The sequence below is a fragment of the Berghia stephanieae genome, chromosome 1 (genome assembly GCF_034508935.2).
Source record: "Berghia stephanieae isolate SIO BIC M18660-M18661 chromosome 1, UCSD_Bste_1.3, whole genome shotgun sequence".
NCBI classification, from domain to species: Eukaryota; Metazoa; Mollusca; class Gastropoda; order Nudibranchia; family Aeolidiidae; genus Berghia; species Berghia stephanieae.
In genome coordinates, this window is record NC_088360.1 from 128,914,371 (window position 1) to 128,986,459 (window position 72,089).

Consider the following 72,089-nt stretch of genomic DNA (forward strand, 5'->3'; position numbering starts at 1 on the left):
TGAAATATGAAGGTTAGCGTAGTTCTGTCTAAGTTTCATAAGTGTAATAATGAAAATTTGGTCTTTTAATGCAACTGTCTCTTCCTGAACTTCCCATCTACTATAATAAATAATGTTACCTCTAAAGCACTCAACATATTGAACAATAATATTAAATATTTTAAAAGAATGTACACCTGTCTCCATTCGAAGAACTTTTTCTGTAAGGCTTGAAACAGTGTAAGTGCGTTGAATCTAACTTAGTTGGGTTTTTTAAAGCTAGCTATTTCCTTATTTTTGTCTGTAATTTTTTGTTCTTGAATTAAATTTGTTGTTCTATTTAAAATATCCTCACTTGTTCTACAATCTGTTTTTTTTTAAAAGATGGAATCCTGTGATGATGGTGACGAGAGTTGAGATGATGATGAGGGAGAAGATAATGAGGATGATGATGAGGAGGAAAATAATGATGATGAGGAATCTGGTTTTTTTAAAGGTGGGACTTTGTGATGATGATGAAGAGAGTTGAGCTGATGATGATGATGATGATGATGATGATGATGGTGATGATGATGATGATGATGGTGGTGGTGGTGGTGGTAGTGGTGGTGGTGGTGGTGGTGGACTTCTTGATGTTGGTGCCAATTGAGATGGGGTGGGAATTCCTTTTCACTTTTCTTTTCTTTCTTTCTGGCTCTGATGGAAACAATTTATTTTTATTTCTGTCAAACAATTCAGGGAGGTTGGCTTTGTCACCATCTCTGAAGTGACAAGAACACACTCTTGATGATGATGTTGGATCTTTTGTCCTTTCACCTGAAATGAAAAGATTAAAAAAAAAAAACAATAATTCTGTTGGGCATATTGGGTATATTATTTAATTTGATAAGTACTTTGTTTTAGACTATCTTGTTTGACACCAGCTCAATGCATGATAAATCAAAGGTGTGCAAGAGACTAGGTTACTGGTGGGTCTCTCGCCTGTCTTTTATGAAATCGCACATTCAGCAAAATGTCGCACTTCCTCATTACTTCTTTTGATGATTTTGACTAGGTATATATAAAAATAAGAATTCTTAAATTTACACAGTTAAAGTTGATCTTGGGGTTGAGTGTGGCAAGACTTGCGTTTTCTCTTTATTTCAGTCAGTACTGTACTGGACAGTGCGGTGATGGAAACTTTGGAGTGTCAACAATCGGGCACAGGTAAAGGAGAGAGGTCCCTGCCGCCATCTTGCTTTGTTCACACAGAGTTGCCACCTCGGCTGTCGGGGAGGGGAGGCATGGCAGAGAATCAGAGAAACTTTCCAAAAAAAAGAGGAAAGTATGTGTGTGTGTGTGTGTGTGTGTGTGTGTGTGTGTGTGAGAGAGAGAGAGAGAGAGAGAGAGAGAGAGAGAGAGAGAGAGAGAGAGAGAGAGAGAGAGAGAAAGAGAGAGATCTGCGTGAGGGGAGGGGGGGGGGAGAGGTTGCGTTATTTTATTTATTTATTTTCATTCAGTTTATCAGCCTTAACATCAAAACGATTGAGATATCATTTTTGCTTCAACTTCAATAAAAACCTAGTTTGGAATTTTTATTTATAATTTCGTGCAATTGTACACTTTAATCATAAAATATAGGTCTACGTAAGCTAGAACTTGACCTAGATCTGGACTACGAACTCTATCAAATGTTCGACGAGGCGTGCGTGCTTACCTGACTAAAGTGGTCCACTTTTTCTTCAATTTTTTGTCTGCCTGTCCATTTGGAAATCTGTAAAACTTGCAGGAGTGACTCTCTGACTGGTGTAGACAATCTGGTACAAAATACTGGACCATATTTAAGATAAAAATTGTTTTTTTGAGCGATTTTCCAATTATTCCTTGCCTGGACCAAGCACGGATTTTTTTTGTTTAGAGCCAGCCGATTCGTTGCTAGGCGGACGTGACGTCAGACTGTGGAATCCTATTCACTTAACTCATTCAAGAACAGACTGGATAGCTATTGGAAAAACCAAGAAATCTTCTATGATGACAAGGCTAGCATCACAATCACATTCTGTCTTCACGGTAATCTGCAACAGGAAGAAACAAAGATGACACTTGAGTCCAGCAACGAGGATCATTGAGAACCTGTGCTGGAAATCATCTCTAAATATCTAAGTAAAAGTAATCTCGCACATGCTCACCTGACTACTTTTAAATGTGCCCCCCCCCCCCCCCCCCCCCCTGAGGTTCACGATTTGTTTTTATGGCGGTTTATATGTGCATATTTTAAAGGGTTTTATGACAGTTGCGACACATGTGATTTCAGCGGCAGACACTATTAAAAAAAGTCTAGATGTATCAAAAGTACACGAGAATAAGTAAGACAAAGAGTAAGAGGAATGGTTCAAACTACATATAAGGAACAAATGTAGATCCCAAGATCACATTATCAGTGTACTTAGTTTAACTGTCATGGCAGTTTTTTGCATCGCTTGCGGCCGCAAAATTTGCTATTTTTTGCAAATTTTCGAGATTTTGCAACAAAAAAAGAAAGAAATATTTTTAAAAAAGGAACTGTGTGTTCAGTTCACCAGTGGACTGAAAACACAGCTGTGTATTCAGTCCACCGGAAATAAAAATATTTAAAAAGGACCAATTGGATTCAGTAGTCTGATGTCACGCCCCCGGCAACGGCGGCCATCTTGGTTCTAGACAAAGAAAATCATTACTTTTTATTCTTCAAGCTGGCTAGAACCTTTCATATGTCTTGTGATAAGAATGTATAAAAGTCAAAAACAAGATCATATTTATAATGTTTTTCTCCTCTGTAGTATACACTTTTATGCTCGTCGGAGAAGTATTTCATAAGGGCGTCCGCCGTTGTTCGATAGTTTAGAGCCAGTACGGAGTTATAGTTAGACACCGAAGCTCGCCGACCGAACGACTTGCCCAACACGTGACCATTTTTTTTCTCGCGTCCTCTCGTCTAATCTCGTCACTCCGGAATAGAAAGAGGAGGCGGAGCTCATATGATATAACGCAATGAAAGTTCTGTCCGATGACGGGTGGGGGGATATCACCTCTCCAAAACTTTCCTTATTATATGAGATCTTGAGATTCTTATCCAATCATCGATTGCTCGTTTGACAGTTCGCTTGTGAACAGTTAGGAGACCATCTCTTGATTTATGGGCAGGCGGCTTTGCGTAAAGGCGGTGAGTGTTGTATATATCAAAGAGTACCGCTGACCGATGGGTAAATAGTGGTTGTGTAACCCAAAAGCCCTGCCGTCTCGACTGCAAGGTCTTGTATGTAATAGTTGCGTCACCATCTCAAGGCTCAGGAATTAATTAGTGAGCTGATTAAAACAATGTGGTTTTCAAATTTATCGTATACGTAATCATTTGGAAGCTAGAGAAAGGTGTTTTTGTGTAATCCCTTTCACACACACACGCGCGCGCGCGCACACACAAACATATACAAACAATACACAAACAATACACATCCCTGGTCATCTATTGCCTATATTATTAATGTTAATATATACATCCCATGCTGATTGACACTACCCCACACCCCCCAACCATTTCCACCATCCAAGTACCAGCGGCCTTTTCTCTTTGATTTCGTATCATGGTCTACCCGAAGCCCAACACCTCGATCGTTTGTGGGTCAACCCCCCCCCCCTCCCCCACCTTCCCCCGTAATCCATTTATAATTTTCTCTCTGTATAGAGCGCCACATGCACAATTATATACTATTGAATGACACTGACCTTGCCCCTCCCCTAACACAAGCCAACAGCAACCCAAGCTATCCTCTATCACGTGACCTTAGATCCGATGCTGCATACCGCTTGAGAGTCTTCACTATCTAGATCTCGTTCATGGTCACGTGAGAAGGCTATATCCGTTCGGGTTCGGCGTTCGGCGTCTCGTTCGACCCGATTTCGTTAAAAGCCCAGTGTTACTAAGTTACCATGCGTCATTAGGAAGGAAGTGACGCTACGACAATTGCATCCTATTATCGTCTATACTTACCTATATCGATAGGTAGTGACGACTTTGATACTGAGCCTATTATAGGCATTATCAGAAATGGGCAGGCATAAAATTTATAGCAATTCAACGGCTTAATAATATCATTTACTGTGTTTTACTTACTCTCGGAAAATCTTGATTGAGAGTTGTTCGAAACCGGGTGCCTGAAATAGATCTCAATTCTCGAAACCGATTTATCAAACATTGACGAGATTCTTACCGTGGCTGCGAGATAGCCATTGGCCAAAATTGGCCACACAGAGAATAATGTTTCTACAATTAATTTAAAATTAACATTTATATCTATTTTTAATTTTTCCTTGTCCTTTCGAATTGTTTGTGATTATCAAAACCGATAGATTTTCCAAGGAGATCAGAGTTTTATTATTGCTTGCCCAAGTAAGGTTCTATTTTGTCACTTTTCACATCGATCACTGGCCTCGAGTACGGCTGTGCTTCCTTGGAAAACTCATCGGTTTCGATAATCATAAAAATTCTAACGGACTAGGAAACATTGAAAAATAGATATAAATGTTAATTTTAAATTAATTATAGAAAAATTATTCTCTGTGTGGCCAATTTTGGCCAACTTGGCCAGGCCAATGGCTATCTGGCAACCATGGTAAGAATTTGTCTATTTCAGGCTCCCTATTTCGAACAACTCTCAATCAAGACTTTTCGAGAGTAAATAAAACGCTGTAAATGATATTATTAAGCCGTCAAATTGTCATAAATGTTATGCTTGTCCACTTCTGATGATGCCTAACCTACAATAGACTCAGTATTAATGTCGTCACTATCGATTAAGGTAACAAGTATATACGATAATTGGTCCTTTTAAAGTATTTTTATTTCCGGTGGACTGAATACACAGCTGTGTTTTCAGTCCACTGGTGGACTGAAAACACAGTTCCTTTTAATAAAAAAATATAGTGGGGACCAGCGATGATAATCTTCCGCGGAATTCTGGGATTTTATGATTTTTTGCTCCGTTGTTTTTGTCATGTCAAACATTTTCTGCTGAGTGGTAGTTCAGGGAAAAAGAACAAATGGCCTCTATCATTTTTTGACACCTCTACTCAGTTGCATGAATTTTGGTGACACTCCTTTATTTATGACGTTAGTCTAGACATGTATGGTGAACTAGCTTCTGGACGGCGACCAACTGGCCGTCCAGCTCTGCGCTTCTATGATGTCTGCAAACGAGACATGAAATTGACAGGCATCGAATCAAACACCTGGGAGTCGCTTGCTGACGACCGCAGCGGCTGGAGATATGCGGTGATGGAGGGAGTGAAGAGAGGTGAGGAGAGGAGAAAGATGAAGTTTGAGGAGAGGAGAGCAAGGAGGAAAGAGAGGCAGCAGATCCAAATACCAAACACACAGTCAAACTATGTGTGCAACAACTGCGGTAGAGACTGCCATGCAAGGATTGGTCTGCTGAGTCACACCCGTCGTTGCTCTCAACAAGACTGATGAGACTAAAAGCCATATAGGGCGCAAACCATCGTCTCTTGAGACGGAAGGATGTCTACAGTCTAGACACACTGGCGCCAAATGTCAAAAGTAACACAAAACACATGGTGGCCATGAATGAGAAGATCGAAAGGGAAGGGGATGGAGCAAATGGGTGTAAATATTTGTGTACTTTTTAGCTGTAGCATGATAGTACATTTGGCGATTTTATACGTTTTATAAGCGTGTTTTTTTCTTCTTCCATTTTATTTTTGTTTGTTTGTTTTTGTCTTTGTTTGATTGTTCTGAAATTGTTAATAGAATTCCTTACAATTAGTGTCTAATTATAAAACAATTTTTTAAAAAAATTAAAAATCCTCTCTCTCTCTCTCTCTCTCTCTCTCTCTCTCTCTCTCTCTCTCTCTCTCTCTCTCTCTCTCTCAGCCACCCTTCTATCTTCATATTATGTTTATAGAGAGATAAGTTAGGCTGATCGATTTAAGAAATCATTGTTTATAGGCTAATTTAAATTTGCTTCGTTAATGGAATATGTTTTGCAATTGATTAGAGATTCTTATTTATAAGCACAAGGTTGCAATAATACAGACACTAGCCGGGTTTGTTATGTAAAAACAAATACCTTTTGGCCAAAAGTTTATCATAATCTCTTGATATAGTGGACGACATTATAGGCCTCTAAAATGTTTAATTGGAAATGACAATTCATTAAATTATATTTATATTTGCAAAAGGTCAGGACGTGTCTAATGATCAGAAGTGCTTTAGGACTAATATTAAATAACTATGAATAGCTATGTTATATTTGCATTAGATTTGGGCTTGACTGATGGGCTGGTAGATTTTCCCCCTTTTTGACAAATTGTCATTATCATCACTGGGGGACCTGTGCTTGTGTCAAGATGAAACATTTAGATTAGATAATCTCAAAATGAGTACACTGATACAGTAGAACTCGGAAATAGCGAGTTCGACGGGTCCACTCCTGATTACTCGCTATTTCCGAGTTCTCGCTATTCCCGAGTTGCCAGGAAAGGTTATAATATTGCTGGTTATTCCCCTCAGTGTGTAATTCGAGTAAAAGCCGTCGCCCCTATTTCAATTTCTTCACAGAAGTGGCAGAATGCTTGTTTTTTTGTGGGTTTTTTTTTTAATTTTCAAGTAAAATCATGACTAGAAAAAAAAAAACAAGAACATAGAAGTGTGTGTGTGTGTGTGTGTGTGTGCGTGTGCGCGCGAGTGTTTGTATGCACTCGGCATGTTTGATGAGGTAAGCAAGCGCATCACTCAATCACTGACCCATTGAAATAATGGTTCCACACTCCCCTCCCTCGCTGATCGTGTCGTTCGTTAACGCCGATGCTACTCGCTGACCGATGCTGCGAAGTGAGGCATGTTGACATGTGCTTACCTCGCGCGTCGCGTGGCACCACATTAGGTGAATAATTGACCCCCACCCCCAATACACACACACGCACACAAACCCAACCCCCACCCAAATTTGTTTTGCCTATTATGTACTACTACAAACTAGGCTACTATGTAATATTACTCGTAACGAAAAATAAGAAAAGAAAAGAGGCTAGGCTAAAAATATTTAAATTGCCATTGTCTCTTGTTTTGCTTTACTTCATTCGCAGTCCTATGCTGGGGCAGGAAATGATCGTTATTTCCGAGTTGACCTCTTTTTCATACTCGCTACTTTCATGCTAATTTTATTGACTCAAATAAGGGAAAAAAACGGGGATTTAGATTTTACTCGCTATTTCCGAGTTCTCGCTATTTCCGAGTACGTTACTTTCATGTTCTACTGTAGCGTGTTCTTCCTTTTTCTTAGGTACTTTAATTGTAATTCTACAACTTTTTACTAGATCCCATTTTCTTCCTTTTAGCTGGAGCTGATATGACCTTACATTTGTTGCAAGTGCCGTGAAACCCTTAAAAACAAACAAATACCTTTCTCTTTCATGAACTAATTATGGGTTTTTAGGAAAATTAATCGTAAATTTTTGCAAAATTTGCTTTAGCTTGCAAAATTTGGGATTTTTTTTGTCGCAAAAAACCGCCATGTCAGGTTTAAGACTACCTGAATGTCTCATCCAGGCACAAGCACATGATCCCACTAAAAGGATTATATTCAAAATATTTACAAAACAAAAGGTATTCGAAATTAAAAAATAAAATAATATTACCAGTACATAACAGTAACAGAGAGATGATTTACAAGAAAAAAAATAATCTGGCAAAACGAATACAATATTACACCGTTTCCTTCTCGACCAAGGACATGACAAACCAAGCAATCTCATTCCAAGGCAAAGACATTTTCTTTCTCAGCCAAGGACCTCAGTCAGGGCCAGGACAAAACCAAGTACAGGACTTAATATTATTCCAAGACAAATACAGAAAGCATCGAAAAAGGAAATAGAGAGGGATAAAAGACAGTAAAAAGTGACCTCCCCGCCCACTATGGAAGGTCAATAGACTCCAACCACATTGGAGGTCAAAGTGCCACGCCCAACATGCGAGGTCAAAAGATTCTGCCCACAATTGGGGTCAAACTCAAAAGGCCCAACCCAAAATACCGCATTACAGCGATGGATCACCTATCGTAAAATGAAAACACAAGACACATTGTCAGTTGGCTCATATTATTAGTAATCAAAATATATCACTATACAATATCATCATATCCTTTTTCATTATTATCATACTAGTATTATTATCATCGACAAAAGGACTCAATAAGTAACAATTGAAAAGCCCAGGAAGTCAAACTGAAATGCAAATATACGATCGTGGAATCGTTTTCATCCAAGGTAAAATTTAATAACATCATTGACTGAAACTGAAATAGTACATACATTTGGGCAAGGTACTCTTAATGTACATGTGCGAATACACAAAAATTGTAGCCTTATAATGAATGGGACATTTGGGAGGAAAAGATTTAAATAGTGTTCTAACTCTAAGTATATTCAAACAAACAATCTTGAACACAAACGATAACATAAAATAAAACAATATTTTCAGAAAAAAAAACCCCAATAAAACCAACCAAACAAACAAAACAAAAAACAAAAACAAAACACAACAAAAACACATAACAATAACAAAACCGATGAGATAAAATTTAAATAAAGGAATCATAAAAGAAGGAAATGATAAATAAGGTAAGAAGTAAATAATAGTGAATGAATTATCTGCCATTAAATTCGATAGAATTCGACTGCCTTGTTAAAAGAAAGAAAAAAAAAAAAAAAAAAGAAAACCCACATATTGACCAGATAACTCAAACTTCAAATAATAATCGATTAATGATGATGATAATTCATAATAACAATACTACTACTACTACTAATAATAATGTTATAATGAAGGTGATGATAGAGGTGGTAGAAATTATTAAGGAATAATAAAGTTCAACCAAAATCAGGAAAATAACTGGAAATCAAAGAAATTGGGAATAAGAACAAAATTTAGAAATTTCCCTATAAAATTGGGATAGTTGGCAGGTATGCACTCATTTCATAGAGTATTGGTAACACAACCAACCTTTTCACTCTCAAATTTTAAAAATCCTGGGCATTTGAATAGCGCAATATTCACTTAATACGCTCAAAGCGCTTTACAAGGGGTCCCTAGCCAACAGCAACACTTAACATGTAGGACGAGACATGGCGCCAGTGAGGTGATGTTACATTTTTTCCCCAGCAGAGACTAAGCTGTTAACGGCAAGGTTCACATTTTACATCTGAGTATGGAGAGAGAATGTGAATAAAGACCTTTTTCCAAGGATTCAACTATGCACCACTCAAAGTGGGACTTGAACTTGGACCTTCCAGTCCGAAGGAGAGTGCCATAGCACAGGACCAAAAAGCTGGACATATTTTATCTTTTATTCTAGTTTTAGACAACGGCACAAACATAGACCTGAGGGTTATTGGAATGTCATGTGATAAAAAAATATGCATATCGCAAAAACATTACAGTGGACCTCAAATTCAACTAGATCAGTCAGGCGACTAAAGGCCAGTTCTACTGAACTTGAAGAATCGTTGAATACAAGTTACATTTATTGTTACTTTGCATCATGTATAAAAGTGAAAAAAAAACTATATTCAAATTTTTAATTGTATATCTATTTTTCTTGCTAGAGTTAGTGAAGAAAAACAAACAAACAAAAAGCTTTTATATTGTATGTCATCCACAACAGTATGTACAAGACGCAGAAAACTTAATTTTAAGTTTAAATTGTGATATTTAAGTATTATTAAAATTATTAAAAAGTTGAGCTTTACTTCATGATCTGCAGAGAGCTAAAAGTTTGTAGTTATAGTGATTTTGACTATAAATTCAATTTTCAGCATCACTGTCATTCAGATATAATACCTTATTGAGATATTTGGTCACATATTAGTATCCTTAAGAATATCAGAGCCCTCTATGGATCAAAATGTTGATTGTATAGAGAGGTCCACTGTGCCAATACAGTACTCGCTGGAATATAGCACACTCTGCAATACAGCACACTGGATGGAACAGGGTGATTGAATTTTATCAGTTAACTCCCATGATAATCCAATAAATCGGCACACTCAGATAATAGCATGCTTTTTGGCTCCATCCGAGAATGTGCTAGAATCCAGAAAGTATTGTATAATATTTATGAAAATCATTACATTCAAATGATGAAAATGGTTATAGAACACACCATTCAATTGGTATGCAACACACATACAAATACACACACACACACACACAATTGAGGATTTATATAGCGTAACAACCACTTCACGTGCACTCAAAGCGCTTTACAATGGGTTCCTGACAAACAGCAACACATAATATGTAGAACGAGACATGATGCCTGTTTGACTATATTACAATTTTTTCCCTGACAGAGACAACACTGTTAACGGCCAGGTACTCATTTTACACCTGTTCTGTGAGTGAATGTGAGTAAGGAGCATCTTCCAAGGACTCAACTAGGCTCGAACCCAGGACCTTCCGGTCCGAAAGCGAGTGTCATACCACAAGACCACATAGCCCTAATAATAACAAGGAATCCACACGCTGCTTGACTAGAATGTCATAAGGTCAACATCAACACATGTAATTAATACAGATTTGTCAACTGGAAACAATTTGAGACAAGAAATCACTGATGGAATACATGGGATCTGTCTTATTACATTTATTTACATTCCTAATAAGTTATCTGCAACACTCTGAAAAAAACCCAACAAAAAACGCATTAAAAAATTTTGGCCAGAAAACTTGTCCTTTAAATATCGATAGATTAAAATGCCCTCGTCTTGTCAAAACTCTCAAACCTGAGACTTCAAAAAAAGTCTTCAATGAAATCCCAGGCTTGACAGTTTAGGTTTTAATTGATAGATATTTGAAGGATGAGTTTTCTGATCCAAATTCTATTTTTCTTTCTTTTTTTTTTCAGAGTATGGCAGTAATAAACAAATAGCTGCAATGTCTTTACCAAAGCTACAAACTGAACACAATCTTCTCTTTGTTGAATTTTTGATTGAAATATCGCAAAATTAAAAAATAGTTCTCACACAAAACTCAATGAATTAAAATGAAATACATAAAAAAGTGATGATCTTCAGGGTTTAAACAGGGAACAAAAAAACAATTTTAAAAAGGAAAAATTATGAGTACAATGGGAAATAATAATGCAAATATTATCATGTTTCATAGACGGGGGCCTATAATAGACAGGGGTGTCAAGTGAAACTGGACTGGGCTGACAACTGAAGAATAAAACAGAGCCATTTCCATTTGCCTCTTATTCTTATTTGATGACACAGGAAGAAGTAGTCATATTCAAAGAAACAAAACCAAAAAAAAACCCCACAAATACACACAGAGAACGAACCAAAAAAAAATACAATTTTTAAATGCGATTGAAATAGTTTAAAATAAATTTGTTACAAGTGACAAAGATTTAGATTTTGTCAGTGCTCATGTGCTACAAATGGTCTGTTACGGTACTAATGCTGTTTGGTAGGTAACTGAGTGACAAAAGATAGTTAAGTACAACCTGTTATTGGGAGTTCTAATATCTGAAATGGTAGAGCATACAATTCACACACAAAGGGACCCGGATCAATCCCGGTTGAAGTCGTGATATTTTTTCTGATCTCTGCTTCCACCAAGCAGTGACTGGGTAGATGGTACTGTCAGATCAGGTGGTATGTACTTTGCGATAGACTAGTGCCCTATCCTAAGGGTAGCATGCAATTGCTACTATCTGTTTAATGTTCATGGAAGCATGATAAACTCCGACTCGATGGGCATTATGGATCTGAGGGATTACTTTAAAAAAATACTTAACTAACTATGATGCTTAAATTTTATAATAAAAATATCAGTACAATCCGTATTGGAGGTCAAAATCAAAGGATTGTCTTGAATTTGATTGTTTACCTTTTGTTGTGCTATGACTTTGACAAAATTGTATACACATAATGATTGTTAAATAACAATAATTAAATTGAATAGAAGATACAGTTAAATTTACAAAGACAGATTATTTTGATGTTTTAGGTTTCTCCTTTGTCAACAAAACAATGAATGAGACACTAAGGATGAATGAGAGATAAGAGGATAATGTTGTTAAGGCGAAAGAATAAAAAGGAGAAAGCCGAAACATCCACATCATCTGTCTTTGTAAATTAAATTGAAGCTTCTATTCCACTATATTATTATTGTTATTTATTTCTTTGAGCTTCAAGCAGCATTATTTGAACTGTGATTGTTTAAAGACTGTATTTGAGTTCACTTTGACTTCGACCTGATCAAACAATGACTTGTCCGATATCTATCTGAATATAACCGTGCAGTTATTACAGTGACGACTATGTGGTCTTGTGCAACAATTTTAAATCCCTGAACGGTAGGTCCCTCGTTAAAGTCCCGCTGTGGGTGGCACAAAGTTGAGTCCTTTACTCACATTTCTTCACTGTGCTCAGATATAAAATGAGCACCTGGCCCTGGTAATAGCAATGACTCCAACAAGAAAAAAAATATACTAGTGCCCTTACTATCATCATGCCTCATTCTACATGTTAAGTGTTGCTGTTGGTTTGGGACCCCATGTTAAGTGTTTTGAATTTGAGCACATTAGTGTAATTTTGCACTATAATATTAGAAAAAAAAAGAACTCAAGATCACAGACCAAAATGTTATATCCCACAGATCCGTAACAGTAAAATGCCTTCGTCTTCATTGAAACCCCATGTCGTATTGGTGTTGCAGCTCTTGGTAAAAATAAAGTAGAACCCCCCCCCCCCCCCCCCCCCCCAATCCAAATTTTTAAAAAAAGAAAGAAAGAATGCTTACGGCTTATAAACACAATGAAATAAATGTCTGTTGCTTATTAAATTGAATTCTTATCAAATAATCATTGAAAACACTAAAACAGCTTAAATCATAAAAATTAACATTTAGTAAAATGTGTAAGTTTGCACTATTGCACTGAAATTTGTTATGGAAGCATGGTGCAAGGTATTAATATTAGACATGCATGCGGTTTGTGGCTTTCCTCATTCTACTCATTTACATTTAAACAAAAAATATATTTGTGACCTTGGCAAATTGGGTAAAGGAATATAACACGCTGGTTTATCCAGGAAAAGTTTAATATTAATATAGTTAAATGTTCTTCATTTACTTGGCAATAAACAAAGGTTTGCAATAGAGTGATATGTCACTGTAGACCTTGTAGAACCATTTTAAAATGTATTTTCTCATCTTTTTAGCTGAAGAAGATTCAAGTCTAAAATGTTCAATTAAAACGTTTTATTCTTTTTGAAATACTGAAATTCATTTTATTTCACCACTTTAACTTTAATGGTCCAAAGCTCCCAGGAAGCCTCACATTTACATTTACCATACATTTGGCCTTTAAAATTTAAAAAACCTATTGTCAAAACATTTGGCCTTCAGAAAATGCGTTTTGGTCAACACTAAAAAAAAAACCCCAAAAAATAAGAAAAAGCAATTTATGTGACTGATGCTTATATTACACATTTAACTGCAAAGCACAATGTGTTCACGGGTTACAGCAACGACCCAGTTACTCCATTGTCTTATACTTATTGAGTTTCAATTCCAGTTTTATGGAGTTATTCATGATCGATATGGGGCAAGTCTAAAATAGCATAATAGTCGGCCAAAACTTTGTTCCATCCTACGACAAAGTCACACCTTGTTCTTATTGGACAGCAAAGATCAATCTCATTCAACTGCAAAAACTTTTATCTAAAAGTAACGCCTTAAATACTATTTCTGGTCGTAGTATATATTTCTAATTATTTGCTAATCAAATGATGCTTCAATTTATGAAAATCCCCCTTTGCTATGGAAAATCTGACCATCCGATATTATACCCCTGACTACGGGGGAGAAACGCTATAATCCTTTGTAAAACATGTAAGATGTGTGGGAAATGTTCAAATCAGCACAAATCAAGTCTGCTAAAACTTCTTGACCACAATTATAATTCTTTAGGGCAAAAATCCAAGCTCATTGTAAAAATAGGAATAGAAATCTAAATAAAAAATAATACAAGTTACGTCATCAAAAAGAGGGCATGGGTGCAAGCAACTGGACCTGCAAGATTCAAATTTGATAATATAACTATCACTTCTGGGTCACAGTAGCATCGTGATTCAAAAGTTTCGCTTAATCATATGGACGTACCCAACCCGATTGTTGGGACCTAAAGAAAAAAAAAAAAAAATAAATCAATCAAATCCAAATCGCAAAAAGCCGGCGACGTTTTTTTTTCGGTAATCCAATCGGCCGGCAGGCCGGCACTCTTGCACCCATGAGAGGGATAAAAAAAAATTACACTCATGCATTTGGAATTTTTTATTTGTAGCGAATGCAACGATTCCAAAAACTTTTTAACCCTCTCGTGTTCAGATTATTTTTGGGGGAGTAGATAATGAGTTCCCTATATGGCCATGTCAATCATGTAGACATCCTTTGATGATATAAGCCTACTCTTTGATATCTGTAGTCGCCTTTTCGTTTTCTACGGTCACTCATGGCTAAACTCCGCCCAGAAACGATTTCATAGGTCCGTCCATCACCACATTTCAAACTTTTGTTCTCGTGAGTTCTTAAGTTTTTTGACCGAAGAACGATTGGCTACTGAGCATCTTGACCCTTCAAGATTGGTCGTTCTGACAGCTCACGTGTCCAACAGCCGTCAACAATGAATTGAATCATCGTCGATGCAGTGGAAGACGGCCATGGAATAGTTGCGTCACATCGCCACGTTGTTGAATAAATTATCCAGGCATGGTCGATAGGTAAAAAAGCCAAATTATGTTCTAGTTACATTTGAAACAAACAAAGTATATCACTGATCTCGTCTCTTTGAGATATAAAGAATGATATAAAAATCAAGAAAATCGGCCGATAAATAAAAAAGTTGCTAAAAAAAGCTAAAATAAACTAAAGCAATTTTTAAAATCAAATTTATTCGTAAAACAGTTGGTTTTCAACCGATTTTTATGAAACAAAGACCAATGTACTTATTTTTTCAAGCTGATTTCAGCAATGTTACTTTCAAATTCCTCAGAATTATATTTTTTACTTTTAGATGTTAGCTTTTAGGCCTACTCAATAAGGTGTTATATTCCTTGCATAACAATAGCGTAATACATCGACGGGGAGAAGCGTCTTTGTTTCGGCCAGCTGGATAGATAGCCTGTGATTGGTCGAAGACTTTGAGACGCTTGATTCACAATTCTACACGAACGGACCCTGGCAGTCTATCAAAGAGGTGTAACAAATTTATTTACCGACTATTTTTCTTGGTGCTAAAATTACAAAGTAATAATTTCGCATCAGAAAAAATAACTCTGAAGTTCCTATCTCTTTATTCCAATAAAATTGATACCTCGAATGACAAAATCGACCCACAAATAAGGGAGTTATAAATTATTCATACTATTTTTAAAAGTTTACAATAATTGTCTTCAAAGTCATTTTTCATCACCAAAGTCGTAATTTTTTACCGATTTTTACCAAACAAAGTGCAATGTCAATGATTTTCACCCGCAAATAAAATAGGATTTAAATCGCAATTTCTGAAACGTATTTTCTTTTCTGTCGGCAAATTTATAAAAATCAAAGCTGAAAACACCCTGCGGCAGTGACAGGGCCTGTCATTTCCTTCACAACGATTGGATTTTACTTACTGAGGCCAGTCTTGACTACCCCGCCCATGAATATTATGCCAGTGTCGGTTTTTGTCGGGTTGACTCTTAAAGAGTTAATAATCTTTCAATCAAACCCTGTGATCCATCTAGCTTTACAAAATCAAAATTGGGGCTACAGATTTTCAATACTATGTTTGTTTCAAATATCACATTTAGCATTCATAATTCAACTCTATTGCTTTTAACCATCACAATTTTCGTTATAATTTAAGTGGAAAACAAATGACAAATGAAGAAGTCAGCAGTAGAAGCTTTTCTTGTCCTTCCCTCCTCTTTCGTCGGGATGATTTACTGTTGTCAGTTGATGTCTGGATGACTCATACTGTTGTCAGTCAATGTCTTTGAGGCAAAGTTGTGAGAAAAGTGCAATTGATGTAAATGTATTTTTATTATGTCTGGCTTGGAAGGCTTGAGTTACCCGTTCCCACATGTGGACTCGCAATCAGCGCCTTCGCATTCATCAGAGGAACAATGCCACAATATGCAGTTTCCGACACAATTATAACAGATTAAAAACACAGCTGCTAGAAATACAAGACTGCAGATGGTACACGGTTTCCGCATAAGAAAAAATCCTGTCAAATACAATACGACAAACATCGCATGGTTGTAAATGAAGGCCGGGTTGACAGGTTTGGGCATCAAAAGCACAGGAATGAGCCACTGAAGGCAATACATTGTAGATTTAGTTTAAGTAAGTTGCCTTTGTGTTATACTGTAGTAATGGCGCTTTTATACAAATTTGTAGGATTAGAACTTTAAATAGGACCTCTTTAAATTCAAATTCGAAAATCGAGAGGGGTGAAGTGTCGATGCAAATGTCAATAATTGATGTTTGACACTGTTCCGAGATTGGAAATGGTGATAGTCAAGATCACTAGAGAGAATTATTAAAGCGAAGAAATGTTGGAAAATATGGTCCTAAAGACGATCATCAATCTCAGTCTGCCATTCACGTCTCGAGTCTGTCTACTGCACTGAATGGAGAGTGGGTCAGTCAGTCGGAGGAGTGTCAGTTGACGAATTCACACAAATTATTTTCTTAACAACCAATAAACTATCCAATATCAAGCTGATTACATCTATCAAGCTGTCTTCCAAAGTCAAAATCGGTAAAATTAGCGGGCTTGATCCAATATAACTTGGCAATATCTTTTTTTTTTCAACGAAATTCAGTCAACTTCATTGAAGTTGTTTACAACGCAAAAGTTTCAGTTTCCGGTTGTAAAATGTTTTCGTAGAATTAATAGATCCAATGCCTTGATTATTCAAAAAGCCCAGTGGTTAGGTCGAAGTACAATTGTATTTCGGAGCTTTAGAAATTCGAAGCTAAATTAGCGTCCTCAGCATCTAATGCCCTTCCTAATCAGATTTCCCATTACAAAAGATACGACGATTGGTATTGAAATCAAACTTATACGACAGAGATACCCCGGATATAACGAGGTCGCCAAAACTAATGTTGGGATTGGGATGCGGAATTGATATAACAATATACCTACACACGCACACACACACAAACACACATAGGGCAATCTACTTCCCGGCATGAAATTGTTCTGTAGAAGTTAATAATAATTCTATTTTTTTAATATTTACCGCTCCTTTAAGTATTTAAGTTGAGCACTTTTATTTAATGGTTTTTATTTTATAACTTCCTGTATATATATATATATATATATATATATATATATATATATATATATATATATATATATATATATATTTACTATTTTTTATGCGGCTCTGTCATCCAGTGGTATGACACTTGCTTTCGGATCGGGAGGTCCTGGGTTTGAGCCTCGCTCAGCGCGGGGTTGAGTCCTTGGAAAGGCTCTTTACTCACATTCTCTCACTGTACTCAGGTGTAAAATGAGTACCTGGCCGTTAACAGTATTGTCTCTGTCTGAAAAAAATGTAATATCGCCTAATATTGTCTCATTCTTCATGTTACCTGTTGTTGTTGGTCAGGGACCCCTTGTAAAGCGCTTTGAGCACGTTTAGTGGATATTGCGCTATAAAAGTTGTTTTTTCTTTTAAAGTAAAGCTCAATTTTGTTATCTTTCCATTCTTTCCTCAAACTTATTTCACTCAGCCAATGTATAGAAAAATTAAACTAATCAAACTTTTTTTTATGAGTCTTGTGATCAATGATGATTTACTGTGACAGTGACAGCAACGTATGTGTTTTGTATGTATCTACAGCAGAAAAGGAATATTATAAGTGTGTGTATACAGTATGCCACACATACACACACAGGCACACATCTTATTGAATTTGCGATTGCTTCCAATTTCAATGCCGTGCTGCATGATTTACTTTGCAAATGGAATTGTGACGCAGCAATCCTTGGATGGGGTCTTTTGACCTTCCATGGTGGACAGAGAAATCACTATTGCTGCCTTCTCTCCCCCAATATGTTTTTTTTTTCATGTAGTTCTCGTCTTTGTTCTGGATTGATATCTCCGTTTTTTTCTTGGTCCTGACAAAGATCCTTAGCTGTGAGGGAGGCAGTTGAATGTACAGTTCCTATTTAGATCCTAAAGATGATATTTTTTACTTGTAAATCATCTTCTCGTTTTATACTATTATTATTTCTAGTTTTGAGTAGATTAGTAAACCTTTGAGTTTGTCTCTCATTGCAAGCTTGTTTGCTTGTGCCTAGGTGGGAATTTTAGGTAATAGATTGCTTATGGAATCTTGTTTCATATTTGAACCAGCCCCCCTTTGTTTCACTTTTTCGTTGGTACTTTTATCCTCAGATCTATAACTTTTCCGTCTAAAGAATCCCTTTTTACTGGTACTGAAAAAAATCTAAGTGTTGCAAGCGCTGTAAACCCCTCCAAGACATAAACAAACAACTCATCGATGCTCCCACCCCTTGCAACATGGCATGTTTAAAGTTATTTCCCTCAAAATATCAAGGCATTATGGCAATGTATGTCCTGAAGAGTTTGAGGAAAATGTACTGGAGAGTATTTCATTTATAAACGTATAAGTATAACTATAAAGAAAACACTGAAAAACAACAACAAAAACAACCCATAAAGCAAGATGTGAAAGTAACATTTTAATCATCATCTATCATAATAATTATTCCAACAGCAAAACTTTTCCACAAAAGTTCCTTTCTCATATTCATATCCTCCAAAAGTGTCCTTCACACTCAAGTTTGGTGTCTCTGATAAACTGTCCTGTGAAATGAGAAATACAGAGTAAAACACAAAAACGTTAAATCCAAAATGGCTAAACCAAGAAAAAATTGGATGGAACTGGAACCAAAAAAAAGGTTTGAAATATGTTATTTTACTTTGTTTACAAACTCACAATAATCCAAAAGCACTTTTCTCCATAAAATTACATGACCCGCTTCAGACACTATCCTTTTTTTTCCATGTGCACGATTATTTATCCCTAATTCACTCACCTTGGAACCAAAGAGTGATTTCTGATGATTCTTTGACTTCAGACGCTTATTTGACGGATTATCCATTCCTTTATGGAATGCCTAATGATGCCGAGCACAAGGGCGTGATTTATTATTGTTTTTTTATTACTTGACCTGAATAAAAATGGACTTCCAATTAGCTTTTTACAAAGTCAAGAATGATATAAAAGGGTGACATCACAGGCTGAATATTTGCGCACTGTGAAGGTTTGTAATGTGTAATGACAATGTAGTCATGACAGAACTCTATGAGCGGCTATGTGGTCTTGTGGTGTGACACACACTTTCGGATCGGTAGGCCCTGGATTTGAGCCTCGCTCGGCACATAGTTGAGTCCTTGGAAAAGACTCTTTACTCACGTTCTCTCACCATACTCATGTGTAAAAAATGAGGACCTGGCCGTTAACAGCGTTATGTCTGTCTGAAAATAAAATTAACCAAAAGGCGTCATATTTCGTTCTACATGTTAAGTGTTGCTGTTGGCAAGGGACCCTTTGTAAAGCGCTTTGAGCATGTTTAGTGGATATTGTGCTATATAGAAGCTCGATTTAAAAAAAGAAAATTTCAGAACTCATTTGCCACATGTAATCTATTCACTTAATGACTAATGGGAGGTGACTCAGTGATAACAATTATTATACTCATGTGGGTGAGTCATATGCTTCATTTGCTTATTTTCATCCATTATGTCTATACTGAAATACGTTGAAACCCACTTATACCATGTGTGTGGGTCTGATATCCCATATTGTTATTGACTCGTGTTATAATGGCAGTGCTGCCAATCCTATTAGCCCATGAAAATGTGTACAATGGAGAGAAAAAAATGAGAAAGATTAGAAAAAAATAATATGGGCATTAGACCATTCTAACAATATTACAATCAATATTAAAATAAATGAATAAACTTACTCTTTATAAACTATATAAATAGTTCGACTTCCAGAATCCACAAATAAATCTGGTATGACCCAGCCAGATAATAATGTTTTGAATACTCTATAAGAACTTCCGTTCAAGAAACAGATAAATGCTTCAAAGATTTTTTAAAAGTACATAATAAATATGCATTTTTTTACATAAGGTTGTCAACACTGTAATGAACATACACTCAAACCAATGCAAAATATTGTCCATTACACAACGTTAAATCAACCCTATAATTTCATTCGGTTATCTGACCTGCAAATATGTACACATATGTCCAAACTGATATATACAGCACGGCCCTTAAATTTCCTTTAAATAAGTTTTTACTGAAAATGCAATCCAATTGTGGGGTGATACAAAAGAAAACATTTGGGGGTAAGAAATAAGTTGTCTTCAGTACAACTGAATACAAAGCGGCTAGAAACTGTGGACTTTAAAAAGTAATGAACAAAGAAAAATATAACAACTTCAAGCGCCCCCCCCCCCCCCTCCTCTCCAGCTAATGTCAACATTTCGACTTGGTATTTTGCAGACTAGACGTGTCTGGTACTCTTTGCTGTGGATGTCTGTCTGCCTTTAAAGTGATATATTCACGTTTTAACTTTTTTTTATTATTGGCTCAAGAAGGGGTTTTGACCCCGAAACATTCTGTTTTGTATTTTGTTCTTTTTTTAAGCTATTACACTTATTTTGGTACATGTCTTCAGTACAACACATATTTTGATGTTGCTCTGGCAGAAAATTTACCCAACTTACCCCTCCACTAATTGTGGCCTGGTTTTCAATCTCTTTTTGAATAAACTGAAATGGATGATAAAATCAAAAGGCATAAATATTAAGGTTTATATTTTCTAAAATAAACTATAATAAGTAAAAAAAAACAATGGGTAAATTCCGCTGCTAAAAAATGTCTTTCTACAAAACGATGAAATTCCTTTGATTATTATCATTATCATTATTTATTATTATTATTATTATTATTATTATTATTATTATTATTATTATTATTATCATTACTATTATTATGACTATTATCATTATCATTTTTATAATTATAATAATTATTATTATCATTATTATTATTCTCAGTATCTGTGAAATCCATGCCTCGTATGTCTTAGAAATGTTAAGATATAATATACTCTATTGCTCTTTAATGGAGATTATAAAAATAATTCAATTTTAGAATATTCTAGTCTGGAATATTTAACAGTCATGGAAAACCAAAATCATTGCTCTCATTATCCAGTTGTCATCAAAAGAAGCCAGGGTTAAATTTATACTAAAAAAAAAAAAATTAAAAACAAGAACATAAAGAACACACAAAAACCCCCAAAAACAAAACAAACAAACAAAATTAAAACAAGCAAGCCATACCTCTGATGCAAATTTCTTTTTCGACGGTGAAATTGGAACCTGGTCTATCTTGTCAGTCAGCTGTCAACAGGAAGAAACGTTCAGCTAATTATTTAAAACGTTCTTGATAGAAAAAATGATCACAAATTCTCTCAATATCTAAACAAATCTTTAATCAAAGGCTCCCGACCTACTGAGAAACTGAAATAAAAGAAATCAAATCAAAACACAGGGGGAATGCTGTTCTCTGCACATATAAATTCAATTTTTATTATTATTATTATTATTATTATTATTATTACGATTATTATTATTATTATGATGATGATGATGATGATGATTACTCTTATTCTTCTTCTTCTTATTTTTATTATTATTATTTATTAATTATCATTTATCATCATCATTATTATTATTATTATCAATATTATTATTATTATCTTTATTATTAATATTAATATTATCATTAGTAATACAGTCCAATCCGGATAATTGCAACTTCGGTTAATCGCAACATTTTCCAAGAAACGGAACTATTTTTGTATAAAAGTCAATAGTTAAATGCAAAATCAATTAATCGCAACAAAATTTTCAACCACAAAACGTGGCAAATTCAGGAAATCAATCAAACAATATCTCATGATTATATTTCATCATGGGTGAAATCATAACAGGGTGAAGAATCGAGAGTGAGCGAGGTCTAATACTATAGGAGTGTATCACCATTGCAGTATGGATTTGTGAGGTCATTTGACCATTAGATAGGAGGCGAGGGGGCTGGGCATAGTCTAGATAACAGGTAGATAATGACGGTTGTAAAGAAAGACTGAGCAATATCAATTGTTTTGAGGAACCGAGTTTGACTACCCATTGCGCTCTGTGGCCTTGAGCAAGTCACCCAGCCTTAGCTCACTTTGCAGCACTGCATTGCGGCTGAAGCCTGGGTTATTCCAGTCTTCCCTTGGAATAGATCCTAAAAAAAAATTTCCCCTAAGATAGAATAAAGGGAATTTATTTATTTTGTTATTATTATTATTATTATTATTATTATTATTATTATTATTATTATTATTATTATTATTAGTAGTAGTAGTAGTATTGTTATTATTGTTATCATTATTATTATCTTTATCATCATCACCATCATCATTATAATTATTATTTGATATAGCGCCAATATCCACAAATAGTGTTTAGTGGTGCCTTACAATAGTTTTTTTGGTATCACACAATTATTATTATTATTATTATTATTATTATTATTATTATTATTATATTATTATTATTATTATTATTATTATTGTTATTATTATATTATTATTATTATTATTATTATTATTATTATTATTATTATTATTATTATTATTTTTATTATTATAATTATTTTTATTATGACAATCTTATTACATTTATGATAAATTTCCACTGCAAGCTTACATTAAGTAGCTTATACCTGTTGAATAATGGCAATATTTCTGTCTTTAAGAAAATCACTAGCTGTTCCCATCACTGATTGAAATAACAGTCTGCAATGAAAATAATAGAAAATTTACCATGAATTAAAACAAAAAAGATTACTTATCCGAACCAGTAACAAAAAAGATTAAAAGATGCAACACACAACTAATAATTCTTGGAAGAGATATTGTGTCTTTACAGTACAGTGCAGACAAAACATGTCCTTTTTATCGAACACAAAATTGTTTTCAGACAATCTTAGTTAGGAAGACATAGTCATTTAAATTTTCAGCTCACTGAGCAGCACTGCACTTCCGAATGATGTCTGGGTTACTCCAGTCTAACCTTGGAAAAGACCTCAGTTCACTGTGCAGCACTGCACTTTGATGATCTGATCCCTACCATTCCTCAACCATCTCTCTCATGTCTCTCTTCTAACCCCATCTTCCCCTCTCCTAATCACGTCTTTGATTTTAATACAATAACAATAATGTAATCGCCTCAGGTCAGCATTGCCTCAGGAGGCTCTTCTGTTACTGGTACACATTAGCGTGTGCATCAGACATTGGTTAAACATGATTCATCCCCCCCCCCCCCCCTTCCCCTACATAGTAGTAGGCATCCTTCCGTCTCAAGAGACGATGGTTTGCACCCTGTATGGCTTTAGTCTCATCAGTCTTGTTGAGAGCAACGACAGGTGTGACTCAGCAGACCAATCCTTGCATGGCAGTCTCTACCGCAGTTGTTGCACACATAGTTTGACTGTGTGTTTGGTATTTGGATCTGCTGCCTCTCTTTCCTCCTTGCTCTCCTCTCCTCAAACTTCATCTTTCTCCTCTCCTCGCCTCTCTTCACTCCCTCCATCACCGCATATCTCCAGCCGTTGCGGTCGTCAGCAAGCGACTCCCAGGTGTTTGAGTCGATGCCTGTCAATTTCATGTCTCGTTTGCAGACATCATAGAAGCGCAGAGCTGGACGGCCAGTTGGTTGCCGTCCAGAAGCTAGTTCACCGTACATGATGTCTTTGGGTATGCGTCCATCCTGTGTACGTGACCAAGCCATCGCAAACGTCGCTGGCAGAGCATGAGATGCATACTGAGGGAGTTCGCTCTTTCTAGCACTGCATTGTTAGTGAGTCTGTCCTGCCACCTGACGCCGAGAATTCGTCGTAGACAGCGAATGTGGAAGTTTTCCAGGCGGTTCTCCTGTCTGGCATATGTTGTCCAGGATTCACTACCATACAGTAGGCTACTGAGTACACATGCCTGGTATACTCTGAGTTTGGTATTCAAAGTGAGTTGGTTGTTGGTCCACACTCTCTTGCTCAGTTGTGCCATGACAGCGGCAGCTTTGGCGATGCGCTTGTCTAATTCTGCATCAAGTGAGAGGTTGCTGGTGATGGTTGTGCCCAGGTATGTGAAGTGATCAGTGACTTCTAGCTCCTCGTTGTCAATGTAAATTGCTGGTATAGAGGGGACATCCTGACACATTACATTTGTTTTCTTGATGCTGATCGTCAGCCCGAATTCCCTGCATGCGTGGGAAAACCTGTCCATCAGCCGCTGGAGGTCTTCCTCGGTATGCGCGCATAGAGCTGCATCATCTGAAAAAAGCATTTCCCTTATGAGGACTGTGCGAACCTTGGTCTTTGCTCTCAGCCGTGCCAGATTGAACAGCTTCCCATCACTTCTGGTGTGTAAGTGGACTCCTTCTGGGGACTCTTTGAATGCAAACTTCAGCAGTAAGGAGAAAAATATACCAAACAAAGTCGGTGCGAGGACACAGCCTTGTTTCACGCCGCTGTGCATGGGGAAGGGTTCAGAGGCTCCACCGTCGTAGCTAATGGTGCCCTTCATGTCGTCGTGGAATGAGGCAATGATGCTAAGCTGCTGAGGAGGACAGCCAATCTTCTGGAAAACTCTGGAAAAGGCCCTTCCTGCTAACAAGGTCAAATGCCTTTGTCAGGTCAATAAATGCAATGTAGAGGGGCATCTGCTGTTCTCTGCATTTCTCCTGAAGTTGACGTACTGAGAAGATCATGTCCACTGTCGACCTCTTGGCTCTGAAGCCACACTGCGACTCTGGGTAGATACGTTCGGCGAGGACTTGCAGTCGAGCGAGGACAACGCGCGCAAAGACTTTACCCACAATGCTCAGTAGAGAGATTCCCCTATAGTTATTACAGTCACTACGGTCTCCCTTGTTTTTGTAGAGGGTGATAATCTTGACATCGCGCATATCCTGGGGTACCTTGCCTTCTCTCCAGCAAAGACACAGGAGTTTATGTAGTGGTTCCAAGAGGGCTGGCTTTCCACATTTGATGATTTCGGGTGGAATGCTGTCGTCACTGGGTGCTCTGCCACAGGTCAAAGCATCGATTGCTTTGCTGAGCTCCTCCATAATTGGTTCTGCATCTAGTTCTTCCAGTACTGGCAGTTCTTCAATTGCGTCTAACGCTTTTTGGGTGACAGAGTTTTCTCTGGCGTAGAGTTCCAAGTAGTGCTCTACCCATCTTCCCATCTGCTTGTCCTTGTCTGTGATGGCTTCCCCTGTCTTGGATTTAATAGGCGCAGTTTTCTTTGTAGATTTGCCTGTCGCCTGTTTGATGCCCTCATACATGGCTCTTATGTTGCCACTGTCAGACGCTTGCTGGATGTTGTCCACAACTGAAGCCAGTAGTTGTTGGCGTAATGTCGTGCTGTTTGCTGTGCTTTGCTGCGTGCAGCTCGCAACGCCTGCAGGTTCCTCTGACTTGGTTTTTGTTTATAGCTGACAAGTGCGCTGCGCTTGGCATCAATGACTGGCTCCATCTCAGTAATATTGGCTTCAAACCAATCATTGTTCCTGTGCTCCTTTTTGCCGTATGTCAGAACTGCAGTGCTGTAGATGGCGTTTCTAAGAGAGTTCCAGATGTCCTGTGCGTTTTGTTCTGCTTTTCTGTGAGCTGTGTTGAGATTCTTCTCAAGTTGCTCGTTGAACTCTATATTCTTTTCCCGGTAAGCTGTCTTGCTGATATTGATCCTGGGCTGGCCCTTTCTCTTTGAGTGATGAAGTTTCTTTGGTGTCAGTTTCACCCTTGTGGCAACCAAAGAGTGATTTGTGTCGCAATCAGCGCTTTGATAGGACCTGGTGTTGCAAACATTGTTAAGAGAATCGCGCTTAGTGATGATCATGTCCAGCTGATGCCAGTGTTTTGACCTTGGATGTCTCCATGACACCTTGTGACAGACCTTGTTCTGGAAGTACGTGTTCGTCACGCATAGTTTGCGATAGCAGCAGAGTTCAAGAAGCCTCTGACCATTCTCATTCATCTTTCCTATACCGTGGTGCCCAAAACGGTTGGCCATGATTCTCTGTCGGCACCAACTCACGCGTTGAAGTGGCCAAGAAGGTAGATGTGCTCCACTTCTGGGATATTGTTGACAATGGCGTCTAATGACTCATAGAATTGGTCCTTTACTTCAACCGAAGCTTGCAGTGTTGGGCTAGCGCAAACAAGGTTCACCGAGCCCTGCATGGATGACAGGCGCAGCTTTAAAATTCTCTTGGTGCGTCGGTTGGCGGTTCGATCATAGGAAGCAATGTATGGCGTACTGCAAATCCAACACCGTGCTCCCTCACGTCTTCTGTGCCTTTTCCTTGCCAGAAGAATGTAAAGTGTTTCTCCTTCAGGGATCCCCTCTCTGGGAGTCGCGTTTCCTGCAAGGCTGCTATGTCGATGTTCAGTCTGTTAAGTTCATGATCAATTACTGCTGTTTTTCGAGCATTGTCCATGGCCTGAAGGTCATCTGTCAGTCCTGAGCGCATAGTTCTTACATTCCAGCTTGCTAATCGAAGAGCTGGGGACTTCGTTTTCTTTTTCATTTGCTTGCCTGGTACACAGTTTAACGATCCACTTGTCAAACTTGCAAGCTCTAGGCTCCAGGCACCCTCTGAAGCAGGCAGATCGTGGCGGGTCAACACCTTTCTGGCTGGGGGCTGCCCAGCTTGGGGCGGGCGGTAGCTGACCAGTAGGATTACGATGATCCCTCCCACCGTCGAAGACAACCCGTAGCGTCCAACTCTACGCCAATCGAGCAAGGACTTATCACTCGTAGACTCTGTCTTCCGTGTTGTTACTCTTCACCGGTGAAGGTGAGACTGGAGTGTCCTCTCCAGGGCGCGGCCTGGGCAAAGTATGTGGAGATCCTGGGCTGCCCAGTAACCAGAACCTCCCTCTCTTCCTCCCTGGTGTGGTCCAAAGGATCGCACAGCGATACGTTTGGCATCAGTTTGGATGCAGGTTTCTGTTAGGTTTACTCCTTAGCCTTTCCTCCTCCCGAAGGTATCCACAAGGCAGTGGAGCCATACATGATGGCTAGAGAGGGTATGAGTTATAGGGGTAGGTTAAGAACAGTAAGGACATACAGAAGACACCACACTACAGAATGAGTGTGAGGGGGTGGGTGAGGAGCAGAGCGTGTACCACTCACCGGTGGGTTCTGACTCCTGCACCTTAAGAGGAAGGGGTCCCACCTACTCCCTAACCCGGTTATACCGCCGGGGACTCGGTCGCACCCATAACAAACTCAGTAGAAACAGGGAACACCACGGGAAGGTGCTGTTATGGACACAATAATGCATGAGAGGCCATATGCAATAATCTCTGTCAGACAGGATTACGTGGCGATCAATGCACCTGGAAATGAGAGGTGTTGGGTTCGAAATGCACATCAATTTCCTTTCAGCAAGCGGGACGTCCGGCCCAGACCTTGCAGCTCCCCTACATACACAAGCTCATACTCCACACACACACACACACACACACACATCTTAACTTATACATTTAAGGCCACATAGAGAGTGATGACAGTTCTTATTTCTGCTCAATCCAAACATCAGGCAAAAGAATTTTATCAACAATTGCGAAAGTTAAGGTCCATTTTGTACGAGATTTCTGTGTTAGCTTCCCACAGTATTCAAGATTTTCGTGTTGCCTGTAAAACGAAAATAGAGGTATTAAAATGGGGAATTTACATGTGCTCGAGATTTCCGTGATTTTGAGATTTATATGTTCGAGATTTTCGTGCTGCACTGTATTTCAAACTCAAATAATTGTGCAAAAAAATAATCCCTTCTTGTTACATATGATGCAAAAGCAGATGCATGGATCTGAAAGTTTCCACAGTGATTAGAGAGAAAGTCACCATTGCCATCCATGTCCTCAAGCCAAGTTCTCTTAAAACTGTTTTAAAAATGTCTTTTACACCAATTTCAATAGCAGAGCAATCAAGAAAATCTTCTCGTATTTCGAAATTAAGGCAAACAGGATCTGAAAATCATAATCTAATTTTGACTGCAAAAATATAAGAAGAAAAGCCCTCCTCTGGTAACTTTCATTTCGTACAACTACAGTTTCATTCATCGCAGGATAAATATATCAGCTAACGTTATTGTTAGAAAAAACAGTGAGTCTGATTTTCTTAGAGTCCTAAAAATAGCACAAACACACCTTGACTTTGACGTCATCTCCTTTGTTTTTAGAACTAGTTGTTTTTATTTGTTTTTGTTTGGGAGGGAGGTGGAAGGGGGTAAGTTTCATTTTTCACAGGATAGATTATTGCCTTAGACTGGTAGGTCGAACTGTTGACTACTTGGAGTTGATGGATTTTGGTTTCGCTTACTCCTGATAAAGGAAATGATAGGAATTAACATGGGATATATGACAAAAGTTAAAAACGATCATACTTGGCCCTCAAATAACTTGAGAGTTGTTTGATGAGAAGCGAGTCTAAATCATCTGTTGACAGTTCACATTCCTTTTGGAAATGACTATAGATATCACCAAGCTTGACCCAGACCTGAGGGTATTGGGGCTGAAGCTCACATAACTGCTCTAACGTGTCGACACATTCTATTTAAAAAAAAAAAGAAAAGAAAAAAGAGTAGTCCGAGCTCAGCATGTGACCATCATCTCAAAATGGATTTTAAAGTAAAAATGACAACAACAAAAAAAAAAGAAAGCAAAGGGGGGAGATTATAGCTTTTACTATTTCAAAAAATTTCATCTATTTTCCTAAATAAGAGATGTATACCAAATACTTGATAATTTTGTCTATAAATTAAATTTTATGCAGCTTAAATAACATGACATAATATCGTTTTGAGATGACTGGTCACAAATGAAAAGGGTCATGCAGCTTTACCGTACACTAAGGCAAGAGTGGAACTCCCTGAAGCCAATTTCAGAGGACAATTTCTCTGACAGCACAAAAATTATATCTTAATTAAATAGAGACAAAAAGAGCAGTTCTGGCAAAAGATTAGGCGATCTTCACAAAATATCATATCTGAGGATTGAAAAACAATTTTTGTGGAATTCCGTGGATCTGAGGAAGAATCCCACCTGTGAATGAAGAACCAGCTATAGGCTGCGACAGATATTGTAAAAATATCAGTTCAGAATGGACACTTAAAAGGCAATTAGTACTGTATGAAATGGATGTTTGGCTTCATATGACCTTGTGAAGGGAAAAATGAAGCTCACAGCTTTTTATTGTTTCCATTGAAAAATAGAAAGAGTTTTATAAATGTTAAATTCATAAGAATAGTACAATATCTTGTCAAAGGAACCCAGATGAGGAAAAACTTTACAATGATTGGTGGTAAGTCACTGAGTGTGACTGCCCTCAGCATAATAACTGTTGTAACTCATTTGTGCTGAAAGTCTTCCCCCAGTTGAGGCATGCTGATTTTTGGGAGTATTTTTTTTTCCTTATATTTTTCTTTCTGATTTGTGTGGTACTGTGTTTTATGAACACATTTTTCGATTTTTATCCAACACTAGTGCCTGATCCCTAATTTGTCACTTTGACCTATTTCATGATCGAGTCAATTGTTAACTTCTTGTCATGACGCTTGGTGTTGTCTTTTCTTCATCAAAAAATTGATGGAACCAATTTAAAAGCTATGCCTTGTAAACGTGCAAAAATTAATGAGAATTGGGACATATTGTAAAAAAAAATAAAATGAATAGTATCCGGAACTAAATACACAAACAAGGAAAATTCAACCTCTTTGAATTTTGGACAGTCGTTGTTTTCACGAGTCAATTTTATTAAATTCTTTAAATTCACATTCTTTTTCTTTTAAGCGTCTCATTATTAATGCATGTTTCATCATTTTCAGAGAGATAAAAAACACGGAGGTCTTATATTACGCAATATCCAACATATGTGCTCAAAGCATTTTACAGGGGTCCCAAGCCAACAGCAACACTTGACATGTAGGGTGAGACATGACGTCTGTAAGGCAATACTACAACTTTAGTTGGCGGAAGCAATGCCGTTAAAGGCCAGGTACTCGTTTTACACCTGAGTATGGTGAGAGAATATGAGTAAATAGACTTTTCCAAGGACTTAACTTTGTGTCACCTAGAGCTGGACTCTAACCAGAGAAGGTGATTGTCATATCAGAAGATCATTAAGTCACAGAACAGTAAGAGCTATGTGGACTTGGATTCAATAAAGACGGAGATACGCATCTGTTCCTTTTCTCTTTGAAAGAAAAGTGGTAAGAAAATCTTATGTTTGATCAAAGTAAAATGAGCCCCAATTTTTAATAGGTCAAAATAAAGCTTGCAATTGCAATGGGTTTAAAATATTCCGAGCGAGTATTTTTACCAACAAACCATTCTTACCAGCCCAGTTTTGAACTTTCTCACAAGCAAAGGACAACAAAGAAAGGGCCTGTCTTTGTCTTGCTTCATCCTCTGTTAATGATGATTTCACCTGGACAGGACGATAAATATGGTTCTGACATAATATTCAATAATATTCTGATAAGTTGTGGAATAATTTTCTATAAATACTAGTTGACATTTCAATCAATTACGACCCAATGTCTAAAAATTGTATTATATTGAGATTAACTCACTCAATCCTAGAGATTTTTGCTACTTTTCAAAATTGGAAGATATGTATTAAAAATGAGCATGTACATAGATAGTTTTATTCAACTATCCTTAACATCCAAAAACTAAAAACATTAGCTTTGATACTGCACCTATATTTTGTCTCAGAAAAATGAAACAAATAGGCATGGGGGGTAAAAGTAACCCAGGCAAACTACGTATATAGTCGGTGTCAGGGTTGAGTGAGTTAACCAGATGTCAAAAATTAATATTTAAGTTAAAAGGAACAAAAATGTGAGATTTCAACTTTTGTCACTTAAGAAACCGTATCCCTCCACAAAACAAAAAATTATTCCCTGTTTTATATTTTTGACTATACATTCAACCTTTATGACCTGAACTACCCTGACATTGTAACATTTTGAAATGGTGGATCACAGTGACACAACAATAAATTTTCATTCATTTCCTTTTCAAGTAACAGAGTGATATATCACTGCTATGTATGATATAGAATATATGTAGCAACAGGGTTTGTAAATATGATTTCAGTACGGTCAAAGGAAATTCCATTAATCTTGAACAGGTAGTTTTATCAATAATACAACATATTTATATTTCGTGAACACCATTAAAAATAATTTACAATTCATTTGATACGAAACTCAGGCCTTCCCTGGCTACATGTAGGCCCTCGTCTGTGAGGACTGTATAAATATACAACTTACCATTTCCCTGGCTATATGTATGCCATGATCTGTGAAGCCTGAATAAATGTACAACTTACCATTTCCCTGGCTATATGTAACCCTTGATCTCTGAGGCCTGTGTAGATATAACATCTAGACAATGACTCCTGTACATCGTGCCATAATGCTGAGTTGGACTTTGGTGTCATCATATCTGGGTGTTTGTTAAAACATACATTAGATGAAAAACCCATTTCCGGGATCTTAGACAATCCCACTATAGAGGCTTTGCCAAGAGGTCATTCGTGTAACATACAACACATAAAACACATCAATATTAAGTACCGTAGATATGAAAAGTTGAGGTAAAATTTAACTTTCATCAGGGATAATTTTAAGAAGGGTTTTGAGCCTGAAACATTCCGTGTTTAACATCTTGTTCTTTTTCTTTAAACAATTTTAAAAAAATTATTTTTTTTTTTAGTAACTGTTATATTCATTGTTGTTTATTACTTTTTACAGTCCACAGCTTCTAGAAGCTTAGTATTCAAAACAAATTAAAAAATAATACTGAAAATGAGAGTCTGCCTCCAAAATGAAAGAAATATCTTTAAAGCGTCGAAAAAGTTGACCTATTTCTGCTATTCTTTTCGTGCTAGACTCTTTTTTTATTTTTATTTTAAAAATTATTTTACATCAATTAGCCCATAGCAACTTTTGAAAGTTAAAGATCACCACAACTTTACTTAATAACTGAATAATGTGTTTCTTGGTGGCTCAGCTGTTAAGGGCCTTCTCTTGTCATAAATGTCAATCAATGCTAAGCATGGTCGGTACCTGGATGGGTGACATTGATTGTGTAAAATTTTGGTCCTTGGGTAAGGCATATGACACACATTACCTCACTCGACCCAGGTATGAATGAGTACCTGTTTATTGGGTATTGTAAGAGTGATAATAAAGAATGGACACCTAACAGATGACTTTTACTGTATGAAAGGGAAATATGGTTCCGTATGACCTGCTGGGGGATTTAATGAAACACATTGTGAAGTGCACTGATCATGGTAAATCCATGGAAATGCACTTTATAAATGTTCATCAAAAAAAATATTGATGTGTTGTCATATATAATGTTACACAAAACTCCTTTTGACAACAGCCTCTTATTGAAATTAAATATAATGATTTCATCAAAAAAGTGGGGGTCATTTAAGCTCATCTACATTCTTGTTGATTGTCAAGACAATTTGAAATAAGACAAGAGTGTGTACACACTAATATTCAACATATCATCAACTTTGAGGCAGTGAAATAGTTTAACAACTCCAGTGAATGCAGTAGTCCTCGCTTTTCTGCATGACGGATTTCTGCATACATTTTATTACTGCAAGCTATTCTTGGGTGACAGGATTGTTTTCGATATAATGTGTCTCCATATCTGCACATAAGGTTTGGATAACTGCATGCTCTGCTTTGACCATCTTCTACGTTTCCCCATCTGATATTTTTTACAATCAGTGTAAATCATTGGCAATGGAAATGAACTTTCACACATCATAATTCATTGGGGACAGGCAATAGTGCCATAACATTGTTAAGAAGGCTAATTATGTTTTACTACATTGTGAAACTTCATTGGTCACCAGGACATGTGAGGTGTCATAATCATAATGTTAGTGAGAGTTTACACCACTCAGCCATCGCATTGTGTCTCCTTATGTAATAAGTCTTCACACCTGCACGCTCTTAGTCGACAATGTTCTACTTTTCCCATCAGATTTTTGTTTTACGACCAGTGTATATTAATGTGTTGGGTCAACACTCAAAGTTGAGTAAACCATCGCATTCCATTAACCCTATTGGCAGAGGTTCAGGGCGCACTGCATTGATTGATGCGTAAATGCATGTGTGGGCGGTACAAAATGTGTTGTCCTAATGATATATATATTGACTGAATGCAAGGAATCAGATTTCAATTACTTTTTCTGTCAAAAGTTACCTATAAACATTATGAGCTTTGTCATTCACGTTCAAACGTTCAACTATCAATAACATGGCAACCAAGAACAAGAATATCATTATCAATGTTAAACTAAAAACCGTTGAAAGCAGAAAGTCAGCGCAACTTTGGGAAAACTGGGGAGAAATACTGTGTTTCAAGATCTGTCATTTCAAGATTTTGGAAATATAAAGACACTTCAAAGCAGAACACACAAACCTTGAAAACACAACAAGAACAAGGATAAAAGTTTTCAAAGAACAAAACGTTTAAGTGCTCTTAATCTCTGGCTGTAGCAAAAAAAAAAAAAAAAAAAAAAGTCAACATCTAAGGGTCAATGAAGCAACTTGAAGCAGAAATGAGCCATGATTTCATTCCATCAGATGGTTGGATACAACGCTTCAAAGATCATCACAAATTAAATTGCTTGATTTAGAGTATAGAATCTATTTTTTTTTTTTAATCTGACAAGCCGTGGTTGTCCCATTTATTTGGACAATGCATACATACATCAGAGGAGATAATCCATGATTGACTGACGTCCTTTAAGTTACAAAGTATTGTTTCCCTTTACATATCGTGAATGGAGCTTACCTGATAATCGTTTATACTTTGCTGCAGCAGTTATATAATCTTTCTGGTGATAGTGGTGGTCTGCACTAAACTTTTCCATTTTCATCCTGAGATCATCATTGGCTTCTTCACCATTTTCATCCAAGCCTTCAAGTGCATCCTCAAACCACTGGTTGGTATTTGAAACAAACACAACAGAAAACTACTCATGGTCTCCGAATCAAAGCGATAATATTATGGTAGCTTGTCATGTAACAAAATAAAGCAATGTTGAGCATGACCAGCAACTAATTGGTGAAAACGATTAAACAATACTTCTGGCCACAGCTCATTTGGGTAGGGCACTTTGCAAACAATGTCCCACTTAACTAAGGTCTGAGAGTACCTGATTATGGGAAGTGATATATTATTGTAAGAATTTTAGAACAAAAAGGACAGATGATTTGCACTGCCTGAAATGGAAATGACGGAAATTTGGTTTCATGGACCTACCAGGGAATTAATGAAGCATTTTGAAGCACAATAAGCATAGTGAATTTGTAAAATTTGTAAAATTCCACCATGTAATGGCTTATATATATAAATTATAAAAACAAAAACCATGAAATAATAGTGCTCAACTTTTTGATAAAAGGGGCTATTCATAAAATATTTCAAGTACAATTATGATCAACTTCTACAATATCGTTTCGAGCATTCGCTCTTGTCAGGAAGTCAAAGTGAAAGTAGATTATTGTGTTTTTCATAATGTTCTAGCTTCGTATTTATGGTAGTTCGTAAGTACATAAAAAGTGTTTGTTTCTATGTCTGCATGAAGATGTTAGTTCATTTATTCTGTTGAGTGTTGCCATGTTTGGTTTTGTGATGATAAAGAATTTTTCTTCTAAGCAGAGGTTGCAAATCTTAGAAGAGTGGGAGTACGACTGTGCTCTGGAGATGATTTTCCATGTAAGGCTGTGTTGTATGTTTTTTCTTTGAGGTTCCAAATGTATTCGCTTCGTGTAGTAGAATGTCGTTTGTGTATGTTTTTGAAGGAAGATATACGCAGGTTGTATCTGGTTTTGAATGAACACTCAGTGAGGCCAATGTATGTTTCTTGTTTTGGTGTGTCTGGTCGTGTAACTGTGGCTTGATAAATAACGGTTTGAGTCAGGCAATTGCCGTTTAGTGGGCATGTTGCCTGGGTCCTGCAGTTGCATTTTTTCTCTAGGTTGTTGTTGGGCTGAGGTGGCTGTGATAGTTTTCATTATTTGTTGGAGGAAATAACGTTTTGCATGTTTGGCATGCAGGTGTATCCTATTTTGGTGGTGTTTTTGTTCATGATTGGGTGTAGGACGTGACCGGGAGGAAAGCATTTTTGTAGTAGATTGAAGAATTTGTTACAGATAGAGGTTGTCACGTTCTTGTTGTAGGGCAGGTTGAACCATATTATATTTCGTTTTCTTTGACGTTTTTTCGTTGGGGTCTCTTCTTCATATTTCAGTTTGTAGTCATAGCCACTTTTTTGTAGTGTGTCTGTGTATGGTGGGATTGCATCATTGAATATGTTGTTTGTAGAGTTGTTAGATAGTCGTTTGTTAATGATCTCTGGGATGCTTTTTATTATAGATGGCAGATGATTGCTTTGTCTATGGATGTACAATAGGATGTTGTTGGGGTTTGAAAATGGTTGTTAGGTGTCTTTGTTCAGGTTGATAGTTATGTCTAAGAATTCGAATGTCTTTTTTTTTGGCTTCGATGGTAATTTTAAGATAGTTGTCCTGGAAGATTTTGCATATTTTTTTCTTTATAATTTCAGTCTGCCTCTGTCTTTTATTGCACAATGCGAGCCCATCATCTCTGTATAGTCCAATGTTTATATCAAGATGTTGCATTTGGGAAAGTAGATATAGTCCGACGAGCTTGCATATTTCTGCTCCGTCGTAGTTTCCCATGGTGACATCAAAGTTTGTGGATTTGTTTGTCCATGCTACTCCATTGTTGTATCGCGATATGTTCTTCGAGTGCAGGATGATATGGATTTCTTCTTCTGTGATGTTGTCCAAAATTTTCGCGAATTGTAGTGCTTTGAGGAGTAGGGTTTTGGCGATTGAAGGGTAGAAATTACAGATATCAAAGATGATTGCATTTTGTCGTTGTTTGTTTTCTGTGTTTCAGTACCAGTTGATAACCAGCTGTGTTTCTACATTGGTTGAATTTGGTTTCCTTGATGATTTTGATGTTGATTCTGTCTAAAATCTGTTTGCTTATTTTTCTGCTTTGTGACTTGCATGGGTTTATGAGATGGCATTGGACGTTGTTATGAAAGTTCGATTTATGGTCTTTGATAACGATGGAGGTGTTAGATTTTGCTGTGGTGTCTATTCTATTGCTTAGCTGTAGGTTTTTGACGATGCTTTTGTCTTCTGCTGTGATGTCAGGTGTTGTAGATGGTGTTTGTTTCTTGTACTCTGCTTGTATATTTTTGTCAAGTAAATGTGAGTATTCATTAGGGGTGAGTTTGTAGAAATTTGTGGTTTTGTCAGCAGCAACGTAAACATTGGAGTCTTGATGTATGTCTTGTTTGAGTTTGTTTTGGAAAGTGTCGTTGATTTGTCTGAATTTTATATATTGGCTTTTATATTAGAAACAAACACCTTTTATGTAATTACAAACCACCATAAACACAAAGCTAGAACATTACGAAAAAGACAACTTTCACTTTCACTTCCTGATGAGAGCGAATGCTCGCAACAATATTGTAGAAGATGATCATAATTATACTTGAAATATTTTTATTATTATATTATATAATATATTTATTTATATATACTGTTATATCAACATTTAAAAATTGTAAATTTTTTTTAGAAAAAAAAGATGCTAATGCATTTGTTAAAATTATGTCAGATATTTAATAAATTTCAGATTTTCATGAAAATTATTAAAAACAAGTCACAAAACACACACGAGACATTGATGAAATCTAAATGTCATAAAAATGAAATTCAATACATTTTCATTTACCTGACTTGTGCATATTTTTACATTGTACGGTACGTCACGGTCTCCCACTTTGTTCCTTTCATTACACTGACACAGCAGATCTTCATCATCAAAATTCAAACCAAGATCCATGGATAGATATGTAACCTTAACAGAATGATCCGATTGTCAAAAAAGAAAAATAATAGTTTCAAAGTTTATCTTCATAATGACTGATAACTTAAAGAAACCAATAACAAAAAAAAACAAAAAACAAAAATAGGTACTTTGGTAAACGTCCATTTGGCCCTCCAGCAGGGAGCCGATAAATGGCCTAGTGGCTGTGACCCGATTTTTTGGACTTTTGAGTGATGGGTCTCAGAAAAAGTTCCATAGATTTTTTGTTTATGGATGGATTTTAATGATTTATGTCTTATTATCTTCAGGAGAAGTTACTCTATCGTTTGGTGTAGTTTATTTTAAAATCAATGACAATTTAGTATAACTTTTGATTATGGATAAAATAGGGTATAATTTAGCTTTGGATAATTAAAAGATTAGAACTTGGTAAATCAAAATTTCATGCTGGCACGTTTATTTAACATCTTAACTTTTTTATAAAATTAAATTCAGGGCAAAGTTGTATACCGCATCCATGAAATTCGTTCCAGTAAAATCCTTACTCAAATCTTAGCGGCCATTTTAGACCAGTTTTGAAATCCAAATGGTGGTTACTACCGGAAATGCAACAATTTTCAGGTCACAAAGTCCGTCAGTAAATAACAAAGGCAAATAGAAGACCAATTTTCAGCCTTTAAACTAACATAACTTTTTTTCTGCTTATCTGATTTTCACAATTTTGGTATCATTAGAATCGTGTTGAAAAGCACTTTAAAATGATATAGGTTTCATTGAGCTCAATCCAATTTGAATATTTTACCAAAGTACCTAACAAAACTGCGTGAAAAAAAGGGTCAATTTTTAGCAGAACACCAAGTCAAAGAAGCAATCATGACCTTTGCTATTTCAGTGCCATAAAATGGCGATCAAATTACGTTAACTTATAATTATTTCCTTTTCGCTATCTACTTACAGATCACCTTCCCTACTTCTAAACAAAGTATAAGTCGATCTCCAACTGCCTTGTATTTTGTAGCAAATTGTAAACAAAAGGGCAGTTGTTTCCCTTCTTTTTCTGTTTTTGACAGCTGCAAAATTTCGTTTGATTTAATTTTTAGATACAAACTATGAAGAAAATATAATTTCAAGATAACTCAAACATAATGTTTCTACTTAGACCAAATAAGATGTAATTTGAAGCTTACATCGCAATTTAATACCTTATTACGACTAAAACACTGCCACAAATCGAACAACCTCATGACTTTTATTATCTCCACTTCAACAGGGTTGCCAGTTTGGCATTTTAAATGCCAGATTCCAAAAATCTGGCATTTTTGAAAACCGTTTGGCATTAGAAAAATCATTTGGCATTTGGCATTTTCATTTGGCATTTTCTTTTCTTGTATATTATACTTCAAATGACACCTTTTCTTAATTATTTCTAAACGCGTAAAAACAAACATCTTCACATTTCTTTTTCATTCTTAAAATCCAACCGTGGTGTAGTGGTTTAGCACTCCACTTAGTAGTCAGTAGGTAAATAATTACCCCAACAGGAAATTTAGTATAATTCAAAAAAAAAAAAAAAAAAAAAAAAAAAAAAAAAAAAAAGAAAAAGAAAAGAAAACACGCAAGCCACCAGGATATGATAGTAAATTGTCTATCAAAAGTGAGTAGTTTTCTTAGTGGGGGTGGGAGTCAACAGACTTTGGCATCTTTTTGAGTGTTTTGGCATTTTTTGAGTCTTCCCCTGGCATTTTGTTGAAAAATAATCTGGCAACCCTCCACTTCAACAACCTCGAATTACAAGAGAGATTTCTCCTCACGAATCGTTTTTTGATCGTGTGCTTTTGTGAGAGTGAGACACTTGCATGTCCAAATAACTTACTTATAACAATGGTAATGTACTTTTTCTTCAGAGGCACATTTCTTGCGATTTTTTCTTCTTCTGATTTCAGTTATTGTAGGCTTTATCAAATTAAACTCACTTCCTTGGCCCAAGTTGGGCTTGGGTGCCCAGCAGCAGTTCAGTGATTCAGTGTCAGTGTCAGTTCAGGCTAGAGGCTAGGCACTATTCACTATTATAAATATAAAACATGAAAATTCAGTTTTCAAATAACTGTTTAAAACATAGTTTGCTATGATGCATCGATATAATCCCGTTGGCAGTCCTCCCGAATAATCCTCGTGCTAGGTCTAAGTCTAAGGGAAACAACCCAAATTTTCCCTCAACTAATAATAAGGGAGACCTTCCATAAGCTACTACATCCCAAGTATTCTTGTTCTAGCAGGGGATTTGGGAGGGGGGAAACTTTTTTTTTAAAGTCGCCCCCCTCCCAAACCCCCTGCACAAGAACTTCTCGTAGGGGGTTTGGGAGGGGGGAGACTATGACTAAAAAAAAAAGTTTCCCCCCTCCCCAAACCCCCTACTACTAGTACTAGAACAAGAATACTTGTTGGGATGTAGTAGGTTATGGAAGGTCTCCCAATTAGGCACTTCGTTGATAACTCCAGTCCAGTGGCCGCCGATAGGCTCATTGTCATTTAGTACTGTAAGGTGAAACTCGTTAAAAAAAATTTAAAACTTTGTTTTTGGCTCTTCATCACTGTTTTGGCGTTATTTGTGAACCTATGTGGCTAATATTGGTATCATTTAAAGGGTACAAATACAAAACAAGCCTTCTAACGGTGTATTTCATTCTTAATTCTGGATTGTATTTCTCAGAAAGTTAAATGAAGTAAATTTTTTATCAATTTTTGAATTATAATAATTTTTTCAATTATGAATACATTTAAATTTGATACATCGATAGACATTTAATTGAAATATAAAATTCTGCAAAATTTCATCATCATCTATTGTAAATTGATACACTCGCTCACTTTTATATTACAACTCGCCTTCAACCCCACTTTTGAGGATAAAAACCGCATATTGTTTTATAGTCAGTTCCTGTTTGTTGTCAACTTTTTTGATGATTTTTAAAAAGTAACAAAAAGTTCTTTTCGTATTTTCAGTTGCCTCTGTCTCTACTTCGGACAGCAGTCAACCATCCAATGGTAAGGCCAGTTTTTAATCATGTCTGTCAATCTGATTTGATATTAGGCTGTGAAACTAGTCATTGTTTGCCCTAGGAGAGCAAAAAAATAGAGATATGTTATTTTAATTTTGATAATTCTAATGTTAAGAAAGTCAGATATTTGTTACCCTGGATGAATTGAAGCGAGTGAAAAATCTCTTTTGAAACTTGAGAAAAGACTTGGGATTTTGTATCAATCAGTTTGTGTGTGTGTGTGTGTTGACATTTGCAGTGATTTTTACATCTCTTATAATTGAACTTAAATTCTTATTTTTAACTATTCCCAACACAGTGATGCCAACACTCAGTTCCACCAGAAAAAAATCCGGTCTGGAGCAAACTATTTTGGGTTATGTGCAAATTTTGTAAACTTCCGGTGAAGTCACATTCCAAGGATACCACCACATCATCACTACCACCACTACTGCAATCATCATCACCATATCATTGCTACCACTATTACTACTACAACCACCACCACCTCATCATCATCATCATTAACACTATTTGCCATAAACACTCATTACCACTACTACTACAACAACCACCACCTCGTCATCATGACTACCATGACCACCACATTATTACTATAACCACGACCACCACATCATCATAACTACCACTTCTACACTACCACTACAACATCATCTTCACTATCACTACAACTACCACCACCACAGCATCATCATCACCACCTCTGTTACTACAACAACCCCCCCTACAACAACTACTGCAACCACCATCATCACCACCACAATATCATCATCACTACCATAACTACTACAACCATCACCATGTCATCATCACTACAGATAATACTACAACCATCAGCACCACATTATTACTACAACCACCAGCACCACATCATCATCACTAGCATTACTTCAACAACACTATCACCACATCATCTTCACAATCACAACTACTGCGACCACTACCACTACCATATAATCATCACTACCACAGCGACTACAACTACCACCACATCATCATCATTCCTACAATAACCACTACCACCCCATCATCTCTACTACTACTACTACTACTACTACTACTACTACTACAACCACCAGATCAACATCACATCACTACTACTACAACCGTCACCACCACATTCATCATCACTACCAATACTACTACACAACCACCATCACATCAACATCATTACCATAGCTACTACAACCACCACCACCACATTATCACTACCTCTACCACTATAATCACCACCGCCACCACATCATTATCATCACTACCAATACTATTACAACCACTACCCATGTATCATCATCACTACCACCACTACATAACCACCACCATTAGGTTTTGGAGCTTTACTTCTTTGAAATAAAGGGGCTTTGGGATGGTACTTGGCATTTACATTGGCATTTACATGTTGTATAGTTCTAATTCTAATTAGTTTATCTATTTAGAACTGTAAGATATGTATGTAAACACAATGCCAAATACCACCTCAATTCCCTTTTTTGGAATGTGGGAATTCCTTTTGTGGCATTGAGATTCCTCGAGTGGTGTCTGAAATTCCTGTGAACCAGATTTTAACTTGGCAGCTATGGCAACACGATAATATGTTTCAAGTTTTATGCCGCATTACACAGCAGATGAAATTTTTTTTTTTTTTTTATTTTTTACCTCAGGAAGAAGAGGCATCCAATATTTGCCATCACTTTGCCAGTTTAATTTTATTTTCTTCTTATACGTACACACTACGCTCACGAATATGGATATTGACCTTAAAGTAATATAAAGTAGAACTTAATTTCGATATTGGTGAAACCTGGAGGAGGGAATATTGCACAAACACCATGCCTAAGGGAAGTGGGGTAATCAAAGACCCAACAGAAGTAACACCAGGCTTCAGGCATGGCAATGGAAAACAGTGGTTTGCATCAAACAGACTACTGACAGGCCTGCTGCAAACATGCATTGGTGGGTTCTCAGGGAGTTAGTTGACTGTCCCCACTGTCAGGGAATGCCAGAGGCAGCAGACCACATAGTCCTGCACTGTCCTGTGACAAGATTGGCAGGAGGATTCAAGGCTGGCCTCAGCCTTGGTGCAGAATTTAAAGACTGGCTGGAGACTTCCTGTGTGGAGATGTAGCCATATGCTAATACTATTAACAAGAACGTGATGTATTAGAGATGATTACAATATAATGAAATTGTCCAACAGTTGGCCTATTATTTTCCCTTTCCCCCCTTAACCCTCGTTTTTATTGGCCAGCAATTTGTGGTCATTACAGCAAGTTACATTATATTTTCTTTGTTTTCTTTTTAGTTGGTTGAGTTGAAAAATGGTGAAACCTACAACGGACATTTGGTGAGCTGCGATAACTGGATGAATATCAATTTGCGGGAAGTGATTTGTACTTCAAGGGTAAGTTGGTGACAAGTGATGGTTTTTGACTCATTGAATACATATCAACGTTGCATATTTTTGATCAATTTAAAAGAAAATCTTTTTGAATAAATTGTATAAAGTGGTACTGGGGAGTCAAGATAAAATAAAATGCTTGAGATATAATCTCAATGAGAATATAAATTTTTCCTCTGTCCCATTATTTTCCTTATATAAGCCAAGTAATCAAATCAAAGTCTGATTTAGATAAACACGAATAGGCTTCAGTCATGTTAGACTAAACTGTTCTCTCCTGTAGTGACCTTCCATCCCCTATCTCTATGCTTTTAGCAAAAGTCAGCCTGTCTCAAGGCATGCTGATTTTTGTGATGATTATTTCTTGTATTTTTGTTTCTACTTTGTCTGACACTGTTTTATACACAAAATTTCAGACATACGTCTTACACCATTACCTGTTCCCTAATTTGTCACATTTCTAGAAAACGTTTATTTCAAATATCAAATTACAATATCATGTTTGTGGGGATGATTGGGTGACGCTCCAGTTTCGGGTTCGGCAGTTCCGCCTGTCCGGGCTATTTGAGCCCTTTGGCTGAGCAGCTCCGTCTTTGTCCTGCTTTTCTTTTAGGATTTGCTTCCTTAGCCTTTGGTCAACCAAGACTTACCCACAAGGCTGTGGGGCACTAGGGATCTTTTCTTTCAGGTTTTCTATCCGATTGTTTTCCAATACTAATGAGCTCCATCCAAGTTTGAAATCAGAGTCTCTCTCTCCTAGACGGACTGCCTTCCAGTGCTCACGAACTCAATCTACCTTTTTTTTAATCATGAGTTTGAACTTTAAGTAAACATATTGACGAAAAACATTGGTGCTCTACATTCCCTGAAAAAAAAAAAATTCACAGTTTGGCAGCTGCCATTTACAGGTCTGTGTACAGCCAAAGTTTGGTTTCAAGAGTTGATATTTCTGTTGACAGGATGGAGATCGTTTTTGGAGAATGCCGGAGTGTTACATCCGAGGCAGCACCATCAAATATCTACGAATTCCAGATGAGGTCATTGATATGGTGAAAGAGGAAGTCATACAAAAGTCCAAGGGAAGAGGAGAATTCAGAAGTGGAAGAGGAGGAGGCCAGAGGGGCAGAGGGAGAGGTATGGTTTAATGACATGTTTATTGTATCTAGTTTACTTTCGGGCTCCCAGTCTTGGGAGGAAAACTGTAAAAAGGGGTGTCTGCTATCCTACAATTTGTTTAATTTTTAGCTGATTGACTAGATGAAATTGAGCTTTTCCATAATTATAAAATTGTAGTTGGATTAATGATCACAGAACGCTAGTATTCTTCTTCTAGGTTCCATGCCTGGTCCAGGCTTCGGATACTGCATGAATTATCTCTCTCCATTCCTCCATGTCTCTTGCTTTTTCAAACATCTCTTGGATTGTTAGGTTGGTGAAGCCCTTCAGTTGGTCTATGAGTGTTTTTCTTTGTCTCCCCCGGGCGCGTTTACCAGGTATTTTTCCACAACTTGCCAAGTATTCATTCTTATCTTTCCTTACTATGTGTCCGAAAAAGGATAGTTGTCGATCCGCTATTAAGGGCATTAGTTTCCTTTGTTGGTATGTTTGTTTTAGCACTTCTTCGTTCGTTTTGTGTGCAGTATACGATATTCTCTGCATCCTTCTCAAACACCACATTTCAAAAGCTTCAATGTTCTTTTGTGTTTCTGCATTTGTAGTCCAGCTTTCGCATCCGTATAACAAGATTGGCCACACGTAGCACTTCAAGACTCGGAATCTAATCCCGAACGACATCTGTTTGTTTTTCAAAATGTTTCCGAGGTCCATGAAGGCCTGTTTGGCTTGAGTTATTCTTGCTCGTATGTCTCGGTTACATCTTCCATCTGTTGTCACTATTGAACCTAGGTATTTAAAACTTTCTACGTTGGTAAGTTGCTCGCCGTGAATCGTTATATTGCAGGTGTTGTTGTTTTCGGGGTTTTTCTGTATTACCATGCATTCCGTTTTGGTGATATTCACTTCCATTCCCTTGGCTTCACTATCTACTAGCACTTTGTCAACAATCTTTTGAAGTTGGATTTCTGATGTTGCAATGAGTACCGTATCGTCTGCGTATCTTATATTATTTATGTTGTGACCTCCTACTTTTATTCCCTCCATGTTAGTTATGCCCCTCATGATTGTTTCTTGGTATAGATTAAACAGATCTGGTGAGGCAACACACCCTTGACGGACTCCTTTCTTAATAGGAATGGAATTTCCTGTAGAGTTTCCGATTTTGATAGATGCCTGCTGGGTGTAGTATAATGTTTGCATGAGTCTGAGGTCTTTCTCATCAGCGCCAATGGAGTGCAGTTGTTTTAGTATTTCTTCGTAGCGTACTCTATCAAAAGCTTTTTTGTAGTCGACAAAACAGAGGTATAGTGGGGTCTGAACCTGTATAGCTCTTTCACTTAAAACACGGAGGAGGTATATTGCGTTCCTTGTCCCTCTGTCAGGTTGGAATCCATATTGTTCTTCTGTGATTTCGGGGTTAATCTTATTCCTTAGCCTGTTGATAATTATACGCAACAGTATTTTGTTGGTGTGGCTTATTAAACTTATAGTTCTAAAATTTTCGCATCTGACTGCACCTGCTTTCTTTGGTATTGCTATGAAAATAGAGTTACAGAGATCTTCTGGAATTTTCCCAGTGTTGTATATATTGTTGAATAATATGTGAAGTTCATCAATTGCTAGATCTCCTAGGCTTTTTAATACCTCTACAGATATTTCATCAGGGCCTGTTGCTTTACCATCCCTCATTCGTTCCATGGCATGTTCAATTTCACTTTTGGTGATGTTTGGTCCGCTTAATGGTTCTTTGAATTTCAGTGGTGGTTCATTTCTATTTGGATCATTGTACAGTTCGCCTATGTATTCTACCCATCGGCTTTCTATATGTTGTTCTTCAAATAGCAGTTCCCCTTGTTTGTTTTGGATACAACTTCCTGCTGCTTTGCTTTTCCTTTTCCCTGATAGTTCTTTTATTCTTTGGTGAGCTTGTTGGGGGTTGGGTTTGTATTCTCTTTCAATTTCGCAGCATTTCCAGTCTAGATAGTTCTCGTGTGCCTCGATGCATTTGGATTTAATGTGGTTGTTCAATGTTTGGTATTCTGCAGACCCTCTGTTGCATTTTCGTCTTTCTTCAAATAGGTTTAGAATTTCATTTGTCATCCATTCCTTTTTGCTGTTTATTTGAGCTATTGGTAAATGCTTTTCTGCAGTTGCTTTGACACACTTTTGGAATATATCAAATTGTTTTTCACATTTTTCGTTATCAGGATCACTTTGACTTTGTATCATGAGTGCATTTTCAAATTCTTCTCTCATTTTTGTTTGTATGCCATTGTCTTTGCATAACCTGTAATCCCTCTTTATTCTACCAGCTGTTCTCTGAATAGCTTTAAACTTTATCCTTACTGTACAAACAACTGGGACATGGTCACTGTCTACATCGGCGCCTGGGTAGGTTTTGCAATTTAATATGCCATTTCTGAATCTTGATGATACTGCTATAAAGTCTATCTGGTTCCTTGCTCTGTCCCCTGGTGATTGCCATGTCCAGGTTCTTCTTGGGTGTTGTTGAAACCAGGTGTTTGAAATCATTAATTTATTTGTTCTACACCAATCTGCCCAGATGTTTCCTCGTTCATTTCTGTCTCCGAGTCCATGTGGTCCGATTATGTCACCATCTCTGCCTCTGCCAATCTTAGCATTTAGGTCCCCCATTACCATAAGGACTTCTTGTGATTTACACATTCGTTTTGCTTTGTCTAGTGAATGGTAGAACGCTAGTATATGGGTATTATTATTAGTGTTTTAGTGATTGAGATTGTGAAAAATTTTGTCTCTGAATTAATTTGACCAGAATTTATTAGGTGTTTAAAACCTGTTGTTGAAAAAGATAAAATAGATTAATTTTAAAAAATTTAAATCCTCCTTTATTCGTCCCCATTGTGGAATTTATCTTGAGGAGTCAATTCGCTACCTCCGAGATGCCCCTGGATGAGATTTTTAAAACCAAACCAAAATCTTATTGAAGTTATTGCTACACCTCTCTTTTCAAATTTGGATGGATTTCAATTTGATGTTTATCTCATTTGTTTTGTCTTGTCTTTTTCCTTTTTCCAGGAGCTTTCCAACCTGGAGGTCGTGGTGGTCGTGGAGGAGGTCGTGGTGGTGGAGGTGGCAATAAACCAGGAAGAGGAAGGGGGGGTTTATGATATTCTCAATGATTTGATATGCTGATTGTTTTTATTATGTTTTACATGATTATACGAGAATGGTTGTTTTTGTTGTACAATGCAATGTTGGTTACTTTCAATGTAACAATAGTTACAGTAATGATTTGAACAGTTGAATTTCTTAGAATAGATGATAAGTTTGAATGCAAAGTTTGTGTTTGGATTGTCATATGATTATGATGATTTAAAATATAAATCGATGAGAGCGGACATCACAGAAAACCAGGATTGTCCCGGATCAAGCCAAAATCCCGGCATCCCAGAATTGAGTTGATTCCCGGATTATATGTGGAAAATGATATTTATTATTAACGGGGTCTGGGGAAAAAAATGGTCTCGAATTTTTGCAATCAAACCATTAGTCCATGAATCTCACTAATAACATGTCTTTGGGTGAAGGGGGCTTGTCAGGAAGTAAAGGGGGCTTGGCTAGTGAATTTGTAATTATCTTTTCTTGTTCACTATGTGGCGTGATTCCAAGAAAGGCTACTAAAAGAAATGAATTTGGAGGAATATTTCTATTTTTACTGGGTTTTTTTTTTTTTGCATAACTCGATTCGATTGCTACCAGTCTGTACAACTGAAGATCATATTGAATAATATGTTTGAAATTGTTGACTGACCGTGTTATTATCATAGGTTCATTACTTCATATTGGCATGGACTAATTTGCAGGCCTGTGACCCAAATTGTTATGGTCTCATTATTGTAATGGAAATACATAAAAACCAATGAAAAATTGTCAGGGAAAGGGCCTGTAACACTATTAAATCAAAACTGTAATTGCGTTAGGTTATCAGACCTGTCAACATGTCCATGTAAAATCTGATTTTTCAGAATTGTTACATTTCTGTTTGAATTTGATGGTCTTATACTAAGATATTTCTAAAACTACGTTGTGGTAGAGGATACAGATTGTAGACTAGATTAGTATCAGAATTAGATTTTCTACTCTACAGTGTTACTGTTCAATAGTATTGGCTCAAAGAACCTTGTTTTTTTTTCAAATTGACTGCAATGCAACGGCAGAAAGGAGGCTTATTGTTCAGTATAATATAAGAAGATAAAATACAATTATCATTACAGTTATCATTACTCGAGGACAAAAACAAGAAAGTATAGAATACTGTGTTGAACTTCAGTAGACTCAATGTCACTAATAGTACATGTATTATTGGTGAAAATGGTGATGCTACTTGTAGTTTATCTAAGTATTCTAAGTAAGAGTTTAATTTCACATGAAATACGCCAATATAGATTATTAGTCAAATCTTTACTATGAATTATAAGATAATTACTCGTTTAAGTGAATATTCAACAAATTATCTGTTGAATGTATCCCTTTTAGGCCTATTTTTGAAATAACGCAAATCCATTTTTCCAGCAGAAGCAGGTCTTGAAAATAATTTCAAGGAAATAGTGCTAATTTTCAATCTACGAATATACGAGCGATTCTTCAAGGGTACTATGTCACATGTCCACAAAGATGAGTTTTGTTAATGTTTGGTTTTTCTCAATGTCTGATTTGTGTGACTTTGTATGTTTTGAGCGTATATTTTAGATATGTTTTATTCCTTGTTTTGGTAAGAACAATTTTACTACTTTTCCTTTAATTTTCCTTTTATCTATGTTTGGGATGAAAAATCTGTGTTTTTGTTCCCAAAAATCCCTTGTTGGGAGGTCCGTGAGAGGGTGAGTGGTTGTGTAGGAATGCATGTGCATTTGAGTGTGTGTGTGTGTGTGTGCATGTGTGAATGTATGAGTGTCCAAATACGATTTGTGTCATCCGAGGTTCAAACTGCAACTGAGGTTTGATATTTTCCGTACAGTTATGCAATGCTTTGTGTTCATTTTCCCTTTTCTTGTAAAATAAATCACATTTGTCATGCTACCTTCATTTGGTTTTTGTATTCATCCCAATGTTTTGTAATACAACATTTTATTTAATGACATTAACTTGTACATTCAATGCGAAAGGGGTGATCTTTGGGAACAAGCTTGGGTGTAAAAATCTGTAAAAAGTATTGTTTTGTTTTGTGCCATTTGAGACACAAAAGGGGTTTATTTTTACTTTTTGTACTTGTTTTTTCTCTTTTTTAAACTAAAATTTCCCCCATAAGTTCTGATGAGGACCTATTCCAAGGGAAGACTTGTTGGTATCTATGTACTTTATCTGTTTTCCCTTTCCATATTGCCCTCTGTCTTTTTTCTGGATTGAGATTGCTCAGATTATTCCTGTTCCTGGTGAGGGTCCTTTGCTAGGTAGGAGACAGTCAAATGTATGGTACCTTTTTTGAAAGATTTTTTTGTCCCCTTGTCAATCATCTCTCTGTTATGTACTATCATGGCTATTAGTTTTGAATACTGTACTGTAAATTGTACTTTGTAAACATTTAGTGTTTCCTTCATAGCGGGACCCTTTCCTTGTTCCTGGATGGGACTTTTGGGTAATGTAAAAATAGACACATCAAAATGGATTGCTCATGGAATCTTCTATTCCCTAGTGAACCACTATCATTTATTTTCCTTTTTCTTTGGTGTTTTTAACTTCAGATCTACAACTTTTCTCTATCATCTTTCTTTTTACTGGCGCTGCAATGACCTGATAGTGTTTCAAGCGCCATAAAATCCCTAAACACAAACAGAACAATTACCACCATAAATGCATGGTAAGCTGGCACTGTTATTATTGGGGCGGAAAGAATGTTGTCTGTCCTAAGCTGGTCTATTCTTCATCTGTCCACACCATTGTTATCTCTTAATATGCCTCGATATCAATATTATATATTTGATTTCACATTGCCCTGCCTGGAGTCTGTTGCTAGGTGGCTGACAGTAGTCAGAGTGAAATATCTATAGGCAATTAAAAATTTAAAAAATCTGTAAATTGCCTCTCCTTAGATAATTTACATATTTATTGATATGCACTTTTCAACAATGCAAGTTTGCATCTCTTGGTGAGATTCTTTGTAGTTATTGTTTTGGTGGGATTTTAAGGCAGTCTGAATTGATACACGGATAATTTGCTCGTGTATCAACTTCTTTTGTCTTTTTGAATTATCACCCTTTGTCTTCCTTTCTCTAAGATGCTTTCAAAAGGTCTATTATCTTTAAACTTTTCTTTCATCTTCCTTTTTACTGGTGCTGATATGATTGCAAGCACTATAACCCCCCCCCCCCCCCCCCCCCAAAAAAAAAAAAAAAAAATGAATACAACGGCTTTGTGTTTACAAACAATTTTTACAAATTTTCACCCGTTGCCTGTTTTGTGTTGATGGTTGATGAAGGCTATGATTTTTTAAAATCTTTGAATCAGACAACTTTGTTTTGCTCACACTCTGACTGGAATCCTTTTCTCTGAGGACAACAGTCAAATGTGAGTGTTTTTTAATTGCTAGAAGAGATAATTTTTTCTCTTGTAAATTCTAAAAAAAAAATTATAGAAGAGACAAAAAAAAATTGAAGCTGAAAATAGGCACCACAAGAGACAATTTATAATTATTTAAAATGGGTTTTTCTTACCATATTCACAGCCTTGTCGCATTTTGTGTCACCATAGAGAGAGAGTTTGTATAACAATATAAAATTGAATGTAAGATTCAATTTAATATACGAAAACAGATAAAATGGATCTTTCGGGTTTCCCCTTTATCAACAAATCAGGTTGAATGAAGCACGAATGAAATAATGTGGTAGTGGTGTTGTTAAGATGAATAAACAAAAGCATTGATGGGCAGGAAATGGTATGCTCCTTTCTAAGGAAGCACGGGCTAAAATAGAACAATACAGTAGATTCCGGATATAAGACGATGTCCAGGGGAACAAAATTAAATCGACTCAACCGAAAATCAATTAACCGGAGTGTAACCAAATGAAGAAAAATGTGTGTGAACAAAGCAAGCCAATCTAGAATATGTAAGGCCCTTCATGTCGCGCTTTCCGTTGATTTTGCTTGGTCTCATCGAATTGACCAGAGAAGTCCCTGTAGTGGGCATCATAGGCTCCTACCCTCAATAACCCCAAAGAGAAATCAGAATACATAAAAGCGGAAGTTGAGACCAAAAAGCGGAATCAACTTAATGTTATTGACTATGACTATGACATGCTTTGCAACACATAATGTAATAGACAATCCAAAAGTACTCAAATGATAGAATATAAAACGTGTAAAAATTTGCAGATTGATTAAAGACTGAAAAGGGGGTCAAATAATAATAGAGGACACACAGGTCCTGGCAGTCTAAGAGCAAATCATTGAATGGTTGGATTTAACCTCGTCAGGACCGACCCCCCCCCCCCCCCCCCAACACTCACCTTATCAAACAAACGCACGTGCCACAGACACACACAAATACACGGGGCTAAAATTAAATAAGGAAAGAAGCCGACTATACTCAATAATACTACCGACTGGAGCCAACATATAATATTACCTAGGTCATTGACCTCAGATATTGGAGTCAACATAATTTATATTATGTACTTCGGTCACCCCCCGCCTCCCTCCCTAAAATATAATATTTTCTGACATCGACTGCACACACTTTGACGGGACTAATCAGACCCACAATAATATGTGTGTTGATTGACCATAGGGGATGATGACGAAATTAGCCATAGCTCACTTTTTTTTTAAACATTTTTTTTTACTAGAGATTAAAAAATTTTTCTCTCGATTGTTTGTCTTGAATGCGGAATGTAGACCAATTAAGCGGAATGATTAAGTGAAAAGCGGATGGACAGGAGTAGGAGCCTCTGGCTCGTGCTTCTTGTAAATCGTGGAGACTGAAATGGCTGGTGTGCCAATTTCCTCTGCGATGATTTTCTGTGGCATTCCAGACTTTTCAACTGCATCGATCAAGTGGATCTTTCTTTTCAGCGATAAGGTTGTCAACCTTCTGTTTGCCATTGTAGTTGTAGACTTGACTTGAATTCTTAATAAAATTGATACTGATTAAGAGGGCCATTAGATAGGATGGCCTGGAATTAGAAAAAGAAATATTGAACTTGAAGTTGCGTCTATGTAAATTATAAGATGGAGAAATCAAAGCGATTCTATATTGCTTATGTACATTGAACAAAGCACCTACGCCACCTCGTAGGTGCCAGTCGTTCGCGGATATTTTTAACCAATGAAAATTCTTACTGGTAGCTTTTTATCCAATGAAAATACTTGTTTATTTGTGATTTTATTGTGGTCATGAGTGATAAGAACATCGACTTACGTGTTTTTTTGTTTTTTTTTTTTGTTTTGTTTTTTTTGTTGTTTTTTTTACTAATGTTATATTTAAAAAATCGACTTGGGTAAAAATAGTCTTAAGCAACGTATCCAGAGTGCACTGCAGTAGACTCCGGATAAGGCGATGCCCAGGGGAACAGGGGAAAATCGACTTAACCGAAAATCAACTTACCCGGAGTGTAACCAAAATGAGCAAAGCAAGCCAATCTAGAATAAGTATGGCCCTTCATGTTGCGTCTTTCGATGACGTTGCCTGGTTGCGTTGAATTGACCAGAGAAGTAGAGGCCCGGTAGTGGTCATCAGAGGCTCTTTCTTATCCCCAATAGCCCCAAAAAGGAATCAGAATAAATAAAAGCTAAATTTCAGATCAAAAAGCGGAATCAACTTACTGTTATTGACTATGACATGCTTTGCAACAGAAAATGTAATACACAATCCAAAAGTACTCAAATGATAAAATATAATATGTGTAAAGATGTGCAGATTGTGTAAAGACTAAAAAGGGGGTCAAATAATAATAATAATAATAATAATAATAATAATAATGATAATAATAATAATAATAATAATATTAATAATAATAATAATAATAATAATAATAATAATAATAATAATAATAATAATAATAATAATAATAATAATAATAATAATAATAATGATAATAATAATAATAATAGAGGACACACAGGTTGGAAAGGTGAAGAGTGGAATTTTTGCCTTGATGGCGGAATGAAGACCAATTAAGTGAAATTATTCCGCGAAAAGCGGAAGGATAGGAGCATCTAGGCCAAGGTCATGCTTCTTGTAAATCGTCTAGACAGAAATGGCTGGAATGCCAATTTCCTATGCGATGATTTTCTGTCGTATGCCAGACTTTTCAAATGTATTTACCAGCTGGATCTTTCTTTTCAGCAATAGGTTTGCCATTGTAGTTGTAGTCTTCACTTGAATTCTTGATAAAATTGATACTAATTAAGAGGGCCATTACATAGGACTATAGGATGGCCTGGATTAGAAGAAAAAAATCTTGAACTTGAAGTTGCGACGATGTAAAATGTGAGATGGATAAATCAAAGTTATTCGATACTGCTTATGTACATTGTACACGGACGTCAGGCAAAGCACCTTCATCACATCGATGTGCGCTAATCGTTCGCGGATATTCTTAACCACTGAAAATTTTTACTCGTAGCTTTTTTAACCGATGGAAAAACTTGTTTATTTGTGATTTTATTGTGGTCATGAGTGATAAGAACATCGACTTAAGCGACATCGACACATGTGGATTTTTTTTTACTTATGTTATATAGGAAGAAGGGGGGAGGGACCAAGAAAAAAAATCGACTTGGGTAAAAATCGACTTAGGCAACGTCGACGTATCCAGAGTGCGCTGTAATCAACTATCTGGTTACCTACGACATGAGATTTGATTACCCACTAAATGAGGATCTATTCTCACAAAACAAAGGAGGTTTCGGCCAAACCAAAGAAAGACCAAGAAACCATCCCCGAACTGAGCAAGTAAAAGACACACTATCTCTCAGACCTCAACAAATATGTTAAGAACAGTTATACGTAAATCGAGCAACAGAACGAGAGAGGATGAAAAATTAACTTACCCATAGTATAACGTTAATTAATTATAAATCTACTTTTATGATACTTTTGTTTATTTATTTGTTAACGTGTTAGTAAGTATTACTGCTTTAACTGGGATGAATACTTATCTTATGAACCTTATCTTATCCGATATAACGTGCAACTTCTACCACTACTACTGCTACATATTTCTTTAAACTGAAATCTTTATTACTATCTGTCGAGTACTACATGGCTTTAGTTTTCTGAATTGTCTCTCACGAGGAACAAAATGAAAGGCTGTACTGAAATCAAAATATATAATATCAATACATTTACCATCATCAATCATGCTGCAACAATCTTACATGACATGCAATAACTAAGTTACACAAAAGAGTTCCTCTCTAAATCCGTGTTGACAATTAATTAACATGTTGCGATTTTCTATAAAATTCACGATTCTATCTTTAAAAATGGATTCCATAATTTTATATCAAATACACGGTTCTGAAGGACTACTTTTTTATGGTAGTATCTCATTTTACATTAACCTTATAAGTTAGGTTTTGGAGTTGAGTTCTCTCCGTCCCTTCATCCCAATATAATTACAGATCGAGACGGTGAGAGTCACATTACGTTTGATTGGTCATCTTAGTCAGTTATCAGCCGTAATGTGGATAAACTCATATTAAAAAATTGGGCCAGAAAACCAGTCCTTCAAATATGGATCGATTTACCTCCTAGTACCCATTACATCAAGATGACGGTGAACTTTGACACGATAACTTTATATTGAATGTTTAAATGAATATGTCAGCAGTCTATCACCAGCGTATTCGTTCGCTTATTTTGGATCGGGTTTTTATGTATTTAAAACGTCAACATTTAGGTCAATCTTTCGTTTTTGTTTATATCATTGCCACCATAATCATTCCATTTACAATAGTGGCGAATACAAAGATTACGGTAATGATGATGATGATGATGATGATGATGACGATGATAATGATGATGATAATGATGATGATGATGATTATGCTGATTATGAAGATGTTAATGATAATAATGCTGTTGATGATGATGATGATGATGATTATGATAATGATGATGATAATAATGCTGTTGATGATGATGATGATGATGATGATGATGATGATGATGATGATGATGTTTATGATGATGAATATAATAATATCAATAATTTAATGGCTGATAATTCAATCATACCAATAAAGTGGATTGATATGGTTTACGATTAGGGACATCTGTCACAATGAGGCCGATATGATGGGAAAGCGTTGCTACAACCATGGAACTCTATAACAAAACCAAAGAAGAAATAACTTGCCTCATGGTACTTCAAATTGATATATATTTTACGTTGATGGAGATAAAAACATCTTTTTCCCATTAAACAATTGACACTAAATCAAACTGACTTCTAAAGTATATTCAATCATTTTTTGATAATGTTCTCACTGATATAGATGGATCGAACCGCAGACCTCCTGATTATTGGTAATTATGAGGTCTGAGGTTGGATATCCAGTAGAAGTAAGCTGATGATTTTGAGTGTTGTGAATACAGTAGAATGGCAAACTATGTGTCTTCATTATTTTAAACAAATTCAATATAACTATGCCATTTTTTGTACAGGAGAAAATTGTCCAAGAAAAATATCATATTCAGACCTTTATTACTTTACTTAAGTGTAATTTTATAATGTGTGGAAACGTGAAAACGTATAACCCGACGTATACACATAGGCTATAAGTGCACGTCGTTATAACCCACTATAAAAGACCTTACAAGGGTTTACGTAATCGAAAATGTACGAGCACAAATAACAAATCTGTAGGTAAAATGGTAACATTAATATCCGAATAAATAATTGCAACGTTGTTGCTACACGGTACAACCGTTTTTGTTATTATATACAATATAGAAAGATTATCTACAAAAACGTTTGTGCTGTTCATTAATACTAGGCTTAGCTGAAAAGTCTTGACGCCTATTGAATATCTCCGATTTTTTGAGCTTACCAATAAAAACTATATATCAGAATATGCGTAATTTATTCTTCTCTTCGGTCACCAAATTTTGTTTAGCTGTTATTTCTTGATTTCAATTTATCTTATTTGAAAGAATCGCTACTCTCGCATGTCGGTCGATGAAATCACACCGAAAAAAAAATAAAAAAATAATGCAATAAACAGCGTGCTGTGACTGAGTTCATTACTGCATAGAGGTGTGCACCCGTAAACATCCATAAATGTTGAAACTTGTTTATGGTGACTCGTGGGTATTCGAACTGTTAAAAGGTAGGTTATACTGGGACTAATTAATGCTGTCCCCACCAAAATTAATTAGCAGGCTCGCGGTGGTCGTCCACAAAATTCATCAACTGTAGCAAATCAAAGAAATTGACGTACTTAATCTATCTAATCGCTGTATAAAACAATCTGACATTTCACAAAGGCTTGGAATTTCACAGTAAAGAGATGGATATATCGGTCGAGAAATCCTGGGTTATAGAGAGGTATGTGTCCGTCGGATATCGAGAATACTTACATAAACGCATGATTACATTGAAAGAGGACGTTTTCTTAAGTCGTAGAACAAACCTCTTACAGTCCTGATTCAGCTCCTAGTGACCTTTTCCTTTTCTTAAATTTTAAGAGAGACCTCAAAGGGGGCAAATTTTGACAGTTATGACGAGGTCTATGCGAAGGTGAATCGGTGGTGTCGAAGTCTACCACGTGAATTCCTTTTCGAAGCGATGCAATAACTGGTGCATCGTTGGCAGATCTGTGTGGATGTGAACGGTGACTATACTGAAATCTAATATGAAAATGCAAAGGACATAAACTGAGATTTATTTTAATACTTTTGTCAATTTTGTATCTATTATTATAGTTTTGAAATGCAAGAGCCAATACTTTCCAGTCTACCCTTGTATAATATCCAAGTTCATATTACGTTTAATTTAAACGTTATTTAGTCCCGAGTATGACAATAATTATATGTACAATAAATTTCGATCGGTCTCATAGTGATGATATCATATTTGTTGTTCATTACTCTTTGATCATGTCACCCGACAGTGCGATATCAAAGTATTCGTCCCAATCGCGATTCAGTCAAATATATTCAGGAATGATGTTTTTCCTGTTTATACTTTGGTTTAAATCTATATATTTATTTTCTATTTTGTTTTTCTTTTCGTTTTTTCCCATTCACATCCAATACACTGCAATCAGTAGATCTCCGATGTCTGTTGTCACAATTGATATAATTCATTTACATTCATTATTCGTCTCAGAAAAGATAACTAATAAGTATATTTGCTTTTTTATAGTTCGTACTTGTAAAAGATATAAGAAATCAAATCACCCTGCTCTGATGATGTTATGTGTTATGTTAACTACACAGAACGATTTTTATTATGTTCTATAATTTCCTTGTGATATATCTTGAACAGAGCTGCTGACAGTGTTAATTTCATGACGATTCTGGGAGGTCATTTTGGGAGAATATGTTTTGTGTTTTCTACTTGGACATCTCCAATACAACTTTTAAATAAGACTCGAATCTCCGCGCGGAATTTGGTTCCTGTAGCGCAGTAAAGAAGTAATTGGCTGCGTTGTTGGTGTACATGGCCATGATGCTGAACGTGTAGACAAGTCTTTCTTTGGAGGTGAATCCAGGCTCAAACCAATAATCTTCTCCTAACAAGTAGATTGATATAGGGCTGTTGAGAATGATGAAAGTGACATTGATAACGAGCAGTGTTATGGTCAAAGACAGCTCTTTCTGTGGCACAATAGAACGAGTTGCGTTTTCGCAGTTTGATCGAGTTGAAGGAGCACTGACAAATTTTTCGATTCGTTTTCGGCTTTTGACAACTGAGATTATTATGATGATGTTAAACACTGACAGCAAAAAACTTGGGAGAATTACAAACTTGATGATATCAATCCACCACCAGATATTTTCCATAAAATATTTCATTTCAGACCTGTTCATTGTGCATTTTACAACAGTTACTGTCCCATTTGATCCACGTATTGTCAAATCACCATGAGCGATCAGTGTGGGTATGTTGATAATCAAGAGGGACACGGACAACAGAATCAACAGTAAACAAACATTTCTCCTTGAAAAGAAATCGTGAACCGCAAGAGGTGTGACAATCGACAGTACTCTTTCCGTTGTCACAGTAACCAAGACCCAAGCACTGATATCAGGGGAAGTGGTCGTTGTCCAGAAATGTAATTTACAGAAGAGTTCACTAGATTCTCTTGTCTGGTATTCGAAAGCGCCATTTATAAAGTGTCGACTTAGGCCGCTGTAGAGGGTAAACAAATCTACAACGGCGAGAAACTGGAAGTAAATAGAAAATGTGGTTCCTCTAAACTTTTTTCGGCTTAAAACAATGATGCACAATACATTGAACACCGTCCCGACGATTATAAGAAAGATGGAATAGTAGATATTGAGACCTTTTGAAATATCAAAGTAGGTGCTGTCCTCCATGCTTATTTATTATATTTCTTTTTGTGAATTTGATTCCTGTTTTGGTGAAACGAGGTGAAATGTTGATGCACGGGTGCTGAAAACAAAACAAACAAAAAAAATAATAAAATAAACAAACAACGTAAAGTTAATGTGACGAGGTAAATGCAGACCACATTTCATTAAGTTCAGATAGATATATAGGTACTCGGCTATTGGCTTTCGACGAGCGCTACCTATGTAGTGCTTGGCACACCCGCAAACTGAATGTCCTCGTCGGGGACCAGCCACTCCCATATGAGCCGCATCCAAAATATTTAGGGATGACGTTGGATCGCAGCCTTACATATCGGGTGCATCTCGAAGGGGTTGCCCGGAAGATAGAGAAGCGGCGCAGTCTTCTGAAGAAGCTGGCGGGATCGACTTGGGGCGCTAGAAGCAGAAACGTTGAGACGGTGGATGTAAAACTTCGCAAGTCGATGCACATAGTGTCAGGAACGCTAGCAACAACTCCTAGAGAATGGGGCCCGATAACGGCAGCGATCCAGCCCCCCCCCCCCCCCCCCCCCGATGTCCGGAGGGAGACAATTACGGGAAACTGGCTGAGTAAGATCAAAGAGAGAGGGAATGGGGATACCCCTCTGATGTGCATAATGGACGGCGACCCCGTTTCAAGCCAAAATAAGTCCCGGCAACCCTTGTACATCATCATTACCACTACTGCTACAACCACCACCACATCATCATCACTATCACTACTACAACTACAACCACCACCACATCATCATCACTACCACTACTACAACAACCACCACCACCACATCATCATCAATACCATTACTACTACAATCACCAACACCACATCATCCTCACCACCACCAGTACTACAATCACTATCATTAGATTTTGGAACTTTACTTCATTTGAAATAAGGAAACTTCGGTATCGTATTTGGCATTGTGTTTATATATCATAATATAATTCTAATCAGTTATCTATTTAGAACTAGGTACTATACAATGTGTATACGAAATACCATCCCAATTCCCTTTTCTTGAGTGCGGGAATTCCTCTTTCGGCATTGACATTCCTACGAGTGGTGTCTGAAATTCCTGTGAGCCAAATTTAAAGTTGGCGTCTCTGTGCTGTGATGATGCCGTGAGTGTGAGAGAGTCATCACTACACACATAAACAACAGAAACAATTTAAGAACATGACTATGACACGCAACCACTCACACAAAAGGCTATACTATTTATCTTTTTCTCTATATAGAACAGGACAAGACAAACAACAGCTTGACTCTCTCTACCCTTCGCGTTGATGTTTGTCGTTTGACGAGTTCAACTCTCGGTCGACCTGTCAATATTCCTTTTTGCCTAGGACCTTATCATTAATAGAATGTTGTGACGTTTTGACCGTGAAGAAAACCTTAAGAAGTCACATTTATATTATTTTAGAGACATCGTTTTGAATAATTTTGAGTTAAACGAGCGAGCAGGAAGTTATTTTCTTAGATTTCATGAACGGCCAATCAGCGCTTGTTTACTATAGTAACTCAATTCCCAGCCCAAGTCAAAATGACGGATGGTTTTCTAATCGAGGCCGCTGGTTGGCTAGCCAATAAGAGCACCGTACGGTTTCCATTGGGTAAATTCCTAGCGTTAGTTACAGCTTAATTAATTATTATTTATTAAGTCCATTGTTTAAAATGATATTATTTGTACTTACAAGTATCAGAGTGGCCTGCCCTAGAGAAGGATGCACTCTTTGTTCCTTAATTTCCATATTTGAGTTATATTATTCTGTCCTTCTACTCACAATGTTGCTGCAATCTATCTGTATATACTTAACTTATACTCATTAATGAATTGTTCTCTCACATTTAAAAGAATACGTGTGTAGTTCGCCTAACCGGCAGCCGTGTTGTTATTTCTCTCCCTAATTGTGTGATTTTTATTGATTTCTAAAACAAAGTCTGGAATATTTGTATACAGTCGTTTTAATAAAGTTTTATTCTACATTGTGATATGTATTTCTCGGAAATTCATAAGAGGATTTTTAGACAAATTAACATTTTAGTGGTGTAGATCCCATTGTTTGAAGTATTGTACTAGCCATTTATTGTTTACACGTACGTTAAGATTTTTAGTCACGATGTGCCATATCTATTTTTATCCGTATTACGACAACATTTATTGGAATGACACAGAATCGTCTTGGTATCACGGTAACAATAATAGCAGTAATAGCCAGCGGCTACGACCAAGTCGTGGTGGTGTGCGACCAAGTCGTGGTGGTGTGCGGAAACGAAGAAAAATAAATATCCAAATAGGTCACAGACCACCGCCCTTTCATTCTAATAGAGCACTCAAAGTACATAACACACAACGGTGCCCAAGGTCTCTGATCAATATACCAGTCAACGACACTCACAACAACATGCCAATAGTAAACGACACATCAACATATCAACAAAACATAATGACAACAGCTGATCATTTTGATGGGATGCAGGACTTAAGTAAACATAATGAGAACGTGGCTTGTGAAAATAAGACAATAACAACAAAGGGGGAAGAAGGGTCAATATGAAGCTAAATGAAATAAAGAGAATCAATAACCAAATCAACTCAAATCATAACACGCTTAATATAGCAAACAGGCAAACTAACAGTGACCGTAATGGTGAACCGAGAAACATGTTTAGAACTATGACCATAAACTTTCAAAGTATAATTCCAAAACTACCGGAATTTTTGCAATTGATATCAGACATAAAACCAGACATAATCATAGGTACTGAAACATGGCTACATTCCGAAATAAAGGACAGTGAAATATTTCCACCAGAGACGTATTTCAACGTGTTCGGGAAAGACAGAGAAGATAGGTATGGTGGGGTACTGGTTGCAACAACAACGAACCTCTCAGTACTAAAGCTTGCCATTAAACAAAATCAGAATCGGTGATCGTAAACATCAAAACAGAACAAGGCCTACTCACTGTGGGCGCTATGTATAGAACACCTTCAAACTCAACTATGGAACAAAGGACTGAGATAACACGCTGTATTGATAGCCTAGACCCGAAAAATGTACTCTGGTTAAGCGGAGACCTGAACCTACCTGATATCAATTGGGAACAAGAAAAAATAATCAGTTACCAATATCCTTCATTTATAAACCAAGCATTTATTAACAAATTGCAAGATTTTGGCCTTAGTCAAATAAACAAAAATCCAACAAGGGGTACAAATATCCTCGACTTATTTATCACAAATCGACCATATTTAATTATCAAGTGTACAACTATTCCAGGCATGAGTGACCATGACATCCTCATCACGGAAACCACTATCAAAGCAAAAAAAAAATCACACAAAAATCACACCCTATTACTATTTGGAAAAAGGCAAATATCGCCAATATGCGGACAGAAACACGTCTTTTTAGTGAAAACATAATTAATCAACATCTAGAAAGCACTGAGGATGTTTGGACTGCCATTAACGACCACCTAAACAAAATGATGACCAAACATGTACCAACGAAGAAAAGCTCAAGGAAATTTCACCAACCATGGATAAACACCACCGTCAAACGATTATCTAGACGGAAACAAAAGGCATGGAGCAGAGCGAGAAAGTCCAACAGTAAGAAAGACTGGTACAATTACGCCCGACTGAAAAAAGAAACACAAAAAGAGGGTAGAAAAGCCTATCATAATCATGTTAAGGAACTTGTCAGTGAAGACTCGAACAAAAAGCTCTGGAAATTTATAAAAAGTAGGAGGTGCGATTCGGTTGGTATAGCGCCCCTTGAGTATGATCGTGTATTATACTCTGACGCAAAGGAAAAAGCAGACATACTTAATAACCAATTCTGCTCTGTTTTTGCTTCAAAAGCTCATACCAAAATTACCACTCAACAACTACAAGGCGAAGAAAACGATTCCAACACTATGGCCGAAATCAATGTGACAGTAGAGGGCGTTTCCAAACTCCTCGCCACTCTAGATCCAAAGAAAGCATGTGGCCCAGACAAAATACCATCCCGTCTCTTAAAGATATTGAGTAACGAATTTGCACCTGCCCTCACACATTTGTTCAAACTCTCTCTTGAAACGGGAGACATACCAATTGTTTGGAAGCACGCTCTTGTCCAACCCATCTACAATAAAGGTGATAGAAGCAGGGCTCAAAACTACCGTCCAATTTCATTAACTTGCAATTGCTGTAAACTGTTAGAGCATATAGTGAGATCCTCAATAACTGAATATCTCGAAACTAACAGTATTTTTTGTGATGAACAGCACGGATTTAGGAAACACCACTCATGTCAAACTCAACTTCTATCATTAACACATGATCTGTCAGCTGCTATTGATAAAGATGGTCAAATTGATCTAGTACTATTGGACTTTGCCAAGACCTTCGACAAGGTTCCTCACCATCGGTTAATCCAGAAATTGTATGACGTTGGTATCAGGAACAAAACCTTACAATGGATTGCAACTTTTCTGGACAATCGCACCCAACAAGTTCTTGTCGACGGCGAGACCTCCACTATCGGGATGGTGACATTGGGCGTACCTCAGGGCTCAGTCCTTGGGCCCGTCCTATTTTTAGTGTACATAAATGATCTTCCACGAGATATAAGGTCAAAAGTGCGCCTCTTTGCTGACCACACAGCATTATATAATCAGATAAGAATAACAGTCGACTGCAAAACACTAAATGACGATATAGCTAAATTACAAGAATGGGAAACAATAAATCAAATGGAATTTAACGTATCAAAGTGCAATGTTCTAACCATCACAAATAAGAAAGCACCTATTACATTTGAATACCAACTTCATGGTCAAAACGTGGAACATGTAAAGACAGCAAAATACCTTGGCATTGAGTTTGCTAAAAACCTCAAATGGAATGACTACATATGTCACCTGGCTTCAAAGGCAAATCAAACAAGCGCTTACATCACCCGCAATTTAAAAAGATGCCCAATCGCAACTCAAACCCTTGCTTTTAAAACTATTGTTACACCAATTTTGGAGTATGGCAGCTCAATTTGGGACCCATATACAAAGAAAACCATCGACACCTTAGAAAACATCCAAAGAAAAACAGCAAGACGCATCACAAACACATTCGATCCTTTCTCAAGTGCGTCTGAAATATCACAACGGACTGGCCTTGAACCTCTGGAAAAGAGAAGAAAGAAAGATAAACTTAAATTGTTCCACAAGATCTACTACAAAAATTCGTGCCTTAAACTTCCAAACGACATCAAAGATATCGGCACAAGAAATACGAGGGGACACACAGCAATAGTAACCATCCCAACATCAAAAACAGACGCCCACATGTATTCGTTTTTCCCTTCCACTGCCCGACTATGGAATAACCTCCCAGCTGAAGTGGCTGAAAACGGTTGCCAACATGCCTTCACGCGATTGCTAGAGTTCACAACGTGACTTTTTAATCTATGTGTTTTTTGTTTTTTGTTTTTTTGTTTTTGTTTTAAAAATTAGTATTATGTGCAGAGTTTTAGCAAGTTTAAAATGCAAAACCCTACAAACTGTGGAGTGATCCTCGACAATATTGGAGGTTTCCACAAGACGAAGAAGAAGAAGAAGAAGAATCACTTAACGCTTCTGGGTTGAGTGATTCCACAATATTAATATGGTGTCCCGTCAAAAACACAACAATGATGATGATGATGATAATAATAATAATCATGATAATAATGATAATAATAATAATAATAATAATAATAATAATAATAATAATAATAATAATAATAATAATAATAATAATAATAATAATAATAATAATAATAATAATAATAATAACAGTAATGATGATGATGATGATGATGATGATGATGATGATGATAATGTATTGTGTATGTTTGTAGATGGTGTGTGAATTTGTTTGTGTGTGTGTGTGTGTGTGTGTGTGTGTTAAAATATTAATACAAGTCAATATAAGAGAGAAATGATTGATATATATGATAAAGAATTAATGAATACGAAGAATAAATCTTAAACCGCAGTAAACCTGAATAATGATCACTTTTAATTTAATCTACCTATAGATTTTCTTTTACTAAAATGAAGTATTTATTGCAGGTAATCAATCTTCCTTCTCCATACTAACTACTAATAAACTAGCTTCTCTCTCTCCAACATGCCATCAATTTTTTCATTACGATAGCACCGTGCATGAGTGCTCTCTCCCGTAGTTTATTTCCTCCATGAGCGGCTTAGTACGCAATCCCTTTTTATTAAGAAGAAAAAGGCTACTGGTAAATATTGAAAACAATTCTAGTCATTCTAACTCTAAACTTAATTACCAAAAAAAAATAGAATTTGCCAAAAATATAAGAAGATGAAGAGGCGACTTTCAAAATATTAGTGATACGTAGATAGAAAATGGGATAAACTTCACTCTCAATCTATTGATGCTCTTCGTTAAGCTATAATATTCACAAGTTATATCCACCATAAGACTCTTACCATCACATAAAAGGTTTAGTGAAAAAGTGTGTATGAAACAGTGCCAGACAATGCATGAAAGAAAAATACAAGAGAAAGACCACCCCGCGTCAGGTCTGGGGTTTTTCGATTCCATGTTGAGGGCAGGCTGATTTTTTGGGATGAATATTTTTCTTGAATTGTCTGTCTTGCTTTGTCTGGCACTGTTTCATACAAACTTTTCCATTACTTTATCTTACATCATTGCCTGCTCCCTAATTTGTCATTAAAATATTTTGTTCAGAATCTAGAAAAATGTCGTGCGGACACTTATATCAATAACGATGAAAAATATACGGTATTTATAAAAACATGAGCTTTTATATAGAGCAATATCCACTAAACGTGCTCAAAGCGATTTACAATGGGTCCCTGGCCAATAGCAACACGTAACATGTAGAACGAGACATGACATGATGTTAGGCGATATTACAATTTTTTCGGATAGAGACAACGCTGTTAACGGCCAGGTACTCATTTAAAACATGGATTCGGTGAGAGAATGTGAATAAAGAGCCTTTTCCAAGGATTCCACTAAGCGCCGAGCGAGGCTCTAACCCAGGACATTCCGATCCAAAAGCGAGTGTCATACTGCTAGACCACATAGCCGCACAAGGTATGGAGAAGTCGCAGATGAAAACAGAATAAAAATATCGCGGTGTCAGAGCAATCTCGGGATCCAACTGACTGCTGCTTCTTATGGTTCACAATATTATGTTATGACGATCGACCCAATCAGCAAAGTCCGGTCCGCATTCGTGCACCGTCGCGAACCCGCCTGGTAGCATCGTCACAACACACCTTTCGACTAGATGCTCTGCCGTTTCGGGTTCTTGCCCACAGCGTGGACATATTGGACAGGAAGTTAGACCCCACTGATGTAACGCACCGGCCGTTAGGCAGCTCCTCGACCGAAGCCGATTCGCAGCTACCCAGTGTCTCCTCTTACTGGTATCAAAGCCTGGCAACTTCTCACCAAGCTTAGAGGAGTGTAGGTCCCCGCCCCCACGAGGGATTGAATTCGTCCAAACCGACTTCCATCTCGTATGTGCAGCTCTGTCCGTAGTCAGGGATTCTGCGTACAAGGGTTGCCGGGACTTATTTCGGCTCGAAACGGGGGCACCGTTCATTATGCGCATGAGAGGGGTATCCCCATTCCCTCTCTCTTTGATCTTACTCAGCCAGTTTCCCGTAATGGTCTCCCTCCGGACATCGGGGGCTGGATGGCTGCCATTATCGGGCCCCATTCTCTAGGGGTTGTTGCTAGCGTTCCCGACACTATGTGCATCGACTTGCGAAGTTTTACATCCACCTTCTCAACGTTTCTGCTTCTACCCCACACTGGAGCGCAATACTCCGCGGTGGAATAGCATAGTGCCAGGGCGGATGTTCTCAGGAGCGCTTGGCTAGCGCCCCAAGTCGATCCCGCCAGCTTCCTCTATCTTCTGCGTTTCTCTATCTTCCGGGCAACCCCTTCGAGATGAACCCGATAGGTAAGGCTGCGATCCAACGTCACCCCTAAATATTTTGGACGCGGCTCATATGGGAGTGGCTGGTCCCCGACTAGGACATTCAGTTTACGGGTGTGCCAACCACTGCATAAGTGAAATGCAGTGGCCACGGTTTTTGAAGTGTTCATCTTCAGGTACCACTTGTCAAAGTAGGATTTGAGTCTGGTGACGTCCTCGCTGAGTACGCTCTCGAGACGGGTCCACACTTTACTCTGAGTAACGAGTGCCCAGTCGTCTGCGTATCCCAGCCTCAGGGAGGAAGTGTTCGGCATATCGCTAATGTAAACGTTAAACAACATTGGCGCAAGTACCGACCCCTGAGGGACCCCATTCTTCAATTTCCTTACTTTGCTCGTGACGTCTCCCAGCGCGACGTGGAATTGCCTTTCCCCTAAGATCGAAGAGAACAACTTCAAGGTCTTTTTGCACCTTATGATTTTTGCAAGTTTGAGTATTAACCCATCGCACCAGACCGTATCGTACGCCGCTGATAGGTCTATAAACACAGCACCTGTTTGCTGTTTTCTCTCGAACCCGTGCTCAATATGCTCTGTAAGGGCAATGACCTGCTCCGTGGTGCACCTTCCTTCCCTGAAGCCTGCCTGCTCAGGTGGCAGGGCAGCGTCTAGGACCAGCCCCCATCGGTTTAATAGAACACGCTCCAACAATTTGTAAAGACAGCTCAGCAGCGATATGGGTCTGTAACTGTCTGCCTCCTTCGCCGGCTTCCCTAGCTTCAGGATGGCAACTATCTTCGCGTGCTTCCACACTTGTGGAAGCTTTCCTTTTGCAAGGATGTCAGACATTGCCTCTGCTAGCCAGGCCCGTGCCCTGGGGCCCAGATGCGTCACCATATCGGGATATACACCATCTATCCCTGCTGCTTTGCCGTTCTTCACTTCGCTAATGGCTGCACCCACTTCTCGCGGACTGAACGGGGCCGTCCAGTCCGACTCCTCCGCAGGTAGCGAGTCCAAAATCGTACGGTACGCCTTGCGGACACCGCGCTCAAAAGCCTGATTAGGGACCCGCTTACTACGGTTCTTAATGTCCTTGGCAATTGTGTCTGCCTCGCATTCCGGTGCAGCCTTCGCAAAATTCCGATCTGGGTCCAATTTCTTTATCAAACGCCAAGCGTGGCGGCTGGAGTGTGTAAAGTCGAGACTTTCCACGGTCTCCTGCCAACGTTGCTTCCTTCCCTCTGCCAGAGATTGAAGTAGTCTATCGGCTGCGTCCTGGGACTGGGTCTGCTGGTACTCTCGGTACAGCTCTTCCGACTCTGCTGTCCAGCAAGGGGTGTAGAATTTCCGTTTGCCCCGTGGAATAGAGCGTTGAGCGCTCTTAACCAGTAGCCTACTGAATCTGGTTATATTCTTAGACTTGGGAGGAATGGCAGGGCAGACCTGCTCGATATAGGAACTGAATTCCTCCCAGTCAGCCTTCCTGAAATTCCATCTGCAAAGTGGGAGAGACTGCACCCTCGGTATTGTCACCCCAGCTGTGACAAGAACCGGTCTGTGCTGGCTATGCGGAAAGTCCCCGAGGACTGTCCGCTTCACCTGCAGCGGTTCACCATTCGCGCCTTTCGTTACGAGGGTGAGGTCTGGAGTATACTCCTTCTTATGGCGGGTACCCTGGAAGGTACCCTTGGCTGTAGGATCGTACACTAGGTGTAGATCATTACAGTCCATCCATGAGCGGAGTTGTCTTCCTGCCTCGTTGCAGTCTCGGTAGCCCCATTCGTGATGGTGGCTATTAAAGTCTCCCAGACAGATGGAAGGATGGCTGACCACCGGAACCGATGGTGTAGTCCAAGTCGCTCTAGGTGGTTTGTAAATATTATGCAAACACAGTCCACCTACTTCCACGAAATTCGGTTCACCCCATTGCTGTCCGTTACGCTCTCAATGACCCTTACCTTCGATGGCTCTTTAGCGTAAACGCTAACCCCTCCTTTGAGCCTCGAAGTGTCCTCGCGTTGGACCACCGTATAGCCTGGGATCTGGAATCGGGAAGATTGCGCGCCTGAATAAAGGTGGGTCTCCTGTAACAGGAGGATATCTACGCAGTGAACGGCCAATATCTTTGATAAAAGCTCATTTTTTGCCATACTCTGGCTCTCGACGTTCAGGGACAATATGTGCGTCAGTTCGCCATCCCCGCCGTCGCATTTTCCGATCGGCAGGCCGCGAGTCGATTGATGCATGGGACGTTTGCTTTTTTTCCGGACGTGCCGACGACCCTGGCGACACGAACGCAGTATTATTTGGCTAGGCGGCAGACCGCTTCGCCATTGACGGGACTGATTGGGACTCGACATAAGGATAATAGTGTGGCGCCCGGGATAGGGCTGCTATTCGGGCACCGGGTTTGGATCAAATTTAGTCACACACCGGGGCGAGCAGCTCATGTGGCTCGTTGGCTCGATACCCGGGATGGTCTCGTGATGGTCGACCGGGATTTACACCTTTGCCCTCCCGTGTGCCTCAAGCCCCCTCACCACTGCAAGGTAAAGATCCACGAGGGGGTCCAACTGACACAGCACCATCCGCTTGGCTGAGAGAGAGAGAGAGAGAGAGAGAGAGAGAGAGAGAGAGAGAGAGAGAGAGAGAGAGAGAGATCTGCTAGCATTCGCACTAGCCGCTGAGCTATCTATGCACACACACACACTCTCTCTCTCTCTCACACACACACACACATACACATAGACACAATGTAATAGTACCGTGTCAGTTGGATCTAGAGTTTATTATTATTATTATTATTATTATTATTATTATTATTATTATTATTATTATTATTATTATTATTATTATTATTATTATTATTATTATTATTATTTGTGTTATTACCTTTTTACCTATTTTGTAGTTATCAATGGTATCGTTTTTATTTTTGAGTTTCATTAACCATTGTTTTTCACTTTCATGTGTGTTGCTATCAAATTTTAGGATTTATTGTCAAAAGCCAAAGATTAAAATAAACTTGAAAACTTGAATTTGAAACTTGTCTTCATCTGGTACTTCCCCATACCCTATATTTTTCATCATTAGAATATTTTGTGTGTCTTTTTACGTTTCTAATCTCTGATAGTGACTTCAGTGAGAACCAATCACCCGGATGGCGGTCAAAAAACCATTTAGTAGAAAGAACTGAGTGGAGACAACTTCATTGATTCGTTTTGTGACACGGGAGTCCTCAGGGAAAAGTTGAACTTATAAAACACTCAAGGTATTGATTTATATATCAAAGCAGATAATCGTCTCTTTAAAAAGACAACAAATCAATATGAGACAATCATATTATTCGAGTTTTCAGACAAGTTGAAAAAGGGACTTAGAAACTATTGAAAGTCATTGCCTCAAACTTAATAATTTTCAATAATAACTGATCAAGCCTCATGCCAAATATTATTAATATTAACAAAGACATTGATTTTCCAATTGAGAGAGATAGCAGATTGATGTTCACAATTGTCAATGATCATGATCATGATGATGATGATGAAAATTGAGTTATTAAATCAATTTAAAATATTATATTGAATGCTGTTTATATAATTGATAAATTGTATCTAAGCATACAAGTCACACAGAATATTTAAAAGTTTTTAGAACCTATTAGCTCTTTCACGATACGATCTTCTCTTAAGCTTAAGATTCAAATTGCTCTCTGCATTTTCATTCCGACAGAAAAATAATGGATAGAAATGAATATGACAGCTTTATAAAGAAAATAGTATTACGAAACCGAAACAGAAAGCACCAAACAAACAGAAACTAAACAAAATACCAAACATTTCGGAATCAAAACCCCTCTTCAGCCAACAACAAAAACAGAAAAACGTTTTTATGCATCACGTAGACGACCGTCTGCTGTCTGGATTGAACGTGTGATATAACAGTAATTCTGTTTATTTGTTATTTTGGGGTTTGTTTTTTGTTTTGTTTTTGGTTCTTGCTGAAGAATGATTTTGAGTCTGATACATTCAGTGATTCGTATTTTATATTTTTTCTTAAATTGAAGCTGTTATATTTTATTTTTGAATATGTCTGGGGTTTTTTTTACTCCACAGCTTGGAGTATCTAAGTATTCACTCATTCCTACACAATACTGTCTTGAGACAATTGGTAACAAAACGGTATTATGTCGGGGGGGGGGGGGGTGCTAGATGCTAAGAATGGGATTTATTGCCACAAAATTTGAAATTGGAGTTAATTTTTATTCGTTACATTGGAGAACATAATATATACACTTTCTTACATTGAGAAAAAAAACAACTTCAAGGTATATTTCTTATAATTTCAATTTTAAATTCATTCTTAGGGGTCCGAGTTATGCCGACATAATACCGCTTGGAGACGTTAGGTTGCACATGGTTGCAACAGTAAGACCTGGCTATTGTCACGGATATAATATGTAAAAACAACGATGCGACCAAGGATCTATCGAAGTCCGAGTTCTAACAATCAGTTTTTGTAAAAACTGTGAGATTTGATTTTAGTTAAGATTTAAACTCATCCTAGCATAAAGAGAATAAAAGTAACTAGATCTGAATAGTATGAAGCAGGATATCCAATAGATATAATATACAAGATGCACTTTGAGCATTATATTTTTCTATTGCATTTTGGTATGACAATACTGCCGTTTTATTAAAGAGCACAGTATGTGCTATTTGGTTAACATTGCATATACTGTGTTTTTTAAAACAACGGCAGAATACGCACGAGCGGGTCCATTACAAAAAAGGAAAGGAGCAGTTCATTTATTACACTGATACAACTTTAGCACCTTATGTATCTTGACCAAGGAATTTACCCAATGGAAACCGTACGGTGCTCTTATTGGCTAACCAACCAGCGGCCTCGATGAGAAAAATATCCGCCATTTTGATGTTGGCTGGGAATCGCGTTACTATAGTAAACAAGCGCTGATCTGCCGTTCATGAAAACAAGTTGCTGCTCGCTCGTTTAACTCAAAATTATTCAAAACGATCTCTCTAAAATGATATAAATGTGACTTCTTAAGGTTTTCTTCACGGTCAAAACCACACAACATTCTATTTATGATTACGTCCGAGGCAAAAAGGAATATTGACAGGTCGACCGAGAGTTGAACTCGTGAGACGACAAACATCAATGCGAAGTGTAGCGAGAGTCAAGCTATTGTTTGTCTTGTCCTATTCTATATAGAGAAAAGGATAAATAGTATAGCCTCGTGTGTGAGTGGTTGCGTGTCATAGTCTTGTCTTTAAATTGTTTCTGTTGTTTATGTGTGTAGTGATGACTCTCTCACACTCAATTTCAATGCTGAAAGAGGAATTCCCGCACACAAGAAAGGGGAATTGGGGTGGTATTTGGCATACATATTGTATAGTATCTAGTTCTAAATAGATAACTGATTAGAATTATATTATGATATATAAACACAATGCCAAATACAATTCCGAAGTTTCCTTATTTCAAATGAAGTAAAGCTCCAAAACCTAATGGTAGTGATTGTAGTACTGAGTGTTAGTGAGGTGATGTGGTGTTGGTGGTGGTTGTAGTTGTAGTAGTAATAGTGATGATGATGTGGTGGCGGTGATGATTGTAGTTGTAGTAGTAGTGGTAGTGATGATGATGTGGTGGTGGTTGTAGTAGTAGTGGTAATGGTAATGATATGGTGGTGGTGGTGGTTGTAGTAGTAGTGGTCGTGATGATGATGTGGTAGTGTTTGTAGTAGTAGTGGTAATGATGCGGCTATGTGGTCTAGTAGTATGACACTCGCTTCCGGATCGGAAGGTCCTG

General features: G+C 37.4%; 2 protein-coding genes, 1 long non-coding RNA gene and 1 pseudogene across 4 annotated transcripts in view; 2 read left to right on the forward strand and 2 right to left on the reverse strand.

The window, feature by feature from the left end:
* The window catches only part of LOC144963134 (uncharacterized), a 3,136-nt gene extending 2,807 nt beyond the window's left edge, over positions 1-329 (forward strand). The window contains exon 2 of the long non-coding RNA XR_013643570.1: positions 1-329. This exon is cut by the window's left edge and continues 927 nt beyond it. This is a non-coding gene — a long non-coding RNA (uncharacterized LOC144963134).
* Positions 330-18,762: 18,433 nt separating this feature from the next.
* On the reverse strand, positions 18,763-38,210 carry LOC144963135 (uncharacterized). Its single transcript, XM_078896827.1, has 10 exons — positions 38,120-38,210; positions 37,069-37,194; positions 34,084-34,231; positions 31,586-31,701; positions 30,586-30,676; positions 28,635-28,800; positions 22,903-22,975; positions 21,471-21,530; positions 20,850-20,894; positions 18,763-18,909 (listed from the first exon to the last, which is right to left on the reverse strand). Exons 2-10 carry the CDS (start codon positions 37,177-37,179, stop codon positions 18,793-18,795), a joined length of 927 nt encoding a protein of 308 aa, XP_078752953.1. The 5' UTR covers positions 37,180-37,194; positions 38,120-38,210; the 3' UTR covers positions 18,763-18,792.
* A 720-nt stretch (positions 38,211-38,930) lies between these two features.
* On the forward strand, positions 38,931-48,804 carry LOC144963136 (U6 snRNA-associated Sm-like protein LSm4). The gene is made up of 5 exons (XM_078896828.1): positions 38,931-39,048; positions 40,168-40,209; positions 42,526-42,624; positions 43,581-43,755; positions 46,795-48,804. The coding sequence occupies exons 1-5, from the start codon at positions 39,046-39,048 to the stop codon at positions 46,884-46,886; spliced, it is 411 nt and encodes a 136-aa protein (XP_078752954.1). The 5' UTR covers positions 38,931-39,045; the 3' UTR covers positions 46,887-48,804.
* Positions 48,805-55,082: 6,278 nt separating this feature from the next.
* On the reverse strand, positions 55,083-69,492 carry LOC144963137 (sex peptide receptor-related protein 2-like; annotated as a pseudogene). The gene is made up of 2 exons (XR_013643571.1): positions 69,373-69,492; positions 55,083-58,340 (listed from the first exon to the last, which is right to left on the reverse strand). The product of XR_013643571.1 is annotated as a sex peptide receptor-related protein 2-like (transcript).
* Between the last annotated feature and the right edge of the window lie 2,597 nt (positions 69,493-72,089).

Coding starts and splice junctions, on each gene's coding strand:
- LOC144963135 (XM_078896827.1), bottom strand. CDS start 37,179: ATGGATCTTGGTTTGAATTTTGATGATGAAGATCTGCTGTGTCAGTGT. Junction 28,801..30,585: donor GAAAGTTCAAAACTGGGCTG/GTAAGAATGGTT, acceptor TTTTTTAAATAG/AATGTGTCGACACGTTAGAG. Junction 22,976..28,634: donor TCAAGTTATTTGAGGGCCAA/GTATGATCGTTT, acceptor TTTTCATTGCAG/ACTGTTATTTCAATCAGTGA.
- LOC144963136 (XM_078896828.1), top strand. Junction 40,210..42,525: donor CAGCAGTCAACCATCCAATG/GTAAGGCCAGTT, acceptor TTTTCTTTTTAG/TTGGTTGAGTTGAAAAATGG. Junction 43,756..46,794: donor CCAGAGGGGCAGAGGGAGAG/GTATGGTTTAAT, acceptor TCCTTTTTCCAG/GAGCTTTCCAACCTGGAGGT.